Source organism: Aptenodytes forsteri, unplaced genomic scaffold, assembly GCF_000699145.1.
Source record: "Aptenodytes forsteri isolate BGI_AS27 unplaced genomic scaffold, ASM69914v1 Scaffold93, whole genome shotgun sequence".
In the NCBI taxonomy this organism is placed as follows: domain Eukaryota; kingdom Metazoa; phylum Chordata; class Aves; order Sphenisciformes; family Spheniscidae; genus Aptenodytes; species Aptenodytes forsteri.
Window position 1 is genome coordinate 2608399 of NW_008794665.1, and position 64637 is coordinate 2673035.

The 64637-nt window shown below is 41.2% G+C and overlaps 1 protein-coding gene across 1 annotated transcript; it reads left to right on the forward strand.

Moving 5' to 3' along the window:
* The first annotated feature begins 21389 nt into the window (after window positions 1-21389).
* Window positions 21390-60577, forward strand: LOC103894202 (melanopsin). Its single transcript, XM_009273539.2, has 10 exons — window positions 21390-21485; window positions 37453-37595; window positions 39913-40046; window positions 41548-41751; window positions 42152-42323; window positions 44114-44269; window positions 45403-45510; window positions 51472-51646; window positions 55821-55970; window positions 60191-60577. Exons 1-10 carry the CDS (start codon window positions 21393-21395, stop codon window positions 60575-60577), a joined length of 1722 nt encoding a protein of 573 aa, XP_009271814.1. The 5' UTR covers window positions 21390-21392.
* The last annotated feature ends 4060 nt before the right edge of the window (window positions 60578-64637 follow it).

The following is a 64637-nucleotide window of genomic DNA, read 5'->3' on the forward strand; positions in this document are numbered from 1 at the left end:
TCTGATAACTAAGATGACTTCTTACCTGCAATTTCTTGTGCCGATTTAACCTATTTAGCAACGTCTTACTGCATGGCACATGGTTTGACATACAATGCTGTTTTATACTAAGCATCAAAATTGTGGATATACAGCAGCCCACAAGTGACAGAGTCTCCCCCCAGCCCTCTGTATGTTAAGTAATCACTGCACTTCTGCAGGGGATGAAACTGAGACAAGACAACGTATCTGTTTTCTTTTTCGGTGCTCAGCTTTTCTGGAAGTCGTGATGAAACCACTCACCCATTCAGACAATGCGCCCTTTTGTTTCCACTGATCCAGACAGCGCAGGAAAAGAGGAAAGCAGGTTGCAACATGGGGCTTGGAGGGCCTGACTGTGTTGTTAGGGTGGGGTTGAATGTCAGATGTACAACCCACACCAGGCGGGTTGCATGCCTAAAGATAAAGCAGAGGTATTTGTCCAACCCTAAATGTTACACTGTCAGTCCAACAGCTTGCCTGCAGGCAGCTTTCTCACCTCTTTACCGAGCTCCTGACCTGTCTGAATGAGTGATTAGGGAGTTTTTGCTTATCCAGGTATTCTTCTGGGTTTTCTAGGAGTCACCCAAGCCATCCTGATCTTGTTTCTATCTCAGTCTCCCTGCTGATCTACATATAGCAAGAGCTGCTTCTTTCCCGTCACACAGCAAATGCCAGTAGCTCAGACAGGGCATGAGACCCCTCCTCAAAGGGTGGCAGTCAGAGCTGGAGAGACATAGTCTACACTCACCGCCAAGTGAGAGCTAAGATATTTAAGAGCTCACAGGCTGAGTGTCGTGTCCTGCCCAGGTCCTCGCCAGTGTGCAAGCAGGCTTGCAGTCTTGGCGTATGCCTGAGAGAGAGACAGAGAGCACTAGCTCGGGTACCACTGTCTCTTTTCAGATGCAATTTTCCCCTTATTCTCTTTTCCCGATTGCTGCATTCCCAGACACAAGATGATATTGTATCATTTCCTTCTGTACTGAGTGTGAAAAGCGTAGAGTCTCCTTAAGTGGTGAACACTATCTGCTTCTCACTGCAGAATACATAATCCTGATAAATGGATTTCCTGTCTTCAGGCAATAGAAAAACATTGCAGAATATGTTTACCACGCTGTGTATGGCTTCTTCCATACTAAAATGCTCCCTACTGAGTACTTTCTGCCTTGAAATTTCCAGTTTTGTTAAGAAGTCAGTAAACTTATGAAGTTCCTTTTAATTTTTCTTTTAGCCAAACTCTGCTATTATACAGGCTTTCAGTAATACACGTCCGTTTTTCCTCTAAAGAAACAGCAAAATCATTGGAGAGTTCTTCTGTCTTTTTTACCACAGTATTGAAAGAAATTAAAGCAGCTTTGTGTTCTTGATAGTTAATATAATATTTTGCAAACTTTTGAAAGCTGTTGAGTTAAAGTAACTGAAATTAAAGTTGTACATTCATTTAAGGAAGTCAATATAAAAAAAAAAAGAGGAACAGTGCCTACACCTTGCACTGCTGATCTCTTACCATGAGTGAGGATAATTCTGGCCAGAAAGGGAATGAGAAGAGTTTGCAGATGACAAAATCCAGCTAGCAAGGTAAGGAACCCTCTTTTCTGAGTTGTCTGTGGAGATTTCTGTCCCCAGTAGAAGCTGAAGAGTGATATTTCTCTTTCCAACCTGAGATGGATCAGTTACCTTCTGATAGAAATCAGAAGGGGCAAGGGCTTCGAGAACACTGCGTGAGACACAGTGCAGTGCTCTGGAGTGCAAATACAGTAAGAGTTTGTCTGGGAGTAGCTATATGTGCACATTAGTGTTTGAAAGCAAGGCAGAATTTTGTCACCTGCAGAAGTACATGTGTTGATTTAGTTACTCAGTGGCTCAGGAATGTATTTGCATTCTTCAGGGGGAAAAAAAAAGGTAAAAAAAGTTGGCACGCATCCTCTAAGTTTAGCATAGTTCACACTTTCTCACAAGGTTTATTTTACATAGGTCCTTCTACTCCTAAGCAGAGAACTGAACCAAAAGCAATCACAGGCAATGCAAGGATTATCTCGTTTAGCACAATGAGTTGCTGGAAAGAGGATTTGCCCTTTGTATGACTTTGGTTGCAAACACTTTAGCTGGCCACTAATGCTGCAGATGATGTGTTTGTTCCATTGCTGAAGCTATCTTTGACCTCATTTCCTCACATTATCCACCAACTAGAGGCTAGTCAATAGGAACTATTTGCAGTTACTTGTAGCCCAATGAAAACTACAGATGATGCAAAAATTGATGTTGTATGTGCAAGAACATAGCAGTAATAGAATAATTTTTTAGTGTTGCTGCTGCAGATTACGGTGTTAATGTTAGAGTCATTTAGGTTGGAAGGGACCTCTTGAGATCTTCTAGTCCAGCCTCCCTGCTCAGGCAGGGGCAGCTAGAGTTGGTTGCTCAGGACCATGTCCAGTTGGTTTTTTAATATCTCCACAACCTCTCTGGGCAACCTGTTCCCGTGTTTGACCACCTTCACAGTAAAGAAGTGTATTCTTGTGTGCAGATGGAATTTGATGTGCTTTAGTATATATCCATTGCCTCTTGTCCTGTCTGTGGGCACTACTGAGCAGAGTCTGGCTCCCTTATCTTCACCCCACTCCCCTCGGGTATTTACATACACTGATAAAATCCCTTGAGCCTTCTTTTCTCTAGGCTGAACAACCCCAGCTCTCTCAGCCTCTCCACGTATGAAGGATGCTCCAGTCCCTGGGCTGGCCTCACTCCAGTAAGTCCATATCTTTCTTCTACTGGGGTGCCCAGAACTGTGACTGGAGCTGGTGAAGGTACACTCATCAGAAGTGAGAACCTAAAACTGTTCGTGGACTTGTGCTATCCTCTGGGAAAAGTTTTGCTACCTAAGTAAATTATGCAAATTTAGGACTTATTCCAGGAAGGTCTTGCACAATCTCAATTTCTGTAGCACCTGATGTGAGCTCTTAGCACTAAGCAAAAGACTTTTGAATCCTACACAACAGAAACATGAAAACAACCTGGCCTGTTCATGATTAAGTTAGACTTAAAACCACTTATCCCTAAGTGGCATCCTTGCAGTGGCCAAATGGTGATGTTAATTTGTAATAAACTGAGTAGAGAAGACAGATCATGCATGTCAAAACCACTGACGTTATGATCTATAGCTATTTTTCTCCTCTTCCCTATTGGGGCCCAGTCCTGAAAGTGGTCTCTTCTCTGAATTTGAAATCGGTAACTATCTTCCTTGTCACAGGATGAGAGAGTTATTTAGCAAGTCCTGAATCACTCTGATTCTGAAATAGTGAAGGCAGAAGCCTGGAAGCAAAGTTTCGTGTTCTTATGGATGACATACATGAGGAAATGTAATTCTCAGCTTATGAGTATTGTATACAATCAACCCAACTTATGGAAGTTTATGAAAGTGCTATTGTAAGTAGATTTGCCAGAAGAAATATTTTACCTAATTCTCAGAGATAGGTATCTTTCAAGCAAAGAGAACAAAGACTGCTGAATAAGTAATCCAGCGTTATTAGACTTCTATGCCTCAGAGAAATACTGGAAATTGATATTTAAATAAAAATATCTCCTAGTAGCACATAGTTTAAATAAAAAAAAAGATTAAATCCCTCACCAAGTCAATGGAAACTATCTGTAGTTTGGTAAGGCCCAGTGTTTACTTGTAATATGCACATCCTCACTCCAGAAGAGTAATAGTTTTCGTCTTCCAGAAGCTAAGGACTTGTCAGATTTGCTTATCTAGTCTCGGGTGTTCAGAGTGAGATTTGTTCCTTTAGACCCTATTTTCCAATGCTTTCTGGCTGGCATTTACCACACTTCTAGCATGGAAGTTTTGCTGCCCTCCCACTCCAGGAGCCCATGGGGTAGGTAGGACTCTACTCAACACGTCGAATATGTCAGGCCCCTTGGAGAATCAGAGCAGAGGCTATATGTGAGCTGGTGGAACGTGTCCTTTGAAGGCAGGTTCCCTAGCAGCAATCAAGCATTGCAGTGTGCTCATCCCATTCACAGGGGCATATCTGCCACAAGACATGGTCCTCCTCACATGACCTCAACTTACGCACATGGGGTTTTCATTAGTTGGACAAATTTGATGAAGGCAATTTCTCAGCAGTTAAGAAATGCAGGTAAATGCAGCTGTTAGGGCTTTGTACTGGGAAAGGAGGACAGAGTAGTGAAGAAGCTTCAAGAAATATAACATTTGTGTAAGGATCGCTTTCCAGGAATGGATAGAAATGAGACCCTGACCAACAGACGCAGACCTAGCGGGGAGGATGTGAAACACTGCGGACTTCAGCTGCCTCTGTGTAAAAGACAGAGGAACACCTAAAACGTAAGATACTTTAAGCTGGTTTGAGATTAATATTTCCCCCTTGAATGCTTGTGTTCTGGGTGAATATTACTTAGCTTGTTGAAAGCCATCCAGTCACTTTTAATTCCAGTCATTCCCCTACATTGCCAGTAGGGTGCTTGCTAAACTGAAGTCAGGTCTGTGGGGTTGATCATATTGACTGGCAGGAGATGTCCTGCCTGAGAAAGGCAGTGGACTGCCCTTGCGGGTGTCCCAGGGTGGTCAAACGTGCCCTGTCACACACCCAGGGCTTTAGGACTCCAAAAAAGGGTATATGCTTTTACAGATAATTCAACCATCAAAAGCTGCCATAATATTGATTAAATGAAATAAAAATGTGGGAGGAGACCTAAATCAGCTTCTAATTAATAGCGAAAAAAAATGTTCTGTAGGCAGCAGGCTATTCCATATCTGCCTTTTGTAAGTCCTGGTGCACATCCTTTGAAAGAATTAGTGGTGGTCAGTGTCAAAAGTGGGATCCTGTGCTGGGTGAAACTCAGCTCTGACTGCGACTTCAGTATGAATAGGGAATGGTTTCAGAAGAGCTGCAAGACAGGGTTATATAAATTATTGATACCTCAAAAGTAGGGCAGGGTTAAAGTAATGTCATTGTGCCACTTCCAAAGAATATTTTAAATCACAGAAGATTGTCAATGAATAAGCTTAAGGAATAGTGGATAAAACTACATCGTATAATTTAAATCCAAGATAAAAAATCAAATATTTGTTATAGGATGACTTATTCAGGAAAGCTCAGGTGAAGTGCTTTTTGGAATATGTGCATGACAACTGGGACAAAAGTTAAGATAAAAACAGTTTTCCAGCCCACACCCATTGCAATGACTATCTGCAGTAGAAAAGATATATGCATATTTTTTGCAGGGTTGAAGCTTAGCAAATTCTTTCTCTTGTTGCTAGTGTTAGAATCCTGTTTGTCCAAAATGAATGTTTCTAGTTATATATTCATGGAAGCTCATCTTGAACTCAAATGTGTCATGGCGAAGTGCTTTACTGAATCTAGATGTAAATGAAAAACTTGACAGAGTAAACTATAAATAAGTTCCTTAAAAATAAACTTCATTTGGAAACTCATGCTTGAATGAATGGTCCCGTTTTCCATATACATCCACCCAAATTTCCAAGTTGCTTGGAAAATGAAACAATTATTGCAAAGCCTCATTGTGGCTTAAATTTTCCACGTCCAGCATGTTGAAATGTCTGTACTAATTAACTTGGTGTTCCATGCTTAGTTTCAGCTTCTAAAATACCTCACTGCACTGAAGATGTTTCGGCTCTAAGGAGGTTGAGCTCTTCTGTGGGAAAGTGTGAGTGCACTGGCAAAAGGTGACACTGAGGATGGATTTGTGAAGGGCACTTCTCTCCTTGTTAAAGGCTGTGAAGCCCCTGTGAAAGCAGGGCTTTTAGGTGTGCAGGAAATGTCCCCTGGCTGGTACAATTGATCACACCGCTTTGGATGATCAGGTGAACTCATTCATGGCATTGCTTTATATGCGCTGCATCTTTTAAAAATAATGCTGTTTTCCATGCATTCTGTTTGGGGCTAGTACAAAATATCCTGACTGCCTGCTATCTTTTGAATATCAACACAATATGTTTTATAAATAACATAAAATGGCAGGCAATGAAACAATTAATTGACTTTATAATGAAGCATGAAATCAAACAGACTTTGAGAGAGAGTTGAGAGAAGCTGGTGTCTGATCTGATTAAGACCAATGTCATTTTCTGCTCATTAGACCCCAGGGGCTGCTGGTGAAGAAGTCCTTAATTTAGCAGTCATAGAACAATTTGACAGGTTTTACTTAGCTGTCTTAGGGGTCGTCAGTACAGTAGTGACATGGTTGTTTTGTTGTGGCCAGATTTATATCATGGGGAGAAAAATGGGACTGCAAAAAACTTCAATGGGTGCTTTACCTTTTGATCACAAAGATTTTGCTGAGCTGGAATGGGGAATCCATCGTGTCCTTATGGGTAAACACATGAGAGTACTTTGTAGAAACATTAGACATCAGTAGAGTCCTGAATTTCTTTGGTTTTAAAACATTTCGATGCACAGCAGGTCCAAAGAAATTCAAGATGCCCAACTGCTTTTGCTCTGGGGTGTGGTTTTGTTTTGTTTTCTCCATGGTGCTTTCCATGCAAATGGTGACCTGGGAAAGATGAGTTTGAGATGGCAAGGCTTCTCTACCTGGCAGATGTTTGGCATCCACCTGGTGCCCCACGGACTTGTGTTTGCACAATCAGGATGTAGTTGAGAAATGTCTTTAAAAGATTTCTTGGATTTATAGAGCGATACACAGAAATCTCAGCTCCAGGAAGTTGCGGTTGTATCATTGAGTAGTAGCCTGGGTGAGGAAATGTTCTTTACCTTGAAGTATAAGCAGAAAGTGTTAATAGAAGAATTTCTAGGAGAGTAATAATTACACTCACCTGATGCGTGCTACAGAAATCTCTCAGACTGAAGGGCACTATTATGAGAGCTAAGCAGGATTTGGAATTGCCCTGCACAAGGAAGTCTGGTGTTTGCACGCAGAGCTTTGTTGATATGACATGCTCATGTTTCAAGGTTTTTTCCTGGGAATCAAAGTCCTTAAAAATCAAGAATTTACAAATGTAGAACTATTTTCAGTCTCAATAAGATATTTTAATACTTCAACGTTCATACATTGCACATGACTTGAACTACTGAAATCTTCAGTACTTATCCAGATTTTCCCATTTTGAGCGCCTTAGAAGGCTGGGCAAGGGGAAAAGTGTCCTTTTAAAAAAAAAAAAAAAAACAAACCCAAAAACTTTTATAGATATGCTTCCCTTACCAAAATAATTTTCCTGTGAATCACCTACTTTGTGTGACTTGCACACATCAAGCAGTTCAGCCAGAGAGAAACTTGTAATGTCATCCCTGGATGAGAATGGGAGTCAATATATTTCCTCTGGGGCAAAGGGACAGGTAGTTTCCTGTTTTGTTAACTGCCAGAAAGTAAATCATGTCAGTCAGCTCAGCAAAATGAAATACACTAATTTCTGTACGAGCCAACCTGAAATGAAATACTGTTGGGTTTTTTTAATATTCTAGATTAATACAGGAAATTTCCCATAAAATCTGTGCTTCCCTGGAAAAAGTTAACTGAAAATGCATTTCTGTTTGAAATAACCCCAATAAAGACCTCTTGGTTAGTTCTATGTAATAAGTTGAACATGTATTTAGTCCTTTGCTAAGGTCTTGTTTTTAGCAAAACTTTGAATGTTGAGTAATATTAATACATCTCTGCAATATCACAGTGATTTTTTTTTTCATTGCATTACTGAATTTCTAAGTGACAACTAAGAAACAGTATTAAATATTTTAATTTTTTAGCCAGGGTATGAAATGAAAAAAACAGCAACAGATTAAGTATAGAAAATATCTGCAAATACATTTTTTGTATTTTTGGAAGACAGTTTAAGAGAGTTCTTAAGCAGGCAAGTCAAAGGGAAAGTACTTATATAATCAAATATGGCTGTAAAAATTAATTCATTTAAATGACTTCTAGCATTTTAATACATTTTTAGATGTGATAAACTTATAGTGATTCTATCCTTCATTTACCCACAGGCTTTTAAAGCTAGGCTGGACAGGATTTTGCCATTGATGGACAAGAACGTGCCATTAACACTGGGATGTGCACTGTTGCAGCAGTCCATTTGCTAAGGTAGGATATCTGCCATCTAGCTATGGTTTTTGAAGGGCAGACCATGTGGTGTGTACAGTGTCAATCCTTTTGTGAAAAGTCCCTCCTGAATAGTAGCACTATTTTAACAGCGTAATGTGGCAGAAGCTTTACTGTGGGAGAAGCAAGTGCTATCTCCATAACTCATTGTCTCTTCACTTTTCACAGGTTAATCAAATTTCAACAGTTCTTTATAGCTGGGTGAAATCATCACAGATCCATTATATTTAGCTAAGCCATACTGCTCTGTATTCACATTTTGAGCTATGGGTGAGCGCAAAGCAGTAGTTGAATGTAATGCCATTTTATGAATGTAATACCATTTTATGCTGGACCTTAGAAACAGAACAGGACTAGCTTTGTTAACAGATTTTCCTTGTTCTTTATACTAAGCAAGAATCCCGAGGGTTTAAAGTGTTGAGCAAATCTGTTAGTTAATAAATGCTAGCATGTTTTAAGAAATGTGACTTTTACTGCACTAGTAATACTCCAAAGGTCTAACCAATTTTTAGTATAGTTAACATTAAAAGTATATATATGGATACTTTTTTGCTCTGAAGCAAAATTAATTTCATTCTTGAAAAGCTACAAGATAAATCTATGCAACTAGTAAACTCATAGTTGGAAATTATTGGTCTGTTTTGGGGAATCCTTTGCTTTCTATAAAATGTGAAAGACGTGCACTAGCTAGCATACTGGCAGTCAGAAATTCTGCTTTTATACTTGTCTACAAAATCTACCAAATATCCTTTTCGCCAAACCAGTGAAGGTTTAGCAGTGCCTTTTTTAACTTCTGTTAACCATGAAATTTATTTGTCCGTATAAGCACCCAGAAAAAACATAGTTTTGGAAACTAAATCTAAACCCCAGGCTAAGTTTGCTAGGTACCCACTTCTCATACCTTGAAGCCAAAAGTTTTTTGGAAGACATTTTTGTAGCAGCATTTGTAAAGCTAAAATTATCAGTTAGCTGGCACCCTGGTTATTAAGTGTGCCGAGTTACCACTTTTCAAAAATACTTTATAATCATTAGAGCATATTTTATAAACCAAAAAACAGTTCTACATTTTCAGAGTTTTGACTGTAGTACATCTTTTAACAAGCCAGCTATTAAATCAGGTCAGTGGCTGTAATTTTTCTGCCACAAAGGAAAAAAAAAGATGCCTTCATCAACTCCTCTTCTCTACTTTAATTCTTCTTTTCAGTTCTGCCTGAGATGCATTTTGCCTGCAGTCTTTTCATGAGATGTATGACATCACTAGGAAATACCATGTCCAGAAGCAATCATATGGTATTAACTCATGCTTACATTTCCTTTCCAGATGTGACCACTTCAATTAGCTGTATGTAGAGCAGCTGTGGGATCAGATGAAAGCGATAAGAAATCCTGTGGAGAAAGCAGGAGGCTCTCCAGGTGACACAAAGGCAGTGGTGATCAGGAGGCGGGGAAATGCTTATGCCGGGAAGGGACTGTAGAAATCTTTATGCGTGCCAAATCTGTCAAGACTAATAATTAGTATTAGCAATAAGTTATGTGGTTATCATCAGATCACAGTGAAATAGTGACAGCAAATTTAACAAGATGTTTATGTAGTTAATCCTTCGGTTGATGTATGGTTTATAAAGTGCTACAATGGTAATGAAAATGTCATGCCTTCAATGACGCCACTTAAATGAAATGAAAACAAGTTGGTGCCTGGGTAAAATAGAGGTTGTACAATTTTTCACAATGCCGCACTACGCACTATGCGATGTTCCTGTTAGACCAAAACAGGATCAGGGAGGTCTGAAGTGAGAGGCGCTGAAAGAAACAAGAAGCAGGGAGAAGATACAGCCTCATCTCAGGCAACGCTGCCCGGAGGCAGCTGGGGTGGAGGTGCCTGTTACACTGAAAAGTCGTCTCTGAAAGGCAGTGTCTGGGAGGGAGATGAGTCTGGGCTCTGCGGGTGAACAACGCCATAGGTCAGCTTTGGCAGGCAAGACAAGACAGTGGAGATGGCATGCTGAGTCATCAGCCTGGTTTCCCGGGCCAAGATACGCCTCAGAGAAATCCCTGATCAAGCTAGAAGGACACACCAAGGTTAGGTTTGTTCTCAGTGATGTCATGTCTGTGTTTTTCTTTTCTACCTTTGTTTCATGCTTGTAATCCAAAACTTAAACCTTGACTCTATTGAATAAACTTGTTGCATTTCCTTTTTTTTTTTTTCTCCAGCATTTAAAGTCAAGTCAGGTGACTCATGGGTTAGGCTTTCCCAAGCCCCAGGACATGTGTTTCCCATACCACTTACCAGTAGGAAAGCTGCTTTGGGGCCCACCGGTATTATTTACACGCAGTGTGAAACAGCTCCCAACAGGAAACCAGGCAGTCAGCCACTGGAAGAAGTTTTCCAGTTGTCGGGAGACTGAAGCCTGCCTGGGCAAGGACAGTCAGCCACTTGAGCAGCCCTTTCTGGTCACACTTAGCTAGTACGAAGAGCCTCCCCAAGCAGAGGCGGGGAACCACAAGCTGCACCCAACAGCAGATGGTGGAAACAGACTCTCAGGGGCCTGTATCACATCCCTGCCCAGACAGGGACAACTGCAGCTGACCTGGTTATCGCAATCTACTATGTTATAATTAACTGAGCAGTGGCATCTATGCTTCTAGTCTATTTCAGCTGCAAATCACCATGTGTGAATATGCGTTAAAAAGGAGATCTGGATATGTGATGGTCCAGGAGCAAAGGCGCGAGCAGCTCGTGTTGCTCAACCGAGTCAGGAACTCACGAGGCTGTGGCAATGCCGTCAGGTGCTATTGCTTCCCTGTATTCTGAGAGGCATTCCTATGGCCAGATGGTCCTTCAGGATCAGTTCTTCACCACCCAATGTTGCTGGGATCTAGAGACCCTGGAATATTTTGGTCAAATCTCCATTTATCAATTCTTGTTGTTGCTGTTAAAACTCTCAAATCATTTTGGATGCAAACACTTTAGTCGCACCAAACTACATCCTCAGCTATCACCTCTGTGATCATTATGTGGTCTTTGGCCAAGGGAAAAAATGGATCTTACGAACATATATGGGAGTATTTCAAACCTCTATGCAGTTATCCACAGCTATAAAGGAGACAGAAAGCAGAGGTTTTTCTGTCATTGCATTATAAACCCTATATAAATAAGGCCCTTTTGGCAGATTCATGTCTGAGATGGCTGCTTTCTGAAGAGCAGCAATAAAAGACATACAAAGATGTTACATCGCATATTTGAATAGTCTTCGCCTATTTCTATGTTTGACCATATTCTCTCCTACCCCTCAGTTTCTTCTCCAAGCTGCTGCTCATCTGTTTCTTTGTCATGGTCGGACAGAGGTTGCCTTGTGCTCTGCTTTTTTCCTTATGATTCCTTTGTGTAATAACTTTCACTTCTGTCTCCAGCCTACCAGCCCAGCCAACTGGTAATTTATCTCCTCTTTTCACTTCTTCCTCCCCATTTACCTACCTGGTAGCCTTTTTCTGGCTAGCTTTTCAAAGGCTTAATCTGCTGGCCATGTCATCTGGTACTTCAGTTCCTTCCAGTTACCTTTTGTAGCCCTGATCCTAAAGCCATGACCCTCTTCTGAAGGATTCAGCTGTCTGTGGTCCAAGACCTTGCTGTGATACAGCACAGCTGTAAAACCTTGGCTCAGACTTCTAAGAAAGTTGCTTAATTATGAGAAAGTACAGAGACGAGAGCCATGAAAGATAAGAAAGGTAAAACTGCAGGCAGAGGCAAGATTAGCAGCTCAGGGGTTCAAGAAAAAAAACACAGTGATATGAAGAGCTATAAAACCGAAGGAGATGATGGGGAGCTGGAAGATGGAAGGTCAGCGGTATCAAGGACCAGCCTGCCCAAGGTGTGATAGAGGCTGGCCCTTTCCCACCTGCCCGGCAGATCTGGCAGCAAAGGCTCAGCGGGCATCTTACCGAGAGTGGAAAGTGTATTAATCCTTATGCTAGTAGCTCCTCAGCCCTAGCTAGCTACCGAATGTGTTAGTTGTGTATGGGCTGCTCACTGAGTTTCTTTGTAAAAGTTGCCCAGAGAGGGATGGCTACACAACACGTGCAGGTTTTTGTCTCGCTTCTAAAATCTGCAAGGCAGTGCCATGAAACATGAGCTGTAGCAATTCTTTTTGTTGTTCTACAGCCAGTTTTTTGTAGCCTAATGTATTACTTTTCTTCTGCATTGCCAAGTTGCCAAAACCCTTCTCTCTCAGGACATTGGTTGTTATTGTGCGCTCTCTGTACGAAACCTGACCTGAGCAGATCTCACCGGTGATGGAACGAAGTACTGTTTGCCAGTCACTGAATATAGATTTAGGGCAGCATACTAGATATTCCAAGGGAACCTGGGTTCTGTTGGCAGGCAGCACTGATTTAGGTTTATCTAACCTTCGTGTTGAAATTCAGAAGCCCTGAGCAAGTAATCACATTTTTGGTTCCTAGCACAGTGCATTACTCTGCAATAACTTTTAATTCCTTTTGGCAGTTAGCTGTATTAGCCTAAATCGCCACTTTTGCAAGCATGTCAATATCTGCTCGGGGTCTGTTGCTTCCTGGAAAATTTGTTTCCTCCAAAACTGGTGGTAGATTCTCATTTTCTGTCAGAACTGTTAGCTACTGCAATGCCCAAAAGTCCCAGCAGGGGCTTGATGGCAACAGCTCTGTGCTGACCTCCGACAGGAGGAATAACAAAACCGAATTTGTATGAACAGGTTTTGCTGAAAAGCAGCTTGATATTTGTCCTGTATCTCATAACAAATCCAAATTTGCCATCATTTGGCTTTACTAGATTGAGATGGATGGAGTGACATTTTGATTTAAGTTTTATTTTATTAATAACAAAAAAGCCATGGCAAATCTTGCCAGTTGAGCACATGATTTTTTCCCTCCTTGGCTTATGAAGCTACACCGTTGCTGTGATGCTGCATGAGGTGTCTTCGTCTGTTTCCTTGGCATTAGCTGTTGGTTTCTGGCAGAGCTGCAATGCTGAACATAATGGTGTAGTTGGACAAATACTACGTCACTAAACATACCTGAGAGCTCACAAACATATGTTGTCTGTCTGAAAGAATCTGCATTAGGCACTAGCTGCTTTGTTTCCTCTGGAGCAAACCTGGTAAATTCTTCTTGTATTCCAGTTATAAAAGTGAATGGCTCCAGTCTATCCTTGAATGATGGCAATACACCGTATTGACTGATGGAGTGGGCAAGAGAGAACTGGGTGATCTAGCTGGATCTTTTCCATCTCTGAATTTTTGGTTTCTCAATGTTCTACTCTTTTCTTTTCATCTGGAAATTAGTTTGTGTAGAAGAAGAGCTGTTGTTAAGGCGTATAAACCTCAAAGAGATGTGCCTTGCTGCCAGAGTGTACCTCTGCTGAAGAAACATTTAGTTCCTTTCCTTTGTATCATTTGGGAAAAGGATGGAGAGAATACTTGGGAGCATTGGGAAAAGCTTAAAAACAATAAGGGAACTGAAAAATTTATTTAATACTGTTTCCCTATTATCCTATGCAGCTATATTTCTTGAATTTAACTGTGGCAAAGCTTACTTTACAGTCTAACATCCCATTATGTTTCTGAAAGAGCAAAAAATGTTTTCTTCTCTCAGACAGCCTTCTCCTGAGCTGAACAGTCAGACGGAGAGTTCAAAATTGCAGTTGCCAGAAGAAATGATCAGTAAAGGCACACTGAACTTCAGCAATGAGAATTATTCACTACATTAAGAAATGTTTTTTTAATTGAAATGAATTGTTATCAAAGTGTGTATATGCACGCACACACATGCAGGCACTCCCAGCAGTTTAGGGTGTATAATCTGACCTATTTATAGCTCTAATCCAAAATTTTCTGTAATATTTTTGCATAAAATTGTGTTTTTAAAAAACTCGCTCTATTTGAAATGTTTAAAAGAAATATGAACGCTGTTTCAGATATACCTGAAATGGTCCTCAGAGTAGTCCTATGTAATTCACCACATCTCCTGACAAAAATCTCCTTTTAGCCTGTTCTTTTAATACCTTATTCCATCTGCTTCTCTCTCTGCCCTGCAGTTTTGAGCTTTGGGGGAGAGTAGCTATCCCTGAAACCACCTAGAGCTGATAACTGCTTTTACATTCTGGCTACTCCTCATTCACTGTGTGTTTGGGACAAAAGTTTAACTCATTTCAAAGCTTTCTTGATAAATTATTTCTAGAGGAAGCAAAGCTTTGTCTCCTTCTCGGGGAACATGTACCTTTGTGTTTTAGTTTCCATGAGAAATGCGGGAAAGCAGCTCTGGAAGTAGCTGTTCTTGCTTATCCTTGTTGCAAAGGGAAGGAGGACACCAGCTGGTCGCAGAAGCCCAAACACTTGAGTCCCATACCAACTTCCTTTGCGGTATTCATCGAGTCTCTTCATCTGTATGCATTGCTCTTAGGAAAGGGGTTTTATCTTAAATGTTTCATTTTAGTGAAGTGCTGGATTTTCGGTAATACCTATTTTGCTGAAGAAGGTAAGCGCACCCTGATGACTTCTGTGCCAGATGGGATAGGGATTACAGAAATTCATGTGGCATCAGACCAAAAAAGGCCCAGAAATGGGCTCAGTCCATGACAGAGAAGAGATTATAGACCAGAAACTGCATGCTGGAGGGAAGAACAGGGTTTTGAGTAGACCTTTCTTTTGTTTCTTCTGAAAAAAGGGGGGCGGGGTGTGAGGGGTTGGGAAGTGAATTTAAGTATTAACTCTCTTTCTAAGGTGTTTCTTCCAAACTGTGTTTCTTTTTTTCTGGAGCAGAATTGAGTTTTGTGAAGATAAAAATCACAGAAGATTCTGCCTGAAAGAAAGATAAGATAATTTGAGTTTGTTTTTCTTTAACACCTGCATTTGAAAAGCAGTCTCACATGAAAACATGTCAAATTGTCATCCAGAAGGTATTACTGATGGCTTATTTTCAGAGCAGAGATGAAATCCAAGTTTCTTCTCACTTCAGGATAAATGTATTATTATGCATCTAATGCAGTTACTGCACACTATTGCTTCTATTTTCTGAGGTAAGAATCAACAATGGGTTTTGTATTTGCCATTGAGTCTTGAAGATATTTAAGACAAGACTCTAAACAACATTCTCAATGAATTTGTGGTTTAAATGCCATTTTATTCTGGGTCAGCCTTTGTTTTAGGACAATTTTAAGTGAAAAGCAATTCAAAACACGGGACTGTTGGGCCTAAAATGGCTGAAGAAATTGTTATGTAATTTGCATCACAGTACATCTTGAGAGCTTCCAAAATTTATTACTATCTCATACCCTTAATTTTCATGGGAACTGGATTTTAGTTCCCATAGTTTGAGAGTTGGCTGGTGGGAATAGATCACGGTGAAGGGACCTGCAGAGCTGGAACCGGTGTCTGATCACTGAGGTGTTATCTGTCAGGGCAAAGCTTAAGAAGGTCACATCCAGTGTGCTTCCATCGCCGTACTCTGCAAAGTGCCATAGTTAGAACACAGCAGACCATTACCTGCGAGCATACTGTCTAGTGCACGCAGAGCCAATGTCGCTGTATCACCAGGGACTGTCAGAGCTGTATTAGGTGCCATGTTGGATCCCCTGGAGCTGACACTTAACAGGGCAGAGCATTTTCTGCTAAGTGTTTGGGGCTGGGATGTCGGGGCGGTAGCATGACTGTTGCCTAACATGTATTCCTTCTGGATTTTAACAGTTGTCCCCCGGCTTTTCAAGGACGTGCTGGTCATAGTTACTTTAGATCCAAGTATATTCTTCCCTCTTTTAGCATATAGAAACTGAAGACCTATAAGGGCTTCTTTGTTTCTGTGTGTCTCTTTTTAAAACAGTGTTTGAAGTAGGGAGCCAATACCAAGTTTGGGTTTCTTTTTTTTAACCTCATTATCAAGAACCCTTTTAAGCATTGATAGGACTCTCATGCATTCAGCTTCCAGGATGAAATTCTCCAGGCCAGCCTTTTACACAAAAGGATTTTGTTTTAAGCATTTAAAGTGTGAAAATGTTTCTGTTTATAGAAATAAGTCACCTTTGACCAGAAATTGAAAACTTCGGTATAGAAGATAACAGTACAACAAAAATAGGTCTGTGTGGCTGTTGCTGCCATGACTTTGACAGCAGAAGTTGTGACTTTTCAGGTTTTTCCATAAGTTGTTGGAGAAAACTTTGTGATTGAATGGGGCCAGGGGAAAACTTGTGAGTTAGTAAAAAATCAGAATATCTTTTCTGTGGAAAATTCTGGTATCATAAAATGTGTTTTTTCAACCAAAATGGGGGTTAAGGGTAAAAATATTTTGTTTACTGAAATTTTGTCAAACAACCAGAATTCAGGGTTGGTTTACAGAATTGGTGGCACAGTGAAGATGTTGATCTGAGGACCCTCTTCCAGGACAGGTAATGTATTTCCATACCAGTTCAAACGGCCTTTCTAGAAGGTACGTAACAGAGCCAGAGGCAGCAACTAGGAGCCAGGATTCCTGTCCCCCAGGTGAGTGTCTCCCCAGGGGACTATGAAGTTGAATTCCTCTTCCCTCACCCTCTGGCCCTCTGACACCTCCATTTCTTCCTCTGCCATTGTCTGTCTCCAACAGAGATAACACCCTTTGGCTCTGGCTTAGTGCTGAAGCCCCTTTCCTGGGAGGCAGGAGTTTCAAAGGCCACAAAGACCATAAGATGTGGCTGAAGCTTCTCTGCTGTACCTGAGAAAATGAATGTCCTCACCTGAGGAATGAGAGATTGAGATTGGATCTTGGCCGGATTGTTCTTTCCAAAGGACTCTAGGAAAGGATGAAGCTCAGATGAAAAGTGTCATGGCTGTCCTGGTAACCCATTCCTGCTGGTGGAATAAGGGGATAGGAGGGATATCACACATCCTCACCTGAGGAACGAGAGATTGAGATTGGATCTTGGCAGGGTTGTTCTTCCCATGGAAAGGATTCTAGGAAAGGATGAAGCTCAGATGAAAAGTCATGGCTGAGTCCTGGTAACCCATTCCTGTTGGTAGAATAAGGGGATAGGAGGGATATCAGCCCCTATGGGGTAAGGGGAAGGAGGCTGGGCGAAGGGGATAGGAATTATGCTGAAGCCCCTGTTGCAGCAGGGGCCACCACCTTAGGTACCTCCAGCTTCTTGCTCTCAGAGTGGCAGCAAGGGTTTCTGTAAGCTTGGCACAGGCAAAGAAGAAAGAAAAGACAAATGCGTAATTAAATTCCACCATTGGCATTAATATATGCCCTCTGTTAGTGGGGGAGAAGAAAAGAGTAAGGTTATACATCTTTACACTTTTGCTAGTGAGGTGACCTGTACATAAGATGTATCCTAGATAAGCAGTGCCATGTCTTCTTTGTCCCTTGCAAGCAAACTGTAACAGTGAGACACACTTTCTAATCCTGTGATTGAGTCTAACCCGGACCTTGATGTTAACTGGCTTCATTCATATCCTAAAGCTTAAATTATACTTTAGATGTTCAGCCATTGAAAAACGGTTGTTTTTCCATGATGACTAACCCTACCTGAGAAGCACTTGACTAGGCAATTTCTCGAGAGCTTTTCCAAGCCCTTAAGTTTCTGCAGTTCTTTCATTCACTAGACAAGCTGGCCTGGCCCATGCTAACTCTTTGTTTTCCTTTGCAATTAAAATGTTTCAGCTGCCATGTGGAATATGTGAGACTTTTCAGAGTTGTCAGAAGCTCAGCAGGATGACATTGAGTGTTTGCACTGCACTTTATAACAATCCTGAGATTAGTTCCCAGATCAACCTTGTAGCTATTTTAAACCAGTGGAAGGTACGGACTGCTGAATTAATCCATTTTGCTCATTGGCATATGATTTTGTTCGCACTTTTTATTTCACTCCTCCTTATTCTACAGCCCAAAATACACTTCCAAACATGCCTCTGTGCCATCCCAAAATGAAAATGTGACTGTAGATTATCCATCAATCTTTGACAGCCTAGCCTTTCTTTTGGTCCGACAGCAAATCTGGAAAGGGCTTTGGATGCTATTTCTTTTCCTTTTAAAGCTAGAAGATACCAGTTCAGTGGCCATGTATTTCTCTTTCATTACACTCTCTTCTTTCTGCCAGTTTTTTGTTGTTATTTTTTTTCAATAATCATGCTCTGCTCGCCTTGTTTTGCACTGTTCCGTGATCACAGCATCAGTGGCCACAAGCATGGCCATAATTCCTTAAAAGGACTGAGATCCCTGACAAGGCTGTGAAAGAGGGGGAGCATGAAACTCGCTCCCATCCCACTGAATCTGTAGCCTGGAGGAGCTTTTCGGGGCTACTCTGCTTCCTTTGCCATTCTAGATAATAGTCCTTAATGTGCACTGAATTTAGCCTGCTTTGCTACCCTGTATTGCTAGTGTTCACAGATTTTTGAGGAGCTGGTCAGGCAGCCTGTTGTCAGACCCATATGCCCCAGGAGGCAGCACTTGTGAATCATCTGTTGGATGTGAAACACCTTTGAACCTCACTGTGTTGCCAGAAGTAATGTTTTTTCTGGAGTGCCTATGTTCAGGCTGCAATGAAGGAAAGATGATGTTGGTGAAGGCTCAGATCAAAGTTGGTTGTTGAAGCATGCAGCGCCTCTTGACTGACCACTGGGTCTGACTTTGTGCCTGGGTGTTTCCAGTCAATCTCTGCTCTCTCCCTGTCCGGTGAATATAGCACTCAAGCATTGTGAGGAGGGGGGCTATGGGTTGTGAAGGCACCTCACGCTGAGGCGGGTGCCCCGAGGAGCTGGCTCATGAGAATGTCTGCCCTGGGCATGGCAGGTCTGCAAGATCTGTGATAAAGTCTTCATCACCAGTGGTAACTGGAGAAATACTAGCACACTTTTCCCAACAACTGCTCAATCCAGGATTCAGCACCAGTTCCAGCTGTTGACAATTATACTCTCCCTGTAGCTTTGCTTAGATGCTGTGTTTGTCACAACAGATCTAACCTGTTAAACAGATACTGCTTTTTGCTCCAGCAGGGATGCCTTTAGTGACAGATAAAATGATTTTGGTGTACGGTAGATAACGTCCTTCAATTTGTTAAATTTGCCAACTGCTTTGGGAGCCTGTGTGATGAAAGGTGTCACAGAAATGTAAAGTGCTATTATTCATCCTAAATTACTCTGTTCCATTTTCTAAAAAAAAAAGAGTATATGCTTATTTCCTGCATTTTGTGCAATGTTTGGTTGGTTTCTTTAAATCCTCGCATGTAACTACGATCATTAGTCCCTTAACCTAGGATCTTGACTACCCTCAGAAAGCACGTTTGTCTGACCTTTGTTAGGCAGTTATTTACCTTACCTACTTTTTTAGTTCCTTGAGCAATCTGTTTTCTGTGACTAATTTTAAGGCACCGATTTTCAGTGCTTTTTACTTAAACACATTGTGAGTTTAAGCATGCAAATGCAGTTCATAATGCTCAGTGAGTCCAAACACTTTGTCTCATTGTACTCACTTGACTGATTTACTGTATTTTCCCATGTCCCAGGATTAATTACAAAGAGCTGAAATAGAAAGGTTTGACGAAGAACTAATCCTGGTGTGAGTGCAAGGAAGAGAGATGTGTGAGACAGCAGTCCAGTAAACCTCTAGCTGGAGGCTTAGTTGCACCTAAACGCTGTCATTCATGGAGCCAACTCAAACCATCAATCAAAACCCTGTCAGTCTAAACAAGTCTGAAACTTGAAAAAGTTTGCTTTAGTTGGCATTTTCTCTTGGCATCCAATTCTTAGTTTTAATTAGAATATCTCACACAAAATAAGCTTCATTTTGAGTCCAGCTCCGTGAGGTATTGTGTGTAGTTGTGAGAAGTTTCAGCTCCAACTTGCAGATGTAGGAATGGAAAACATGAGCAAAGCGAGCCGTTCCTCAGAAAGGACATCTGAACAGTTTGTAGGGTCTCTCATTGTTTCGCAGAGCAGCATTTCCACATTTCTGTAACCTGTGGATGTTAGAGGGCTGATCATTTCTCATGCAGCCTGTTACTTCAAAAAATATTTAAAACACATTAGTGATAAAATACGCTATCAGCCAACAAATTATGAATCTACAGGTTCTGAAACTGCAAAGACAGTATATAATACTTCTGAAATTGTGTATAAATTTTCTTCTGAAAGCCAATGTTTATGGAAAAAGTTGTAAGGTAAGCAAAAACTTTATGCCTCATGATACATCTAGAACATCAACATAATATTTTTAAGGGCAACAAAGGTAATCTAATGGATCACATCATTTAGGTAATAGAAAGATGCAATGAACAAACTAAAAAATAACTATGTGACTGTTACAATGTCTAAAGTACATGTCATTTGGTGGATTCACGCTTGGAGCATATAAAGCAATGGAAAGACCTGTAGTTTTCTTCCAAAACTATCTGCAACCAGCAGATCACAGAGATCAAGTCAACAGGTGGACCTGAAAAATAAAGCATCAAGATGCCAAGGTACAACTGACTGTAAGAGACAGCAGCTAATACTGATCTTTTGTTTTACTGGGCATCTTCAGTGGAGGGAAGTAGAACCTGTCAAGTCAAATAATTGAATGGAAATAAGATGGTTCAATAAGGAATGAAAACCAAGGATGAAGTAATAATGATCAACATCCAATACCAGTGTCTAAATATTTATATATGACAATTATATCATAATTTTGGCTTTTATAATACAATACAGCATATTGTGTTTTCACTGAAGCACTTCTTTTTTTTCTTCCCCCTGTTCTGGTACATTATTCATTTTATTGTAACGTATCCATCGTGTCTTTGGGATATTAAATGCCAAAGCAAACTTTGTTTTGAAATCTAGGCCTCCAATTAAGGAAGTTCTGCTGTATTCTCTAGCATTTACAGATTATCTATATGGTACATGTTCACCATACTTGTAAGTTTTATGACTGTAGTTGAATTTCTATCATCTTTAAAATTATCAGTTAAAAGAGCTAATCTGTGGGCAAAACAGTTTTAAGATTCTCCTGCAAAGCTGTGACTGCTATCATGCCCCAGATGGAGAGGGCATGTGAGTGCCTTAAATAACATGTTTAAATTGCTGTTTCTGCTCCTCTCTCTACTACTTTGAGCCTTTTTTTCTTCAGACAAAGCTCAGTCTCACAAATCCTCTCCATTCATGTCTTTTAGAAGGGGAACACTGAAACCAATTATGTGGAAAATATTGTCAATGCATTGAAGAAAAAAATATAGGGATAGAAATGCAGCTATTTTTGTGATGTCTTTCTGGCCAGAGTGCAAGAGAAAGAGGCTCTCAAAGAGCATGCCTGCCATCAGATCCCTGCTCTTTTCATCATGTTTCAGCACCTCTGAAGAGCTCAGCTTTACAAACGTGACACCAACAAGGCTCTGTGAGGTTAGAAATTCCTGTGCCCCATTCGATGCCATTCACTCTATTTTCTGCAGTTATTCAAGCAATCCCGGGACAGGCGATGCTTGAATGTTGAGACATATGCTGCAGATGAAATCTCGGTAACTCCAGGATGAGTTGCTGGGAAGTGGCTACGTTTTATACCCAATGCCCGTTCCTTGACAGCCCTGCAAGAAACCCAGCTGTGGGTTTAGCCGTGTGGCTGCTCGTATGTGCAGCAGGGCAGAGCCACCCTAACCTAGCTGTGGGGGTTTGTGGGCCGTGGGGATGGAGCACAGGGCACGCAAGGAGAAAGCCAGAGCCCAGTTTGACGGCCTGGAGAGGCGGGGAGGTGGCGGGCGGGGGGGCCCAGCTGCTGTTTTCAGCCACCTAAGGGGGGTTATGGGGAAGGGAATGCCAGGCTCCTCACAGAGAAAGAATAAGAGGCCACGGGCATGAGTCGCTGCTAGGGAAATCCCAGACGCCGCCCCCCGTCCCTGGCTGCCCACACTGCCTGGCCGGGACCGCAGGGAGCAGGTACGGCGCAGGCAGGACCCTGGGGAACCAATCGCCCGAGGATGCGCAGCCTCGGGGTGGTACCCTCAGGGGCTCGGGATGCTCCCGGGCTGGGCTGGACAGAGGTGGCCGGCTGGGATGCCCTGGAAATGAGCTCCGCCTCGTATCCATCCTTTTTTAAAAAAAAAAGAAAGAAAAAAAAATTTTAAATTGTGGGGTATTTGTTTTTGGGTTTTTTAAAGTCATCTTTTTGCGCTTGAAACAGTCATGGTGGGGCCAGTCAGGCTGAATAACAGGAGCGGTGGTTTGCTGGGGGCTAGTGCTGCGGTTTGATATGCTCCTGGAGCTGTCAGGCTGGGAGCGGAGGAGGGCTTGCTTGTGAGTGGCTTTTTAAACCCTGGGATTTCAAATGCTCCTCGGGATGAGTCGCAGCTCGGCAGTCCTGCACAGAGCGGATGTGTGGAGGGAAGGGAGATGCTTTCAGCTGAACCCAAAAAGTACGTGCCTAGAGGAAGGCTTTGGAAAGTGGGAGCTGGGCAGGGAGAAGGGAAGGGACCGTTTCTCTTTTGCTTTGTTTTCTAAGGAATGGTTTAAATGAATTGCTTCTCCTTTAACAGGAAAAAAAAAATCTCATTGAAGTTGTTGATGTAATGAATTTTGATTTATTTTTTTGTGCAGTTGACCCAGCTCTCCCCAAAGGGAAATGTATTTTCTTTGTGCTGTTTTGTTTAGATTTTTAGGATGGATTTGGAGTTTTGGCTGATGGGAAAACCCTGGCTATGCAGGAGAGGATGTAGCAGGTGATTGCTTATGATGGTACTTGTTGCATCATCAAGATCTAGTTGATTAAACCCTACTGTGATCTAGTCATTAATAGCAGGAAAATTTCAATGAAAAAGGAAATATAAATGAAGTCCTAAAGCAGATTTCAGAGTTGTTATCCTTTTGTGGAGCCGATTAATGTAATGTAAACTGACCTAAATGAAGTGCTGTAGGAAGGTTTGTCAATTGTTTGTATGTTTAGCTAGGATTATTTGAAAACATTCATAAAAAAAAGATTATTTTGTTGTGCATTGCAAGTTAGTTATGATGATTTGGGGCAGAAAACTGAGATAGGTCAGCAAACTAAATATGAAGAATTTGTGTACCCCTGTCCTCATGCCCCCCCATCCCTGTATACCCCTGACCTTATACTATTACCATACTTTGTATAGATTTTAGGATAGAAGATTTCCTACTAAATCTTTCATAATTTGCCTGTATTTAATTTCATTAGCCAGCCCAGCCCTGACATTCAAAGAAGTCTACCAAGAATATTTGCTTCTTTTTCTAGTTTTAAGAGTGGAAGAGAAAGGGTTGTGGGAGTGGTATTGGGAGAAACTCCAGCTTGGGAGGGAAGCTGTGGATGTCATCTCATCACAACAGGTCCCTGTCCTGGAATAAATCAGAAAGAAAAAAGTTGGGCAAGCTTTTCATAGAGTCCTCTTAAGTTAAGTAATAACTAAGTGGCAAGTGAACAGGAGTTTGAGCATGTAACTCGTAACTCCAAATCATTTAAATGCACTGAGTGCATTCTGGCACTGCTGAAGGTCTTCACTTCTAAGTGATTTTGTCTTTTTAATGACATTTTTATCATGGTGGCTCTGTGTGTGTGTTATTTTTACTGTTAAACTTTCTCTAAAGTTTCCTAGGGAGTCCAAGTTTTGTTCCCTGCTATGTATTCACCAAATTTGAATTAGTTCACGTTCTGTATTGCTTTCTCTTGCCATAAACTAGGCTGTAGAAAAACATGCGTATGTGCAAATATACCTCAGTAAGTTGATCAAGGATTTTAGAGTTGAAATTTTTTTACATTGTTTGACTGCCTTCAGAGGTTGCAAATTATCACCCCCAGGATGTCCCCTACTTCCAATGTGCTGGGGTGCCAGCCTGCAGAGAGAGTGTGATTCCTGAAGATGGTCTGCTTAATCCAGCAGTCCTTGGGCAAGCAGAGTTTCAAGTGGAATTTGCTGCACACACCAGATTGGGCCCAGAGTAGAAATGTGTGTCTGCATATCGTTGCAGGTGATTAAATGAGGCTGATAACATTCTTGAACCACCAGAACATGACAAAGCAATGTTACTAGATGAGATGATTCAGCTTTTGGTATCAATGTACCCAAGAGTTTCTCAAGGTTGTGCAAACTTAACAAGAAAACATGGAGTTGCAAGACATTGCAGCTGAATACAAGCCAAGGTCTCTGAGCCCTGAAAAGTAGGAAATCTTAGTATACTGGTGCAAGTGAATTGAAGGAGGTACTCATAATGCAGCTGAGAGGCAACCGTCAAGCTGCCTTGCACAAAATGATTGTACTCTACCAAAGCACTCAAAAATATGGCCGCTAGACACCTTCTATAAATTCTTTGGTGAGTTCAGTCACCCTGGGAAACATCAAAATAAAAAGATGTTGTTCAAACTTAACGTGCAGCTTTGGTAGATACTGGAACTCGAGAGCATGTTTAGCAATGCTGGTTAGATAACTAACCAGTCAGAAATGCCTGATACCAGATGGTAGTCAGTGGTTCAACATGCAATGAGATGCATGCAGAATGTATGACATGGGTGAAGTGTGACTTGACTATGACAAGTAAGACTTGGGCTGCTATGCAGATGGATCACTATGTATGCCTCTGGGGCAGCCCGTTGCAGTGAGATCCGAGCCTGGAGTCACCAGCTCTCCTGCTGAGAGCGGACCCAGGGAATGGTATCAGCTGCTTTGTTTGACAGCATTTGCAAAGTTGAAAAATACCCTAGTAGAAAGCCCAATAAATAGGCAGATGGACTTTTCTGATGTTTGCCGTGCAAACGGACAGAGCACTGCGAGAGGCTGCTGAGTTTAATGGAGGATGCAGACCAGAAGACTTGAATGCCACATGGTGATATGTGCCTGATGCCCACGGAAATTTACTGACTGCCATCAGCACAGCTGTGCTGCCAACGAAATGACTGGCTAGATGAAGCCAAGTCCACACTGATTGGATGATGATGCAAACAACTTAAACAGCTACAGCTAGTCTAGAGTTAACAGAGCAGCGGGAAGGAGCATGCTTTCTTTGTGCCCTGTTAAGTTAGCAATGCCTGAAAAAGGACTTGATCTCAGGTGAGAAGGAAATGTATTTGTTTTTTTAATTATAAAAAAGACAAAGTACTTCCATTGAACTTTCTGCAAAAAATAACCCTAGTGATCAGCAAATTACTTGCCCTTTTTTTAGAAAGAAAAGCATGCATACTTTCATATATACCTGATATATTTTGCTACGATTTCTATACTGAAACTTGTGCTAGTATTCAAATAACGTAGCTGACTAAACCTTCACCATGGTAGAGAAAGAGTGAACGTGGCTTAGAAACATGCAGTATTGGCCTCACCATGCCCTCACTGACATAAAAGGCCCCTTCCTCCACAACACTGGAGTAGACCATTGCACAGAAGATGAGCATTAGCAAACGGTTAGCGGTGACAGCAAGAGCACCAGGGAGCCCCTGGATTAATGCTGGTGCTTTGGAAAACTCTCGTGGTGCTGCTGCAGGTAAGTGCCAGTCAGTTACTCCTAAAGCAGCTGACGAGGGAGGCAGGTTGTCTCAAGTGCCAGAGGGCTGCAAGACCTGCAGTATTTGCGGTCCCTCCTCAACATGCATGAGGTAGCAGTCTGATGGTGTCCTGGGTAATGCTTCAAGTCCCTTAGGTAATCCATTTGCAACAGAATTATTTTGTATTCAGCCATTATGACTGTACAAGTGCTGTGAAATTGCTTTTCAACTCTGTTATTAGCTCAGTGTTTACCGGTTGATCATGACAAAACTAACAGCAATAAACTACTGTTAAAGTTCAATAGAGGTTTGCAATTTGTTTTCAATGGGCTCTTTACTTGTGGAGAAATTTTAAATTAGTATCTCTCTTACCCCCCCAGCTGTTGTGAGCCAATTGTCCCTTCACCCATTTTTTCAGGGAGAGATGCTCTTTAGTGCAATGTTTTTCTGGAGTCGGGTGGGCTGAGAATGGCCCAGTGTGGGCTTAAATCTGGTATGAACAGGACTTGAGACACACACAATGCTTTGTTAGACTTACTTTTGTTTATTTTGTGAGAGTCTCCTGTGTATGTTATTTTGCTGGCTTGCTTATATGCTTTTTAAAAATAAAGGTTCAGAAGGAGCTAGTTTTTGTCTGAGATGAGAGGTAGGGCTCTGCAGAAAAAACTTTTGGGGCCTCCCTGAGGCTTTCTGACTTGGCACAGTAAAAACAGGTTTGAACCTAACCTAACTGGCTTGTGGCCTTCTCTTTCTGTAAAATGGCACTTTCCTCTTAAATCAGGAAAGGAAGCTGCCTTGTGCTGAGATTTTCTTTTCTGGTAGTTCATCATGGTTCCAAGCTGATGTTGCAAAGGCAATGTAGGAGTTGCTTCAAATGCACCCCGTATCTGGAGATTATTGTGAGGGTGAGACAAGATGATATTTCCTATATAGATGGGCTAAAACTTTTGTTACCTTTCATAGAGTCTTGAAAAGTGGTCTGTGGAAGTTATTCAGAGTTAAAGAAAATTCTCTATGTAATTAAAATGAGACCACATTAAAACAACTACATTGTCCCTATTTTCAGTGTGCTACACACGGTGGTGGAGAGGGAAAGGATGAAGATCCTTCACTGCTATATCAAAGTTTTCTTGATGCTTCTCCAGACCAAAGTAAAGGCACTTGCTTTCATGTGAGATATTGCCTTTCTCCAAGATGAGCACTGCCATGAGATAATTAAGTTTTCTGAGAGATACAGAAATTACTTTTAATATACGCACCTATTCCCACCAAATGTGTCAAAACATGCTCCATTATTTTAGTGTTTTATAAATCTGGGAGTCTTTTGATTGCTGTAATTGCTTTCTAATTATGCCCATGCTGCAGTTCCTTATCAGTTTGACAGTGCTGCTTCAATCTTCCTCTGAAATAAGTCTTCACTACTGCAGTAGTTTGCTAATCGTAAATAGAGTTGCCAGTTTCACTAGTTCATTGGACGTTAGTCTGTTACTTTAGCACTGCTAAATCCGTAAGGAATTCATAAGTGCTTCACCCTCCAAGCGACTAGAAAAGCAATGATCTTCCTGTACGAGGGTTTGTTTTACTCTTGTTTTGGAGAGTAAAGGGAGGTTGTGCTACTGCCAAATGTTTTCATTTGGCAATAAAGATTTGCCTTTCACTGCAGAGGTGGGTCATCTTGAATATACCTGACCTGATCATTTCCTTCTCTTCCCAGTCATCTCCATTATCTCCAGTACCTGTAGTGGCTAGGTGCTTTATTCTAAACAGAGTGTTTAGAGTATCTACTGGGAATCTGTCAGACTAAAATGCATAGGCCATTGGACTAAACAATGTATCAGTCAATGTATCAATGTATCAGTGATCCAGTAAAATTCTCTAAAATTAATCATAAATATTCCAAAGCCAGGCTTTCATGATACTTAGGCATTTAACAGTGCAGATGAACACGAAGGAGTATTTTCAACAACACAGAAGAAGAGTAGGCCTATTGCCACCAGTGCAATCAATAGGTGTGAAGTGCCTAAAATCCTCTGGAAATCTGTCTTTTCATGCGGACTTAAAGCCACGGTAGGAGAAACTGTTACAAATGAAGTGGAGCACTGACTGCAGCCTTCCTATCCAAGAAATATGGTCCCAGTACAGATTACATATCCATTAAAGCTAGGTGCAAAACGTGCATATAGGTTGATTTGGCTTTTGTTGTCTGTCCCAGTTCCTTGTGAAAGTAAAAGAAGGTAGGGTAGGAAGATTTTCAATTTACTGAGACAGCATACCTGTCCTCAAGTAACTGGCATAATATTTCATTTTACTTATGGCTTAAACCCATACTTTTTAACTGTATGTTTTGGAGGGTTTTATTCCTGGCATCATGGACTATTTTAGGTTGGAAGGGTGGTTGTCAAGCCCCACCTCCTGCTCCAAGCCAGGCTAACTTCAACGTTTTGAAATTCTCTGTGGATGAAGATTGTGCAGTCTCTCTGGGCCCCTGTTTCAGTGCTTCAGAAAACTCACTGAAAATTTTGCCTGCTGCAACTTGTGTCTGTTGCCTCTTGTCCATTCACTGTGCACCTCTGGGAAGAGTCTGGCTCTGCCTTCTGCATAACCCCCTTCCAGGCACAGAGGAATATTAAACAGAAGCAAGCAGATATTACATGGGAATAATCCTCAGCTTAGAGTGATTAGACATTTCTTTGATCTAAACAGAAATTGAATGCTACAATGTTCATACTAATGTCACAAATGTGCCTGAAGTTAACAGATTGAGAACGTGCACTTGCTGTATTCTCCATGTTCTTCACCTAAAAGCACTTGTTGCCAGACACTGTCAGGTGTAAGATACAGGAGTTGGTGGGCCTCTGGCCTGACTCATTTTAGCAGTTTTCATGTACCTAAATGTATGTGATGGAATGATGCAAATGGCATCAGGAGGCTGGAGGTTGCTTTAAATTACCCTCCACCCTTATACCCACAAACAAAATTTCTTGTTGAAACATGGAAATCGCCCTAGTTGGTGAAGAATGTCTCTGGTTTCAGGCCTTCAATTAAGAATATTTCCTGCAGAAGAAAAATCGGGGTTTTTATAAATAGGGAAATGTAGAGCGCGAGGTGGATTCTCTGGTAAAACTGCAGTTCTTTACACTCAGCTAATAAAAATTGTAAATAAAAATTAACTGAAATGTAGTTAATAGAGGAAGTGTATTTCTACTATTATCATTGCACTTCCTTCATCATTCACCACAATTCATTGTAAGTTACAGAACAGAAAAAATATAGAGCAGAGAAACCAGCAGGAACCAAATGAACACACTGATGAAAAATATTAGCTATATGTATTTTTAAAAGTAGCATTAGAAAGTCTATATAGGATTAGTATAAGTTATTAACATCTTGCCTTAACTAGTTTATTAGGATGTGTTTTCATTTTGTAATCACCCTTTGAAAAGTTGATGTCAGTTCTTGATTTTTTTTCAGAATCCTTAAAAGCACATGTTTTCATGGGATCTATTTAAAATGCAGGGCCCACTTCTCAGAGTAGTTTTTGCACACGGATCTTCTGGCAGCAGCTGAGTGGGTCTGCCCGAGAAGCAGAGCAGTGCAATGGAAAGACTTCTAATGTCTAGACGAGATGCATGAAGCCAGAGGTGGCTGGTGAAGGATTCACTCTCAGTTATCAACAGTAAGGAAGAAAATATTCTTTTTTCTTTTTTTTTAATAAAGTATAAAAGTCTAGCTGTCCAGAAGCCAGAGTATATGTTGAAGCTCTTTGAAACCTGAGGGCAGGATGTTATATGCACTGGCAGAGATCAGAATTTCAAAATGTGGTGCCAACGTTTGTGGAAAGGCAAAGATATTTCTTTGTGTGCTCCTGTTAAAACCAGTAACGTGGCAGTTGCGCTTGCTGCTGCTCAGCCTGAAGCCTGGAGCTGTGGGAGCAGGAAAGGTCTCGGTCCGGACAGGCAATGGGTGCTGCAGCACCGTGTTGCCATCAGCAAACAGTGGCATCCCATGAAATGTCTTTTGACGCGTGGCGGGCAGGCTGGAGCAGGAGCATCCCGGTCGGAGGCATCCATGGCTGGCGAAACAGGAGCAGCAGTCGTCTGGAAGCTTGGGATGAGTAAAATGGGCCAGGATGAGCTACAGGAGCTCAAGGGAGGCAGAGAGGGGAGCACATGTTATGCCAAAGTGTTACAGTGCCAGCGAGTTCAGAGCACTCTCGCCACTGAGTGGCAAAGGTAGAATAAGTAGGTAGGTGATCTTTGTGCAATTATTGAAGAGCTGCAGGTAGCAGTAAGATGTTCAGAGGTCTATGAAAGTATGATGCAGAATGCAGGAGAAGATAAAAACTTAAATATTTGCTGTAGCATATAAATGATTTCTCCCTGAAGACTGCAAAATTTCTTATATTGAAGGAAATAACTCCGACATATTTTGACTACACATGCTTTTCTTTAACATGCTCCAATGCTCTAAAAAGTATATTCTGAGATTTCTGCCTACTGCTTTGTTTCACCATGCTAACCGTTATCTGTTCCCTCATGGACAAACAAATATGCACTGAACTGTAATAGTCCAGCTAATTTTGATGCAGTGTTAGCATTGATTAGATTTGTTCAGCGTGCTGCTGCCTGCCTAGGCATGCATAGCTTGTGTTGTAATCTGAGGTGCATTTGGACATAGCATCAGATAATTTCAAAGGCATTTGTGGCCAAGGGGACAATATGGTGAGTGTCTCGGAGGTCATGTTAAGGAACTGGCTGTGCTGGCGTGCAAGCCTGTGAGAGATGAGAGGGGGAAGAGGGACTGAGCCCTCAACTCAATTGAGTATTAACAGCCTCTGGTAGTGGGCATTTATTTGCTTGTTTTTCGAAAACGCTTAAGTCATGGTTGAACTTGATTCTTTTAGGTTTTGCACTCTCAGGTTAGATTTGGATATGTTTAAATAGAACACAAAATTTCTGTAGAGGAAAATGTTGTGAAGACCTGGTTAATGCTACCTGTTTTGATTATAAAAGTACACCAGTACTGGAACAGAAATGCCCTCGGAGAACACGCCTTTGGTATCTTGCTTTAAAACTTTCAGGTCTCGGAATAAAACCCCGTTGCCTCAAGGTTTGATTATAGTAACTCAGATTAAGGCAGGGAAAAAAAAGTGCTAGTTACTTGCCAGTGCTTCCCCACAAAAACAAGGGAACAAGTAATGCAGCGCTCCTCCCAAGGCCAGGTTGCGCAGGCATGCTCAGTAGAATAACTTGTAAAACTTCTGAGTAAGCCGTCACGTTTGCTAACCCCTGCCCAAGCAGTGCAGAGAGCTGGAACACAAGCTAGCTTGTTGTTTTTCAGCTGGGCTGATTTTTTGTTGTTGTTGTTGTTTCCTTTTTTTTTTTGTATTCAGAAAAGCAAATGTGTCTTTTATCACTGATTTCAGTGGTGTGGCTGGGGATGTACATGGAAAGCAATGTCCATGTGCTTTCCAGAACAGACTTTATATTTTAAGGTTCTTTTAGTCAGTCTCCAGAGAGATGAAAATATGCCCTTAGATAGCTTTGTAGCAAGCAGACATTAAAACTTTACATATTTTCACTTTTATTGTTTACTTCTGATTGCTGTATTATTCTCATGTGAATAATTTTTATATCATGTCCTATTAATTATAAAACATATGAATTATTAACACCCCTAGCTTACATTGACTCATAACACTGGATATGTAGACACGTGAGTTTGCCCACCTTGAGTATCTAACTGGTTTATTCTCATGATATTGAGAACTTGAACAGGTTTTGATGGTTTTCTCTTTGGGTTTTTTTGAGATTTTTCTACACACACACACACACACACACACACACACACACCCCAACCATGTGCCATTAGATTGTTTGCAACTATGAGAAGAAGTTTAAGCACAGGCACCAAGGACCTGTAAAAAAAGGATGCTGTCAAAGCAGGGGCTGTGCTAAATGTGAGATCTTAAGGATATATGCCCCAAATGAGTCTTGAAGTCAAATATTAAATGTTTCTTTTTCAACTGGCTGTCCAGTTCAGTAACAGCCCAGAAGCATTTGTGGGAATGGAGTTAATTAGGTGTATATTTTATTATAGAAAAAATTCTCAGGGTTTTTCTGCAAACATACAACCTTAGTCTGGATAAATACCCACCTAGGTCTGGAGCAGATGCCTGACTTTGGTACCCGACTGCCTTTGCTATTTGTTGTACGCAGCACTGGCAGTTCATGTTCTTGTCACTTTTGGATGAACTGCGTCAAATTCACAGTTCAGTTTGCTAAATCAATTGTCTTCTTGATTAAATGTGTTCTATAAATATGTGTTTGAGTGCTCCTGGCTTTGGCATGTGAACTGATTGGAACAAGCTGTGGAAGAAGAGTATTGCCCCAAGACTGATAAGAAAAGTAGCTTTTCCACATGTGGATGATCGCAGTTTGATTTGACTTTCTGAGGACCGAATTAATCTGTACTTACTGTGTAATGGAGTACAGTTGACCAGAGCTAGCAAAGTTGTTGTGTTGTTTTGTTTTTGTTTTTTGGTTGTTTTTTTTTTGGGGGGGGTTATGTTTGCTTTTTTAATACCCAGTTATTAACAATATTTTCTGTAAGTATTCATTTTAAATACATCATATTTTGAAAAATATCTGACCGTCACTAGCTCTATCATAGTTGCCACATAGCAATGGTCTTCTGTTTGCTGATTCAAGAGTTCATATGTACAAGAGATTCATTAAGACCCCAATTTTGTCATCATTTCAAACCAACTGGTGCTTCACATTGAAATTACCTCTTACATTGACTGTCAGTGAAATTACAAGGAACTTGGCAAGTACTACCTGGTAACTGCTTCAGTTCAATGAACTGCTTCAAAAACATCTGCAGACTGGCACACGTGGACTGCTCCTATCTCACCATACTTAGATATTGTTTATTATTTTTCTTTAAAATTTCCAAGCATGACTGCATAGTCTTAAGTTTTTTGTACACTAAAATCAAACTTCTACTTTGTGAATCCGCGTAGCAGGTCAGCACGGGGAGGCTGCTATGCTGTTAATTCACTCCCTTGTTAGTGCACATTAATCCCCCATATAAGCAAGCCCTTACTTAAGCTCATTTCAACGTAAATCATTTCCACAAGACGAGCTTGCATCCATGACCAAAATCAGAGCATAAATAAGGCTTTAGATACTCTTATATCCACCTAATGCCAATCATACCACCATTTCTGAACTCAATCCATTATTTTCTACCACTACCCACTGAGCAGGATCTGCCCTTGCCCTCCTGTTTTTTAATCACAATTTTTTTGTCTTCTGCATTGCAATCTTCATTAATCTCACCAGTTGGAAAGCAGAAACAGATGGCTCTAATCATTTGGACATCTTTTTATCACTAAAAATCAAATTACAAAAGCTTTCATAGAATAACTTTCCTTCTCTGTTAAGTTTTCCATCTTTATTTGGGGAGAAATAGACCAAGTTTATTTTTATATCTGGTGCCTGCTTCCTTTGCCAGCTAGTTGAGGGACAGCTGTTAATTTTTTTATCCTCCATTTGCCTGCAGATCTGTTAGTTACCCTGCAAGGAAAGCCCTCCAAGCGGCCACGTAGGTGACAGCATTTTGATGTTGTAGTCACATCGCATATAAGGGTAAGGCCACATCGTGTTTTATGTGAGTTGTCAGGTCCAACATCTCATAGAGTCAAAACGCAAGTGATTGTAGCATTAATTTAGAAGCAGCCAAACAAAGTGAGTACAGGATAGGCAAGTATGCCAGAAGCTGGCCCTGCTGCAGCTACTGGCATCTTCATGGGCTGCTTGTTTATACTTGTATTTTTGAATGAAAAAATCAGGTAATTCTGGATGGCGTCTTTAAAATCTTCACTTAGGAAACGGATGTGTCTGCAGCAGAGTGCTTGGGGTTCTGTCCCAGGACTACAAACAGCGAGAGGCAAAACCAACCTGGTGGAAAAATGGACAGGTGAACACATCTCGCCATCAGCCCTCGAAAACTCGTTTCACTCATTACAGATTCAATATATCAGTTGAATAAAATGTAATGCCTTCCTTTATTATCTCTATCTCAAATCGCATCATTAAAGAGAAGGAGCCAGGCTGTGGCTGGCTGAATGAAAGAACAAGCTTTTCATTCTACATTACGCGGCTGCAATGATACTGAGCACCCATAAATACAATTTATCGAGATAGATGTGCTGAATCGAGAGCAGCTGTGCGTCACCATGGCAGTGTGAAACAGCTGGAGCTGGGGGAGCATCTCACAGCACGGCTTTTAACTTTGTAAGTTTTCCCATTGCGTTCTCAGGGAGTCTAATTTCATTGTTAATTAAATGAAAATGAATAGTCTGAAGTATAAATGCACAGTGTATTCTAGCAGTTAGAGAGTGGTGGCATGAGATGGATACAAAATCCATGCTTTGCTGAGCCTAAAAGGCAGGGCCCTTCCACTAGTATAAACTGATTTTTTGCTGATTCATACCAGCTGTCATTGACCATACATCATTTTGGTGCTAAAAGAGGCTAATATAGATGTAACCTGGTAAGACACAACAGTGACTATACCTGATGAAACCTGCTTTACTCAGCTGCTGTCCTGGTTACAGAGTCATCGGTAGAGATTTGTAATAGTTATACGGGTTTTCTTGGGTCAGAAAGAGTCACAGCAACTTGGAGTATTCTCCTATAGTTTAATTTTATTCTTATTACTTGGGAAAACTAAAAGTACCAAAAAATGCATGGAGTGGTAACAGCTTTTGAGAATATCAGCAAAAAACAGCTTCTCGTTAGAGCTTGTCACCAAGCTTAGAATTTTCTTTCATATTCCTAGTCCTCATACAGTGAAATACTTACATTATCAAGTATGTAGCTTGCTAATCAAAATTACCAAAAAGGCCAGCTTCGCAGAGGTGGTATTGTAGGAAAAGAGAAAAAGCTTAAATTCTGTGAATATCTTAAAACCTTGATGAAATTAATTGTTTGTCTCCAGTTGAGTGTTATTCTGTTCTGAGAAAAAAGGGTCTGTATTAGAAAAGCAGTAGTTGTTCAACAGAGTAGATCTTAAATTCTCAATCTTAAGAGTATTTATATCTTCCTTCTTTAAGTTTTCTATTGTGAAATTATGCCAAATTAGTGAAATTAATTATGCAACTAAAATGAGGAATAAATTCTCTTTGATTAGCTTGCAGCTGTTTACTGGTTTAGCCTGTTTTATTTAGAAAATTCCCACTAGTTTAATGAAATAACTTTTATAAAAATTGAGGTTTTCTGTTGAAATATATACATATGTAGATATGCACATTTATCTTCTTAGATCCATATTACAGTGTTATAAATGGTTTTCTGTCTTTATCAGCTTGCCACATTTCATACAGCTGGATGCCTGCCACATCCTGCTGTCTCAGGGTAACACTGACAGAGTGAATACGTAGCCGTCTTTTCATCCAGATCTTAAAGTTGTTCTTACTGCTATTAACATCTCAGCAAAAGCGGCTGTGGTATTTTATGGACTCCTCTGAAGGCAAGATCCCTTCTCAAAGCCTGTGTAATCTAAACATCCCTCACTTTAGCTTCTCGCTGAGATTGCAGGCTCTGTGTAATCCCTGGTATTTACTGCCTTCCAAATCCCGCTCTGTAAGTGTCAATAGTTTATATTTCATCCAGTATTGCCAGCAAACTGTAATCTGAGTTTACAAATGTGTCGCAGGAGACATTTTTCAGCTTTTGACACAGCTCGCCGCCCGTAACTGAATAAACGAGGCCAAAACATCCAAGTCAGCTTCTCTTCAGCAGAGAGTTAAAGCAAGACACCTCTGGGTGTGAAATTCATAGTCCATTTCTCAAATGAGTTTCTGCAACAGTGAGTTCCCATATGATGAAGTAGAGCATAATGCATATGACAGGCAAGTACTACTTGCCCTGAATTGCATCATCTATGTAATATCCCTCCATATAATAACCCTCCATATAGCAGTAAATCCTGAGCATGCCTAACAGATAAGCTGGAAAGGAAGAAAAAAAAGGATCCTTTTCCTTTCTCCCCAGTTTAGCCTCTTTGGTATGCGTTGCCAGAAATGAGGCAGGGTTCCGATTTAGCACACACACTCTGCTAAGAAGATTAGGTTTGAGGGAAGAGGAGAGGAGTTTATCATGGTTAATTTGCATGCCCAGGCAGCCCCGCTTTGAAAGCACGTCACTGTCTGTGCCTGGTGCCACCGAATGGCCACAACTGCGTTTCCTCGCGGGGCCACCTCCCCATGCGCTGCCTGCTCTTACACTACCTCTCGCAGCTTCTTCAAGGGTAAATGCTTCACAGGGTGACATTTTTACTTGCTGCTTAACTGCTGGGAATGGCAGTGACAGCCCCCTGGTGCAGCCAGCACCAGCAGATGCTCCCTTTCGTTTCTTTCTACTCTTACGGCGACGTTATCTTTGAAGCATCACATTGGCAGTAGCCATCCTATTATGGGTAGAGTCTATCAAACCACTGGGACAGCTTGGAAGCAAGCTTTCTGCTTTGAAGTAATAGCTTTTGTACCATTTACAACATTACTTCAGCCCCAGGAGCTTTGCTGTCACTGTTTCTGTTCCAGACCTGCTGTTTTGCGGATGCTCAGGGCGTGCTATGCATCTCGTGGGCTGCTCCCTATTGCCAAATGCAACCCACCCCAGGGAGTACCCCAGTGGGATCGTGCAGTTAAGGAGGTAATGCCCACAGCTAGAACTGTTGTACAAGGAAGGAGCTGTAGTGCGTGCACTTATAGATGAGTGAGGAATAATAGAAGGCAGAAAGGAGAAGAGCAGAATGGGAGATTAGGAGCTAGCAACAGGGGGGAAAAACGGCTGTTCTCACCATTTTCAAATGGCCCCTTAAATACTACCAGTGGGGTGATAGTTATCATCTTGAACCAGCTCCTCTCCCGCAGGCCAAAATCAGCCTTGTCCCACACCCTGCACATCACTGAGCTGCACAGCGGCGAAGCGTGGCGATGTGGAGCAGGTCCTCAGCTGAGATGAGGTGCCATACCTTTGACAAAGCTGTCTAGATCTGACCGCATGGGTGAGCGCTCTGCGTGGCTTAGCTGCTTTTGACTTGGTAAATAAGAATCTCCATCAGGCAATTCAGACTCTTCTCATCGATAACACTAATGAGAGCTGAGTGGATCAGCTGTAGGCTGCCCTGCTGCTGAATTTAGCTGGTGATAAATCTGAATTTGTTTAAAAAAAAAAATACGTAGAGAGTTGGTGGGGTTTTATTCATGTGCTGGAGATAAAGAGCAGTGAAAGAGGTGTCAAGAATATTTAATGTATTTGTGCTTACCCAGGCAATGCTACTGATGCTGTTTTACTTCTGGTTTCCTACCTTTTCCACGGGGAATTCCCAGGTTCTGCAGCACTAAGTTAGGGGATAGGGAGCTTGGGGAGACCCTGGGGATTTAATGTTTATGTGTGGGATGTGGTATCAGTGCTCCTAATAAAACCAAAGTATGACAGGCTATTCCTTGTTGAACTAAAGGTCGTGTTGTCAGCTAGGTCTGCGCCCTAAAGTGCGGCAGTTACCCAAAGCGAGTTTTATGCTGGCACGTCTTTGCCTTTTTCACATCATCATTGCAACTTCCTTAATATTTTTTTTCCAGTCTATTTTCCCTGTTGTTGTTTTTTTACTATAAATATGTACTGTTAAAGTAATGAAGGCTACCTGAGGGAAACTGGATTACAGGGGATGTGAAAAGAGCACAGAGGTTTGTATTTGATTTGCACAAACTGTGAAAGCGAGTGGTCTGCCGTCCTTCAACAGGCTGAGCACGTGTCCCCTGTGATAAGCGTCCCAAATGTGCTAAGCTCTCCTTTTCCTCTGTTTTCTATTCAGGGTTTGAACATGGGCACCCAGCCACACACTGTGACCAAGGCAGAGATCCCTGACCATGTTCTTTACATTGTAGGAACATGTGTGCTCATTATTGGCTCCATTGGCATCATCGGAAACCTCCTAGTGCTCTACGCGTTTTACAGGTACGAAAATTCCTTTTACAGTTAATCTGACTGGCCTTGAGGTTCACATGTGCCTGTGTGCAGATGTTCTGCATTGGTTTCCGCTTGGATTAAATCTCCAAGCAAAGGCTTGTGGCATCGAATGGGGGGAAGGCAACACACTCCCACCCCTCCACACCACTGATAACCTCAGAGTAAATTCTTCATGTTTTAAGGAACCAAAGAAAATGAGAAAGCAAATACCGTGTTCTATTAAAAATTCTACTGAAGTTTAAAGAAGAGTTTAATACTTTTAATGATAGAAACAGCAGACTTCTTCACTCACTCAGTAGAATTTGCAGAAATACTTGACAAAAACTGACAATCTTCCCAGCAGCCCAGATGTTCTGGTAGGACCAAGAAAGCAATGTGCTACATGAAATGAGCTCGTGCCATCAGTGTATTCCCTGCTTCAGGCAGATCATAGGATTTCTGTCAGTTTGTGTGCTGTCTTGGCTTCTGACAGTGTAATAGACAGCCAAAGCTACTGCAGCCAGAGTATGCAAAAATCTCATGGAAGAAATAAATAGCTGCCTTCTGTGCCGCACTGTGATACTGGATTTCAAAATCCTCCTCACTCGCTGCTTGCTGTCATGCATGTTGATGCAGAGGGGGCTTACAATGCCAGAAACACCAGTGGGGTTATGAACCAAGCGTTAGTTTCCTATTCTTAAATGTTTAAGACAAATAAATTAGTTTCGTTATTTTGAATAACTGGCTTTTAATATGAGATAGAGGAGAAATTGAATTCCCTGCAATTGTAGATAACTTCATGATTTTTGAAATGCAGCACAAGTTCACCATTTTTCTTGAAACTTGTTTGTTTTAGCTGGTGTAATAAGAGCATTAAATTGTCAAAGTAGGAAAATCTCCACAGGCAGACAAGCACCTGTGAAGGCATGAACTCTGCACCCTCTCTCACTTGGTTGTTGCAGGCAGTTATGAGACCCAAGATTTTGTTAGAATTGCAGAAGCGTTGAGATGGCTTTCTCAATTTCCTTTTCAGTATTTCTTTGTCAGCATGAGGAAAGAAATTCATGTTAGCTGCGAGTACTGGTATTTTAAAGCACATCAGAGAGGCCTCAGTTGTTCAACTTTCTACACTGAAGGAGGCATTTGGGGTGGAAAGAAACAATTATTTCAAACCATTTGGAATTACTGCATGCAGGTTCCAAGAACAAAGCTATTTATAAAATCCCCCTTCCTCCCTATGTCTCACAGAGTGTGACAAGTCACTTCTTTTTGTATTATATGTACCTGACACTGTAAAATGTCCTGAGTTCAAACTCTAGGTATCAAAGCTCTTTACTTCGCCATGCAACCAATACAGTGGTTTGCATTGAGGGACTACTAGTTGAGCATTACACCTTCTCAGTAGATCCCTCGAGAGTGCCAGTTTTAAGGTAGATTTGGGTGAGCTGAACTCACAAATTAATTTAACTTTCGTAGTGGGACATAATATTTGATCAGAGCAACAAGGGCATATTCAACCAAATAACCCCAAGTAAAAGTGAGAGGTTCTTTATCACATTACCAGTATCTCTAGTCCTCTTAGCCAGAGCCAAGAGTAATCTTGAATACCAGCTGGAAGTTTCCTAGGAGGTTGTAACTCCAGATATCCCTAAGAAATGAGACTACGTGAGGTGATGAGATGTGGGGAAAAAAACTGGAAGTGATGTTTTGTTTTCTTTGGATAAACTTTGCTTGCAGACTGGCTGCTGCTTTCAAGCTCCTTGTTGCGGTGTTTAATGTTGCCTGTTCATCTGCAGCTGAGTGTTTTTGTTATCTCTTATGAGATGTGTATGAACAAAAGTTTTGTTGGTTTTTTTTTTTTTTTCCAAATCCCTGTGCATGCTCTGCTTGTGCTCTAGCACTTTGCAAAGGGTCATTGAGTTAGTGGTAATGTGGCGACTTTTCAGGTCAGCAGCTTTTAAAAATTCACCAAAAGAGGGTCCTTTGGCTCTGTAACCTGGTCTTGTGTAGTGCAGGACATGCTCAGTGTTGCTGCTCTTATAGGGAACTGCTCTTCTCCTGAATAAATCCGTATTTTTCAAGACAGCTGGAATTTTCCTCAGTTTGAATAGGAAACAATCCATTTTATCCCCCCTGCTATTGTCGGTCATCATTTTGAAATGACTGTATCTGTAGCTGCAGTAATTGACTGATGACTAGCAATTGATTGACTGTAAGTAACCACCGATTCCAACCTGGATTGTATTTGTTTATGCTAGTAAGCAAAGTTATAAAGTTAACTGTTCACTTTGCCTATTTAAAATTGCATATTTCTCATGTTTTTAAGCAACAAGAAGCTGAGGACACCCCAAAACTACTTTATAATTAATTTGGCTGTGAGCGACTTTCTGATGTCGGCTTCTCAGGCACCCGTGTGCTTTGTCAACAGCTTGCACAGAGAGTGGATACTTGGAGATATAGGTACTTTTCAATGCTAATTCATACCTCACTAGCTCTACACTGTCCGCAGCCTATTTTAGCCATAACAATCTTGGCTTGTGCTGTGGAGACAGCAGCACAAAACGTTTGAGTGACAACCCAGGTTCTTGACATCATCAGTTAGCATGATGGCACATGTTTTGTGTTATAGGTTTGATTCTTTCATCTTACTTATTTTGGAAAGAAAGGAGTCAACATCAGCATGTAATCAGGTTACCCTTTAGCTTGTAAGGGCAGATGCTATGGCTGAAGATGGGTAGAAAAGTTTTATTAAGTCGTAATTAGTATTAGTTTAAGAGGGAGTTAATAGTCTTACTTAGAAATGTATGTTGATATCCATTAGCATACTTCTACGAATCTCACATTTAATTAGGAGATTTAAATAATGATAGTCAGTTGAGAACTCTCTGCAAATTTAAGCTCCTTTCTTTCCAACTGCAAGAAAGAAAAGGTGATGCATGCTCAAATTATAGGTGAAATGTGAGTATAGCAAGTTCTTCAGAAGGCTTGATGCTCTGCTTGGTACTGTTCATCACATCATTGGGTGAAAATTTGCACCAAGTAGTGGTCGTGTATTGGTAGAGCAAGCCCAGAGACCATGTAATATTTAGCAGCACAGAAGGGGCTCTTCTTCAGTTTGAGGATGTTCTTATTCTTGCTCATCCCCTTAGATAAAATCAGTGTAAATTATCATGCTGCCACAAATGAAGCAATTGATTTGGGTTGAATGGGATTTGGTCCTTAATTGCAGGTTACTTATAAAGAAGTAGTCTGCTTTAAGGTTGAAACTGGTATTTCGACTGCCTCCCATTCCGGTGGGCTGACCACACAGGGTGATGCAAGATCTCAAAAAAATGAACGATCATTCAACACAGGTTTCTGAATCAAATTAGGGACAGTGTAACTCTACAAGTTTTCATCTGCTAGCACAATGCCTGAATGCAAAGAGGGGGAAAAAATCTGTTTCATGTAAAAACTCTCAGGTTTTTTAAAAAGTGCTGCTATTAAATATAAAAGCTGGAGCTATGTTTTACAGCTGGTCTTTTAGCCATCAAATTTAAACCACATCTACAGTTTTAAGCTACATAAACCAAAGTCATTTTTTGAAACATCCATCTGTCATTAGCAGACAGACATCTGCTGCAGCCTGTTAAGATCAATATATTGGGCAACAGTCCAGGAAAATGTAATTTTAATTAGATTGGATTTTCTTTGAGGCAGTTTTCCATTGACAAAAGGTTCCCAGTTGCAGCCCACAGTGCACAGTCGGACTGTTAAATACATACGTTTGTATTTTATTAATATTGGTGTTTTTTCTAATAAACACTTAATAATTATGAAATTGTGAGGCTAAGAAAATTCTTCTAATGCGAGAGAAGTCCTGAGCCAGGAAAAAATGGGAGGTTTATCATGTCAGGCTCTGAGAGAAAACATGCGTCTGCTTTAAGAAAATCCCTGACATCATTGCCATTTTCTGCTTCAGGCTGTGACTTGTACGCTTTCTGTGGGGCAGTCTTTGGAATAACCTCAATGATGACTTTATTAGCTATTTCTGTTGACCGCTACCTAGTGATCACTAAGCCCCTGCGATCCATACAGTGGACTTCAAAGAAACGCACCATGCAGATCATCGCTGTCGTGTGGCTGTACTCGCTGGGATGGAGCGTGGCTCCGCTCCTCGGGTGGAGTATGTTGTCTGCTCTCTATCTCTTCTAGTGTTCCCTACGAGGTCTGTTTTAGCCTTGGTCGGGGTATGAAAAAATGAGACTTTTAATAAGTTCTCTGGTGGATGCCTAGCCACCACCTGATGGTTTGCTGTCACACTGTGTATCTGCACCTATTGCAGTGCAGATACCCTCCTCCCCCCTACCCCCAGGTCATATTCAAGCAGAACAAATTGCAGATGGAGTATTAGGCGTATCTCGGAGTCTGGCAGTCAGGACCTCCTCTCCACGTATAATATGGCATGCATAGCTCTTGAAGACTATGTATACAGTATGGGGTTTTTTTAACTGCTCGGTTGTTGGATCAGCAACTGCGCAAGCTTTGGGTGTATGTGTAAATAATGTATTCCATGTATTTCATAGGTTCCTATGTGCCTGAGGGCTTGATGATATCCTGTACATGGGACTATGTAACCTACTCTCCTGCAAACAGAAGTTACACCATGATTTTATGTTGCTGCGTGTTTTTTATTCCCCTGATAATAATATTCCATTGCTATTTATTTATGTTCCTGGCCATAAGACGTACTGGCAGGTAAGCAACGTAGCTGAAATAAGTAAATCTCCCTTTTCTTGTATTAGATTTTCTCAATTTCTTTAGCTGCAGAAAAATCTGAATCAAAAATTCACCTGAACTGAAATTGGAAATAAAGTGGCAGATCATTAACAGCTGTAACTGGAGAAATATTTTTGCCAGTGCAAAAACTGGAATTGGATGTATGTATTTTGGAGTAGGGAAAGAAGTCTCTGGTGGTTTTTATCTTAGCCCAGAGTGTGGTAATTAATAGTATATTGGATAACTTGAGAGTTTGGATTATTTGTATTTCAGAATTGCAATACAAGGAACACCGTCCCTGTGCATTTCAGCACGGTTTTCAGCCCCAAGGATTGATAAATAGCATGTAGCAATGGGGGCATCATCTGCCTTTGAGCTGCTCTGTAAACATAACGATCCTCATATTTTTTGACAGTTTTATTTAAGGCAGGCATCCCAGAAAACACTGTGGTTCACTCAAGCATCACAACTGCACACACATAATCTGGCTACGCTTGTTAGGACACTTTTTTTTTCCCAAATTCTTGGTCTATATTTGAAATAAAAAATCAGCAGGGTGTTAGATCTGTAAAGTAACTTCATTCTGTCAGCTATTTTTCTCCTAACGAGAACATGACTTATCTTTGGTCTGATCCAACACCAGCTGAAGTTTTAAGTCCTTCCTGCTGCTCGCAGTGTCATCAGCTCCGATGGCTTTTCTCTGCACCTATCTGCAGGCACTTGTTGAAGTAATTTGGCTTCACAAGGCTAAATTCCATTCTTACAAGCATGTTTAGCTGTATGCCTAAATTGAAGTTCTTACTGAGCTCTACTTTTGGCCTCTGTCTTGTTTTTTACTATGCTTTGTGCATGCATATTTGATACCAAGCAAAGGAGCAAAGAATGCATCCTTAAAACAATGGTGCCCTGTACACCCGTGAAGCACAGTGGCAACAAGATTTTTCTATGCCTTTTGCTCACTAATACAGTAAACTCGCTTTATGGGTATGTTCACAGTGCACCAGGAAACAGCTTGTTGCCCTGCTGGCTGGCAATTACTGCCTTCAGCCTGAAATATATCTTCATTTAACAACACTGATATATAAAAATTATTATTTCTATGCTAAACCATATAAAGTCTTTTTTTTTTTTTAGTAAAGTGTGAGGTGTTTGTCTGACGTGAGAAGATAATTACATGGGACATTTTTTGGCAAAAATATTAGGACTGCCTGTCGTACTCCCCCCTGAAAATACTCTTCTCCAGTGAATAAATCTGCAGGGAAGAAAAAATGTCCCCGTGAGCATTTGGGACCAGGTTCCTCAGAGTAATCAAGGTATTCCAGCACATGTTACCTTGTAAGCTAGAATTTCTGCAAGCTGTTCCCCCCTTGAAAAGGAAAAGCCATCAGATTTGATTTTGCATCCAGCTGTGCCTTTGCTTGCTCCACCTCCGAGAGCAATGAAGGGCAAGGGGTACCAATTTCTTCACCCTCCCAACCTGAAACCCTCCTTGTGTCAGGATAAGGAGATGGCAATCCCATCCTGTAGTCTCAGGGGTTCTTCCGGCACAGTCCCACATGCGGTCGAAGCTCAGACAAAACACCTGGGACAATTTTACTACATTAATTGCCTCCCAGATTTTTAAATATCAGAAGACAAAAGAATAGTTAGAGCAGGGAAGGACGAAATCTGCTTCATTTTGCATATTGCTGAGAATGCATTAGAGATGTTGCACCTTGCTTTTTCATCCTCCTGCTGACATATCTGTATTTTTTTTTTCCCCCTCACAGAGATGTTGAAAAGCTAGGATCCTGCAGCCGGAAATCCTACCTCTCTCAGTCCATGAAGAATGAATGGAAACTGGCAAAAATTGCTTTTGTGGTCATCATTGTGTTTGTCTTGTCCTGGTCTCCATATGCTTGTGTCACCTTGATTGCCTGGGCAGGGTAAGTGGAAACATAACCCAAAGAGCATGGGTTATTCTGAAGTATGATTAGTGCTGTTACCCACAAGAAACAGATCTCCCTTTGGAACAGGTTTTAAATAGTTATTACGTTAGAGTGATACTGCTTTTTTCACTATATCCTTCTGGATAAAGCCAAGAAAGGGATTGTCTATGTATTTTAAAACTGTTATCACTTTTTATCTACATTTTTGGTACACATTGTTTCCTCTCCCCCATGATACTTTCTTTGAATGAATTGGAGGAGTTACCTCTTTTCTCCCCTAGTATCTGTTCTCTCAAAAGGTTTCCACCATACACTGCTGCCTCTGACAGAGGGCAGAAAAGAGGTTAAATTCCCAGATCTTCACCCCTAAGCTCCCATCTTCCTCCAATTGCTCTCTGCTCCAAAGGGACCTGTTGTCTTGTCAGTGCATGTTCTTGATTTCAAGGTCAAGTTGGACGGGGCTCTGAGCAACCTCATCTAGTGAAAGATGTCCCTGCTCATGGCAGGGGGGGTTGCACTAGATGATCCTTAAAGGTCCCTTCTGACCCAAACCATTCTGTGAGTCTATGATATTGATTGTGATTATCCTGTGCCGACACTGATCACATGTGACTGACTGTGGGAGCTTAAAGTCAAGAGGAGAATATTGCTTTCAAACCACTTCTAGTCCTCTCTTCCTTCTGCAGTGTTTGCAACTGAGTCATTGACACCCATTACTGGGCAGCACGGTTGTTGCTGCTGAAAGATTTTTAGGTTTGATTCTGGTTTCTTTTTTATCACCATTCCCTTTTCCCAGATGGTCACAATGGGGGTTGTTTGGTTTTGGGATTTTTTTTTTTTGCCTAGTGCAGAAACAGAGAAGGTGATTCTTTGTGTTCCCGGTCATCCTCAAATAGATAACTAATTACTTGCATGTCCTTCATCTTCTCCAAATGAATGAAACCAAGTACACGCTGTCAAATGCAAGCCTTTCATCTGAGCAAAAAATGCATTTAAATGAATTAACGCTTCAGGGGTATTTCTTATCAAGAGATCACAGCACAAAAACAGTCAAAAAGAGTAATATGTTTTAGTAATTTAGTATTAATCCATGGCATAGCTGTGTGAGTAATGTTTTTGCTTTGTTTTAGTCGAGGCAACACCCTAACACCATATTCCAAATCTGTGCCAGCAGTTATTGCCAAAGCTTCTGCAATCTACAACCCCATCATATATGCAATAATTCACCCAAGATACAGGTACAGTAAACTTATAGGTATGTGTATAACTGTACATGCAAATGTGTTTTTTACAATGAACGAGCTACCCCCGTTACCCTCAGCCTTGCTCCATGCAATGCGTGCTCCCGCCCTGACCACCCCATGATGGGATCCAGGTGGCCAGACCCTGCACCTTGTCCACCTGTTACAGGACAGCCCAAACTGCACGGGGAGCTCCAGACGTGGCCTGAGAGGTGGCCAACAGAGGGGAACAGTCCGTCCCTTCACCTTACTTCCCCCTCACAACCCTGCTCTGTCCTGTGGAGCTGTACGACACCGCAACTGATGGGAGGAGGAGGTGATGCTCAGGGTCATCTTTTGCCATATCAGGGATGGCTGCTAAAGAGCACTCTCCACATAATAGGTCCCAACCAGTGAGGCTCAAAAATCACATCACCACCAATTTGAGAAGCTATATATACCTATATTCAAGGTTTGGTTTTCTGAAATACTTAAGTTATTCTCTTTACACCAACATCAGTACTAATGTAAACAAGTTGCTGGTCTTTGGGAGAAGCTCTGTAAGAAGCAAACAGCATTTTCATAGAAGTTCTGTGCAAAGTGAGAGCTGTAGGAAGCCGGTAATCCAGACAGAGCTCCCTGCAAATGAGAAATATTTCCAAATATACTGAAAATACTGCTTTTTTATTAGTAGGCTAACTTTGGTCAACAAGTGTTTGCCTTCAAAAAATAAAACAGACGTTTCTGAAATACTTTACTTTTGTGGAAAGAAGTCTCTTCTGAAGGCTCAGTTTTCATATTTGTTTCATTTAGTTGTCTCGGGTAAAAGCTTTTCCGTTCTTTACCTTTTTCAAAAATATTAGCTTTGACTTAAAAACAAAACAAAACAAAAGTTTTACCCTACACTAATGTGGTTCACTGGGCAAATGTGATGTTCACTTCTCTGAAACAATTCAGTATTTTCTTGCAGATGCGAAATATTTCAAACCTGTGCCTTCATGAGCAAATTATTCTACATTTTCATTCTACTTATTATTACAGATATCAATTACTGTATACTGTAAAACAGAAAACTGTGCCAACCAGCACAATTTCACTAAGAAATACTCCAACACTATCCAGTCTCAATAAGCTGCATGGTTAGCCAACTTTTCTTGCCTTTTTATTTCCTTCTCAATTCCCTCACGGCCAGTGAATGAGTTTCTGAGCTGAAAGGTATTAATTCTACTTTTTATCCAGGCCCTCTGACTGCAGTAAGATAAGGGATAGAGAATATAAAGATAACTTGTTCCCACAGAGTAGATGATTAGAAAGGTAACAAAAATTTCCATACTGTTGCTCTGATGGGAAACCTACAAGATTAGGTGAATAGAATGATAATTTAATATACCATAAAAGACATTCCTCCAAAGAATCAGAAACCTTTCCCTTCACAGAAGAAGTTCCATTATAATCTCATTTAATAACTCCTTTAGAGCATCCCAATTGGTCTGCAGAGACCAGCTCAGCCTTCCCCAACATTTAGGGAAAGCATGAGAAGGAAGCACCTTGCATTTCAAAAAGGTCACCTGCTCTTTGAGCTAGCTAGGACCTGGAGGCATGCATAATATGGACATAGCAAAAACGATTCTCTCTTCAGTCGTGTGGTCCTAAAAGGAGTTACTTTAGCAAGGAAATAAACTGGCATGGTGTTCTGCTGAATGGTTTCAAACAAGAACAAACTTACCCTGCACTTCCCAGACACTATGCAAGCTAAAACTACTTTTTTGAAGTCATAATTTTATTTAGAAATGTCCTCCCAGCTTCAACGGAGAAACGTGTTCAAGTACTGGCAAAGTCAGTCACTTCTGTTAAAACTTCTAAATACTTGGCTTCCAAAAGACCACCAAAAGTAGTTTTTTGGGGGGGCTGTTTTTGGGATTTTGTTTGTTTGTTTAATGTAAAGAAAGGAATACAACTCCATTGTGTTCTCAGTTTTGGGGATTTTGTTTGTTTGTTTGTTTAATGTAAGGAAAGGAATACAACTCCATTGTGTTCTCAGCCTTATCTCCAGCATCAGTTGAGCTCCTAAATATCTTTTTTCACCTTTATGAACTCACAGCAGTGTACACGGAAGAAGCTATACCTCACATAAAGATATAGCTCGGAGCTTGCAATTTCCTCCCGTAGCTGTACGTAATGTGGTTTTGAAACACTGGCAGTGAAAAATACTTTATTATATAAAAGGAGAAATTCTTGTAACAGAACTGTTAGTCGGCATATCTCTAGATTTTTCTGCAAGTCTGTCAAAGCGTGTCTACCACAAAGGGATGCTGTGCCAAAAGCTCAGACGAAACCCGGGGGTGCCGTGGTGATGAATGTATAAATGCCACTAGATGGCAGGGTTAGTCGTTGGTATGAGGTTCGTCTCGCCTACGAAGAGGAAAAGCTGCTAGGTTGTATTGCCTGAAAACTAGGATTTGGGAGCTGGAAAGAGTTCATTGTTTTGAATGTCTGATGAGTGAAGGCGTGGTTGTAAGAACAGTTAAAGCTTCGCAGAAGGCTGGTGGAAATATATCCAGAAATGGTGAAAACATATATTTTGTTTGAAAATGTCTGTGATCGTAACTAAAACCGTTTGCATCCTCCAAAAGCCTGAATCCATCTTAGTTTTTGAAGGTTGTAGAGGATTTTAGTTTATAATAAGAGAATGACTACTCTCTAATGGCTTGCAGAAGTTCAATGAGCAGATTTGCATGGCTGGCTGACACATTATGAATCTGGTATTTTTTTCTGACCCAAAGCTATTGTGTTCAGCGATTCCTTATATTATTTTTGTAAGGTCAAGAGAGTGTTTTCAAAGCAGATACTATATAGTGAACTGCTTCAATCAGTGTTTTTCCTGCCAGCATTGGCTTTTCCAAGTAAGACTGTATTAAGAAAAAGGCTGGAGTCCACAACAAGATTTCAAAGACGCTCTTAAAATATGAGGGGTGGGTGGGGTGTCATGCTTCTTAATTTGTATTTCTAGACATATCAACAGGAGAAGTTTTTGTGCAGTTGTTTTGAAGACATTTTATAGACTTGGTAGTCATCCAGTCAGGAAAAGAAGTAATGTTGTGTCCCTTGTGATGAATCAAGCATGCAGTTTTGAAACTGAAAAAGCAGCTACAGTACACCAACAAGTCAGGGGGTGAAAATACGTTGGCAGGACCAATTTTGCTTGAACAGTGAATATGTATGTAAAGGTCAGGGTTTCTGGATAATTTCCATATCTTCTAATAACTCACATTGTGCCTGGAAAGTCATTTATCCAATGATGGATAAACGGGCCAGTCTGTTCAACCCAAAACTTATTGGTTTGGGGGGAATGAATTGCCATTTTGTATTGGAACTACTGAACTGGGTTAAATCTAAGTTCTTTTCCAAACCTTTCTAGAAAGAGGCACCTAGAAATCAGGCTCTAAAGAGTTCAGATGCAGCTCAAACCGATGATGCAACGCTACCAAAGCAAGTTGCTTTTTTGCACAGAGAATTGCTGTTGCTGCATCTTAACACCCCAAAAAAATCAAACAAGTCTTTTTGTGAGGTTTCCTTACCTTAAGCAGTGAAAAAAAAAGTACATTACAGTGAATGTAACTGAAAATGTAACAGTGACCTTTGTGCTAGCATTTGGCTTTTAAGAACTGGTCTGAGAGGTTAATTGTTATACACCCCCCTGCCCACCCACTCCCCACCAGTATGAAGGAGAAACGCACTTCTCTCCCTGATAGGTATCACTGGAAGTAACAAATGTGAGTAAGTAAGGAAATGTATGCGAAGTTTTAATTCATGAAATGCTGTTTTGTGGGGGAAGAAAGTTTTCACTACTTTAACAACCTGTACGTGAGCTGTAGAGAGCATCGCCTGGCTGTTGTTAGAGTTATTGCAGAAACCTCCTCAGATTTTTGGAAGTTTTAGGTTTTATAATCACTCGTTCATAGCAAATGGGGAAATTCTGCATCTCCATGTTTCCAAGTTGCTCCCAAGTGAAGCACAATTTTACAAAAACGGTTTGTTCAAAACTGCTCCATCATAAATGACTGAATAATCGTAAATAATTTTGATTTGCAATATTTTCTCAAGAAGTTGTTTGCAATTACTACATATTTGACTTTGTGTGACTCTCATGTTAGAAGATTATAAAAATGTCATCAAATAAGCACCTTAGGTTTATACCTATTTCGTATTTCACATGTACATTATTAAAACTCCCTTCAAAATCCATACTTTCATCTCAGCCCAGAAAATGTCCCTCAACAGTCCTACCAAATATTAATAAAATTGAAACTCTGGTCCCTCAAGACACCAAAAATGTTCTTACGTTGTCCTTGAAATTTCACCATCAGACATACCTTTCCTGAACTTCCAGTGTGAGGAGGTCTCTGCATGAAATCCCAGTTAATAAACAGGATGGTATGTTTTACACCAATTTGAAGTTATTGAATAGTTTACAGCCCCAGGTAGTCTGTGACAGACATCAAAAGCTACGTCTATGTCTGAGGGAAGTGGTTCAGCTTCTCAGCTGGGGAAAAAAGGTGTCAGCTGCTTTTTCAGCACCAGCCTGAGGTCTTCAACATGAAAATTAACTTATGGGGGCTTGGCATTTTCTCGAGTCCTGTAAACCCTTGCTGTTTGCTCAAAACTTTTTATTTTCTGCACAACATTAGCTCTTTTTTTTATCCAGCACCATATGGGCAGCCTCCTGCACCCCCAAGCATCTTGGTGGGGCTCTGCCAGCTCACTGACAGGCGTCTTGGCAGAATCAGGAATGATGGTGTGGGCAGAAAGCTTTCTTCAGTCCTTGTCTCCACTGTAGGCACAGAGCTGCTTGTTCAGTTGCCTTTGAAGTTAGAAAGGAAAGACATACAGAAGTCTGGTATACTGAGAGTGGTGGTGATGCCAAATATTGGAGTTTGGTGGTGGTGGTGAGTTTCGTGGTTTGTTGTGGTTTGTTTTTTTTTTTTGATTGACAAACTAGTGATCTCATCTTGTGATCTCTGAGACTTCAACATGTGTGATCTTTTCTGAGAATAGAAATGATGATTTAAAATGTACTAGTTATTCAACAAAACTGGTAACTACAGAAGCAAAGATTCTACAGTATACATCCACTTGACTTGCATCTCAGTGTAAAGTTAATATACTAACATCCTCCGTTGAACCATAAGTCCCACATATCAGTTGTTTTCTATGTGCCTTGTTGCTGCCTCGCTTCTTGACTTATTCATTTAGCTTTATGCCAGTATTAGCTTCATCTGTTGGGCTGAAATAATGGATGGCACTGGGGAGGTGTTATACCAAATGCATCACCCTGCCAGTCCTCGGTGGCAACGAGGAGCAAGGCCAGCTGGCGTCGTGCAGGGGAGGCTCTTGGGGTCTTCTGCTCCATGCAGGGTCAGGGCTGGGGCCGGGAAGAATAGACTCATACGACCGTTACTGAGATTATTATTTAATGAATTAGGCAGGTTTTAAGTTCTTTGGGGCCTAGATCATCCTTCTCCTCTGTGCTTGTACAGAGTGTTAATTCCTGAAAGGAGTTTACAGGAGCTGCCGCGATACAAATAAACAATATCTGATTCTTCTGGCCCTCTCCCCCTTCCTTTTTTCTACTCGTCCTGTGTCTTTGCACAGAGAAGACCTTCATACCAGCTAACCTGAAAGTTTTCTGGGTTAACCTTTCATGCTCTTCAAGATATTTTCAATTCTTACTACTTATCCATGCAGCTCTTCCATGCATGTTTTGATTCGAGGCCCAGAAGTCACTTGCTATTTTCCTTTCAGCCTGTTGAGTAGTTTCCACTAGATATACTATGCTGTTTCCATGTAGTCTTTAAGACCTCCTCAATCAAAACAGAAGCCATGCTGAGGTTATGGAGACGGTACTTTCACCACATGATTTTCAAAGCTGCATCGTCAATGTGCCATTTGTGGTTTTTTTCTTCTCCCGTTTTCCTTCAGAAAAACCATCCACAATGCTGTTCCCTGCTTGAGGTTCCTAATACGAGTATCGAAGAACGACCTCCTGAGAGGCTCCATAAATGAATCATCGTTCAGGACCTCTCTCTCCAGCCATCAGTCTCTTGCTGGCAGGACCAAAAGCACTTGTGTTTCATCAGTTTCCACTGGAGAAGCTGTAAGTCTTTTATTGTTTCCATGAAGGAAAGTGAGTATAACTTTTCTCTGACTCACAAAATTAGTGACTCTATAAATACCCATTCAAAACTAGAGAATGGAAAAGGGGGGGGTAGCTAAATTTTTTGGGTCGTATGAGGTCATTTCTTCAAAGCCTTTCTGGGAGTTCATGAATGACGATTTCTGATCAGAAGAAGCATCCATCCCAGCATATCTGCATGACTCAGACACTTAATGGGACCATGGATATCTGGGTTAAGTCTTTAATGTGAGTTAAAAAGAGCCATTGTCAGGGACTCTCCATGTCACCAGCCCTTTGCTACATAATTCAGTATCTGGTGAGCCTGGAGGACAGGAAAACCATCTCCATCCAAAGTTTTCTAACCTATCCAATAGCCATTTTATTGTCTTAAAGGAAGCCCATTTTCTGTAGACAGGAAACTTTTTTATTTGTTTCCCTGGGTTTTAACCGTGAGGAGTGGAAGATTCCCGCGCCTGGAGCTAGGTGGGGTGTTTTGTAAGCAGCGTACCCCAACTCTCAGTAAGGCTGGTGGTCTGGCTGAAGCTTAATGTGAAGAAGCAGTTGCCTATAGCATGGAGGCTTTTCCTAGGAAATAGTCACAGGTTAGAAACTCAGGATGTGTAACCTGTTGGTTTGGGTTGCATTAGGGGGGGAAAAGGCAGAGTGAGCCCTTTCTCTCCTTCCCAACCAAGCAGAATTAAACAGAAACCAGGTCTCATAGCAGTAGGACTGAGGGAGTTAGAAATAAAAAGATCCCTTGGGGTTCTTCACAGCCCCTCTTGGCATGACCTCGCCTGCCTCTGTAAGTCACAAGAAGCCGGCCTTGCCCGCAGAGGTGCTGGGAAGGCAGCTCCCAGGGAGGGATGGCAGCCGCAGCAGGGGCTGGGCTGGGGCTGGCCCTCCCGGGGACCTGCGCTGCTCCACGCTCAGCTCGGGCATAAGACACCTCCCAGAGTGATGGCTGCAGTCAGTAACCTTTCACGAAGGCATAAATCACCGAGATGGGCTGAGTGGCAAACTCTTGGCTCTCCCCTTGAGCCAGGTGGCAGCGGTCTGAGCAAGGATGGGGCTCGGTTATTTGTGTGCTATAACCTGCATGCTGCTGCTTTCTGGGTGCTGTTGCTGAGAGTCAGGCCGTGGAGATGATTTTCAGTGAAATTGTAACTATGTTGAATATTTTTGGGAAGGCTGGGGTCCTTGATTTGGAAATGAACCTAGGACCACCAGGAAAACCAGCATGAACAGTGCACCATTCTTGAACAAGATAATGTTGTATTGAATTTTCTGCCTGAGAATGAAAGTTGTTCCTTTCAGGTAACAGCACCAGGGAGATTTTTGAACTCTTTCATGGCAGACAGACAGTAAAGCAAACACACCTGAGCAAAAAATGCACTGTTCACTGGGAACCCAAGCAGTCCCAGCCAATGCTAGCACTGTGCCTGGGGTGCTGACAAGAAATTCAGGCCTTCTTGCTGTGAAATCAAAAAACAGAACAAAAAAAACCACTTTAAGTGCCTGAGGGAAAGGCTGACTGCCTGAGCCCTAATGAAACAAAATCTACCCCATTACAAAAGACAGGTTACTTTGCAGTCTATGCTGCTGCCTCTCTTGCACATTAACCATACAGCTGCATCAGGTAGACTTCCAGTTAAAATGACTAATTGCGCGTTACTGGGTAGCCTCAACCACACAGCTTGTGAAGTTGTGGACTGTTTGGGGACAAGGATCCTCTTCCACTTTGTGACTGTATATGATGTATCCCAGCAGCATTCCCAGCTATCACTAAACAGCCTACAGGTTACTGTATTACAGACAAGTAATAACGATGATAATTAAAGATCATGAAATCACTTAAATGGGGCACGTTTTGTCATTCAAAATTACCAAGTGTTTAAATACCATGCAATGGACAAGCTACTTCTCGCAAGAGACCTGGTCTAGAAGCGACAAGCTTTTTCAATAGTGTTTCATAAAATATGTCTACCATAAAATTTCTTTTAAATTAAAACAATAAATAGAAAAGTGAAAGGCCTCTCTTAGCCTGGGCAAAGCCTTTTTTAGCGTACTGTTGTTCAGATTTGAGCCCAAATGAGTTTGAATTATGTGATGGGACTCTTGTGGAGTGTGACACCACTGTACCACACCACACAGCATGAGGATCCCCAAATTTGCTTGCCTAGGCTCTCATAGTCTTCAGGGCATGGGGAGCACTTTCATGTTTATCTGTTTCCTGCTATATTAGGGCAAAAGACCTTAATGAGATAGAAAAAAAGAGTGACTTACTTTGTATGGGCTATGAAATTTAGTGTTTGTCTTGGCTCTTGAAGATATAAATAAATGCATAAGTACTTCTGTTGCAATGAAAATGAGATAATCTATCCTGCTGATTTACAGACCACTGATTACACAATGATGCATGAGAGTACCAACTGTGATGATTTCATACACTGTAAAATACCCAGATTATCCTTGCAATATGAAGTTGGTATATGCAACGTGCCAATACCCTATCATAAAAAAAAAAAGAGTATATTTTGCTTGGGATTGCTTAACAGCTTGAGCAAACAGAGCACCCACACATACCTTTATCCCCCTTGAAATCATGGGGACTACTTGTCTGCTTCCACTTGTGCTTCATTCACTGGTTGTAGATAGCACGTGTAGCGACATGGAAATGTGTTGACATAGTTTAAAACAGGGAGGCTCCTCATTTACTTATTTCCAACCTTTTTTGCCCCTTGTATCTTTTAATTTTCCTTGACTTAAAGTTTATTCCTAACTTCTCTCCCCATTAATCCTTTGTTTGATGTCAAATTAGGTAATTTCTGCGGGATCACCCATCCTGATCCAAAAAGCTTTCTGTTCTTCGCTGTCGGTCACTACTTGGTTTTGGTTCACTGGGGTTAGCAGGTTATTGTGTGTGTTTGGTTGGGGTTGCTGTTTGAAGAGATGGGATAATGTCGATAAGAGGCTTCAGCCTTTGGCACAACTTTGGCTCAGGAGTCTCCAATAAAACACCTGCTGTTAGCTATGCGCAGCACCGTGTTGGGCCGAGTTGACACAGCCAAAGGTAATTGTTCTTGGGGCAACTGACAGCTCAGTGCAGCTGTACAGATTTTAGCTGAAACAGCAGCTGCTGAAATAAAAGCTAAGCTCAATGACTCTTGCATGACAGCAGCACCAAGTGAAATTTTGGAATGCTCCAATAAAGTATTGACAGGCAGGAATGACACTAGCAACACTGTAAAAGACACAGCTGTTGCCGCCAACACTTTCCTCTGTGTGTAATGTACATGTTCGTGTAGGGAGACAACATGTTCATGAGTCACAGAAAGTTGTATTTACAGTTTGATTCTACAAGGGAGGAGAAATAAACAGGTGGCAATACATAGATGTATGAGCAAGGTGATGCAGTGGAATTATGCACTAGCTTCCCACTTGTGTGGAGCCCTATCTATCTATCTATCTATCCGTATCTAAAAGCTGGTGTGGAGAATAGCGGAATGATCTCATCATTGATACCCAATCAAAAAGTCACCACAAAGTTAGGGATGATGGATGGCCTCTCTCCAAGCCTGTAAACGGAACGGCATGGTTGCAATGTCACAATTGTCCTCCATTGCTGGCATGCTCCTGGAAAGCCCACACGTTGCCTCCCATCCACTGATGATGGTTCGGAGAAGAAGCAAGCTCATGGGACTTGAGAAGCCCTGGGTGTTCTGGGTATCCAGCTGGGATGTATACAAATGTGGTTTTGGACCTGTGCGTGTCCTCAGTTTTGTAGCAGCTGATGGTCACACAGAATGCCATAAGCCATATTAAGCAGATTGGTTGTACTTGCTCCCATCTTTAGACTTCAGGTGCTATGCAGCTATAAGCACAAGCAATGAGATAAAAAAGGGTGAAAAACATCCTGGTGAAAAGAGATTAAATAATTTTTAATTATTTCAAAGATTTTTTTGGTTCAGAAAAATAGTCCAGGGTAAGTGACAAGATTAAAAATCAAGCCTCTCCCCAGTGGAGTTTTGACTGTGAGACCTGTGTTAGAATAGCTTTAGTTTTCCGTAAGTGTGCACGGTTTCTGCTAGAGTTTGAGAACTTTTAGAATTTGAGAAAGGATGTAATGTGTGAAATCTTCATCATTTGTGATTAGACCTGGAGCGATGTAGAGCTTGACCCTGTAGAGCCAGTTCACAAGAAACTGCAGCCTCGCCGAAGCCATTCTTTCTCAACAAGTGCAAGACAGGGGAAGAGAGACCTGCTCCCAAAGACCTGCAGCTGTGATGCAGCAACTGCAGAAAAGGTAAAGAAAAAAGTCTCTGCTGGGGACTCTCCATTTTACTGTTAATCTTGCTACAGTATGTCATCTCTGGAATAATAATTCAGCCTTTATACCGATCTCTTTCATCTATAGGCTTTATTTATACTGATCCCGATGCCCTCTTCAGCCTTGCTGTTATTTCTTTTTTTGTGACTAATAAGAATGTCAGTAATGCCTTATTAACTTTTTTCACTGATACGTTGCCTGTTTTTGGAAAGCCAGCATCAGCTCATAGCTCCAAAGCTGCGTTAAAGCACAGTCAGTAGCATCAAATGTAAGAAGTTGACTTCTTTCCCTCTTTGCATGTTTATCTATGCCAGCTCCGGTTCCTCCCATCCTGACCCTCGTATCTACATTGTGGCAGTCTCCTTTTATTACGAAGTCAGGGCTGCAAAACAGAGTTTGACATGATAGAAGCCACCCTTTTTCCTTTTTCCAGTGTACATTAAAATCTTTTATTTTTGTTGAGGGGGAAGATGAGAAAGAAACTCCCATTTCTCCCTAAGAGTGGGAGAGTCTGGCAGCTGCCACCCTTCCCTCACTGAAAGAGGAGATGGTGAGTACTCAGCGCATCTTCTGTGGATGCATCACACTCATTGCCCAAACAGCTGAGGTTTGGTGTCATGCGGTTAAGGATCACTCCGTTCCCTGAGGAACTGCTGAGGATGGGAGCAGTAGGTCACCCACGAGTCAGCTTCTGCCAGAACCATATCACCAGTTGCAAACCAAGTATTTGTATGGGTGGCACAATGTCAAGCATATATTGGTGCTGCATTTCCAAGAAAAGAAAAGACTTACAATCCCCTGCCTGTGGCTGGACTGAGTAGCACCCACTTTTTGATGGAGGCACCCTTTCATGGGGTTACTCTAGTGTGTGTAGCCAAACACCCGCACCTTGGGCAGCTACAGCATCTGCTTCTGTCCCCTGTGCTCCCCTCCAGCTCTGAGGCTAACTGTCTAGAGACAGTGTAGTTTAAAGCAGGAGCTGTTTTGGAAATTTCCAGCCATCTGATGACCTGGTTCCTGCACGCATCTGCCCTGTATTCTTTCATGTGTCTCCTTAAGATAAAGTCCTGAGAAACGTTGGTCTTTTCCTGTAACTGTTGTGAATAGTATTGATGGAAAAACAATGGCTTCAAATGTGGTGGCAGGCAACATGGGCTCAAACCTACCACCCACCTCTGCTGCCCTCCATCAGTAGCCCAGTGTGTCCAAGGTTGTAGGCAAGTGGCAAAGATGGGAGATTGTCTCCAGGTGCTGGAGAACCACCGGCTTTTGGTCTCACAAGGAAGTAGAAGGAAAATAAATCTGAGACGGTTGCATAAAAGTGTTCAGTAATACAATAAATATTTCTGTATTCTGCAATTTGGTAACTGTGTAGCCCTCAAAAAGGCTCAGACACTATACTTTGTCTTTGAAAGACATCTGTTGGATTATTTTGATAAATAACCTTTAAACAGAGTACCTTCATGCTGAGGCTTTCGGTGGTGTTCACGGAGATGTGTGGAGTTTATTTACATTGAATGTTTAAAGCCTCATTTGCTTTTCTCAGTATTTTCAGCTAAGATTCCTGTGTGGTGTGAAGCTCCTTTGTGTGTTAGCTAAATGCATGAATATTCATTCTATCAGAATAAATATTTATTTGTCCAGCTCAGTTAGAGTGTTTTGCTATAAGGCCACCCATTTATCCTTAAAAAAAAAAACCAACCCAACCAACCCTAAAGAAACCACACTGCATTTTTAGATATTTATTTTAAGGTTTTAATAGCATTACTGGATTGTCTATGACTGAATTCCAGTTACAGCACTTCCAAAAATATTCACCTATGGAAATACGTGTGAATTTGGTGAAGGGTCACCTAACTTTTTGATTTAACAGAATATGATGATTATTTTTTTTTAGGAAAAGAATCTTACACTTCCTTTGCTTTCTTTAAGAAGACCACCTCAACAACATCTAAAAATTTATATACCTTTAAATTCTTTTCACTGACTGAGATCAGGTCTCCTTAATCTCCTAAAGTTGCAGACGGGTTGTCGAAAGAGAAAAGTCATCCCTCAAGTGAAAGTAAAAAAGCCAATCAGTGTCCTGGGCTTGGTGCTTTCCAGAGCATAAAAACGCACGGGACTGTTTTCTATGCTGCCACAAAGATATGATCCAGCCCCATGACTTATTGTAGTTAGTTAGGATGGTAACAGACTTGATGTAGACTGACACCTGGAAACCTGGCGTGGCAGTGAAGAGGCCTTTTTTGGAAGCATTAAAATGCAGGCATGTATTATGAGGATAAGATAGGTTTGGATACTTGATTTCAAAGGAGAGTTGCCAAGTGTGCTCTGTGCATCCAGGTTTTGTGTCAAGGGAATTGCCCAGCGTGAAAACAATTTAAAAAAACTTAGAAGTGGTGTCCTGCCCACTAAGCCGTATCCAAAAGAAGCCTGTCCTTCTGCTGCAGTGAAAACAGCACTTGAAGCAGGGAGGAGTGGTTTTAGGTTTGGGGTTTTTTCATTCTATTGTTGTCATCGGTTTGGAAGAACAGATTTTTCTTCTCTGTCACGTTGATTTAAACCACTTTTTTTTAGCACATTGTGCTTCCCTCCACTTGGGTAGGTACAGTGGCTGGAGAAATCGTTATCGATAGGGATTGGTAAATGATTCTTACTTGTGGAGTAGAATTACATTATGCTGCAGTATATACCAGTATCTAATTTTAAACCCAGACTGACAGAGAGACGGGGGGGGGAGAGAGACCAAAAATTTGTGAAAAACCAAATGTGTTTGGTTTTCTGTTTGTAAAATCAGACTAGACCTATGCTCTGCAATAACATTCTGCTAAACTACTTGCTAAGACTGAGGAGATGACCCCTAAATCTTAAAAAACAAAACCAAAAACAACAACAAAAAAAACCTTTCCCTTTTTGACTTAAGGAACTGTTTAGTTTGTCAGTATAAAGGCAGTATCACAGGCCATGGACTAGGTGGAGACAAAGGGGGCCAAGATTACAGCCCCTGCTGGGCTGTAATCATGCTAGAAACTGATTTAACATTTTAAAAAGATGTTTCAGCACCAAACCCCTATAAATCCATGGGAATTACATGCCTGAATGCTTCAAGAAGACTAAAGTTGAATTAATGAGGTTTATGACTGGAACAGGGTTATCTGCAATAGAGGAAAAATTTTACAAAACTATTATGGGAAGCTCAAGCTATGAAGAGATTCAGTGTAGCTAATTAATACACTTTACAATCATATTAAGAGAAATAAATAGAACTATAACTCTGAAAGATGCTTTGTAACAATTTGAGTAAATCTTAGTCATACTCTGAATTCCATTAGGCTTCATAACAATGAAGTAAAAACTGCATTTTACTTTAAATGTTGATTCCCCCCCCCCAGGAAGGAGGGACTTCTAACTTCTCTCTATATCTGGCACAGTGATTTTATAACCTTAACTGGCATTTTCTAAAGCAAGCCAAAATTGATCACTCGTGCCTTCCATTGCCAGTGTATTTAAATATTAACTAACCCTTTCAAAGCTTACTTAGTTTACTCTGGTTTTGCATACTGTGCATGAAGAGTTATGGAAAGGTCATAGGGGACTTGCCATCAGGGCCAAGTTAGAAATTAGAGTTCTCTCGAAATAGGCAGACGGGAAATGGTTAGCAAAGCAAAATCATGGTCGCCGTTTTTCCCTTCTTTGTTGGTGGAAATTCATATGAATGCAAAGCCACCAACTGCCCCAAGGCAGTACCAGGAGCCATTTGGGGACACCATGATAGATTGTCACAAGGATGATGAAACTTTAAGCAAATAAAGAATACAGTGTGCTTGAGTCTTATCTGAGATCTCTTCCATGAGAGAGAGAAGTACTATTATTCAGTATTTTGAGGTGTGTTAAAAATGGAGAAATTTTTTTTTAAACATAAAATAAGTCAGATATAGGAATGGGCTTTTCTTCTTTTTTTCTTTTTGGCCTCTGCTGATATTTGAGCATGTCTTCTTTTGCTTCATTTAACATCCTGCTTTCCAAGCTGTGGATGTTAACACATAGTGATTTTCCCTCTTTCTAGTCAATGATCCAAGTGTTTTTAGAAAATATGACTGGTGGCTCAAATAGCAACTAGTGGAAATGAATTTCAAATACCGGTTTCCATAGTCATATGCTGTATGACAACACTAAAGCTTATGTCTCCGCTCTAGGTTTCACTCTCGTCCAGCTGTTTGGAGAAGGTGCTTGGGCGATCGGTCCTACGCAGTCCTGCAACACTCGTGACCAGCTCCCTAAAAGCAGCGTCTCTGCCTGTTGGTTTGAATAGCAGCAGTGTCAGCAGAGGAGGAGACTCAGACACCTCACAGGTGGCAACTCAAGAAAGTCAAGTTAACGGAGTCCTGGGCTCTATCATTAGCAATACAGTCCCTCGCATCGTCATCATTCCTACCTCAGAGACCAACCTATTTCGAGAGGAACTGGAAGAGGAAGAGACTGAATTATTCCACTTTCATGACAAAAAGGGCAATCTGCTGGACTTGGAAGGGCTTAGCTCGTCCACAGAGTTCCTTGAAGCTGTTGAGAAATTTCTATCATAAGTTTGTCAAAAGAAAACTTTCCGGTAATTATTTTCTTGGCATCTTCTCCACTTAATTATACCAAATAACCAAAGCCTTGTAGGTTAGATCATCAGACTTTTTGTATGTTTATATGGTAGTCACTAGGCAGCCTTCAGATTTATCTTTGTCCAGACCAGCTCAGGCATGGAAACAGGCTTTCTTTCAGATTGTGCTGCAGGAAATGAGCAGTGGAAGATCTGGCAGCGTGATCGAGTGGCATTGGTCGAGTCGGCTGCCTGCTTCATGGGTCCCTGATTTGTAACCACGGACGGAGGTGCCAGCAGAAGGAAAAATGACTGAGTGAGAGCAAGGGCAGCTGCTGAATGTTTCTGCTACCTGCACATGAAAGAGCATTCCTGTTCTGGCAGCTCTCTTCTCGTGGCGCTTCCCATCACCGTCCAGACCAGAGCTTCCACCAGCCCCAGTGGTAATGCAGACAGCTAGACGATCTGAACTATCTTTTAATCAAATTCTTTTCAGAGTTGGTTTTGTTTTGTTGTTTTTGTTTGTTTGGGTTTTTTAAATAGGCAGCTTGCTAAATGTAAATAAACAAACTGATGGTGTAACTGGGAAGTGACTGCTTGCTTTTAAAGTTTAGTGCTGGAAGTCTGGATTTTACCTCAGCATTAGCATGATCACCTGAAAGTCAATGCAAGGTGCTATATGCTAAAACATACACTACTACCTGTAGAAGCATTTAGAGCACCTTCAGAGTTACAGTCTTGATTAAATATGTATGGATCCTAATAAGCCTGTGATTAAAAGGGTGAACGTTCACAGCTGGCTTGATAAGTCATTGACAAAAATAAAGCCTTGGCTGCTATATGTCACTTGTCTATTCAGAGGAGATTCTTCTCTTCTCCTCTGAAATGACTCAGCGGATGTCTTCTCCTACGGGTCACTTACCAGAGGCCTTCAGAGGAGGTAAAACATCTCGGGGAGAAAACTCGACAGTACTGTGGTGTTTGTTACAGGATCTGCAGTCACATCGTTATCTGAGATTACTGATTGTGCTTATTTTATCTGTGCTTCACATTATGGCTGAGGCTCACAAGACCCTCCTAGCATTTTGTTCCTAAATGCATTCTTCCTTTCATTACTCATTTTCCCTTTTTATAACATGTTCTCCACATCCTCCCTTTCAGTCTCTGACTTTCAAATGTAGACAACAAGTTGAACTATATTGTTCTCCACATAATATCAGTATATCTTAGTAGAAAGCAGGCGTTTCTCTGGATAAAATAGTGCAAATATTTGGTCCAGTGAGTCTAGTAGCATTCACACATCCAACAAGAGAGTGAGAGGTCATGTTCATAGTCTCTGCTTGAGAGTATCCTTGACTGTAAAATAATCCTTGACTATATCCTAGATTGTGCAGAGACCACTGAGAGCATTTCCAAGTTTTGTGTATGCGCTGGCTGGTCTCGAAGTAATTTCTCTTTTCTTGTTCTGCCGATCCAAAAAAACAGATGGAAAGATGGAAAGCTTAGAAGTATTTTTTTAAATTATTTTTTTAATTACAGAAGAAGATAACACAAATCTTGTTTGCAACTAGCTAGACAGGAACACCACTGAAGAACAAACTAAACCCCAAAGCAGCGCAGGGGAGAGAGAGGAATGCCTCCAAATTCGCAGACCCGAGGCTTTGCAGGGTGTCAGCATGGCAGACCTTTGAGAGGACAGAGACATTTGCTTTTGGTATGGGCTCTGTTCTTTTTAGGGAAAAAAAAAACCTCTGGTGAGTTACTGAGGTGGTTGCTGAGACAGGCTGCCTATTGCAATGCTAACACTCTTACGGCTGCTATTATTTGAGGCACTCCGCTGTCTAGAGACCTTCATCAGAAACAAGGCCAACATACCTCCTTACCCTGTGGGGAAGGGGGGAAAAGGGTGGTGGAGCCGCGTCACGCGTGTGGTTGTCTGTGTGCAGCCCTAGTGCATGGTTCTGGGTGCCAGGGCTCAGCTGGGGCAGCACCACGCTGTGGTACCCACAGCCGGGCTGCTGAAGGCCGTGCCCACCAGGTGCCCGGTTTTCTACTGGGGCCAGGCATCATGCCAAGGTTGTCTGCAATCAGCTTGGCATTTCCAAAGGCAGTTCCTCCACTCGAGGACTGGTGCAGTGAGCAGGCAGCATGGGGCAGCTGCCGGGGACTGGGACAGGGACATGCTCGCCTGCAGCTCCTCGGTGCCAGGCTTTCATCCAGTGTGTGGTTTTGGCCACAATAAGTAATCAAATGTTAATTAAATACAATATTCAGGGAAAATGGGGGAGGCTTAATCTTAGGTTAAACATATTGTCCTGCTATCTCTGATTCTTTTCATTTTTTTGCTGAATCTGTCCTCTCTGATTTGTTTTTTTTTCCCTACATGAACTGTGCAGTCAGTGACCTTACTTCTTCTTGCATTTAATATCCTCAGCTGTTGTATCTCCTTTCTTCTTGAGCCAGATGTTGGGAAGCAAGTGTTCTTACAAGCCTTCCAAGTCTTATACCTGACTTTTACTGTTGTAATTACTCCAAATAACAATAAGAAAATGCATTTGGTGTTCCAAGATATAAAAACATGCCCTGGAGCAGATTTTGCACTCAGATGTTGACACACTTGTACTGGTAAGACTGTAGGCAGGATATTGCCATAGTTTCCGACAGGATGAAGAAAGTAAGACCTAAAGTAACAGTCAACAACCTCCTCTGTATCCAGATAAAGTTTTGCATTCTACTTGTTAGCCTACAAGATGACTTTCCCATGATCTCTTGCGTATGTGCTGGTACTAATAAAGTGTCTCAGAAAACTAGTGGGCTTGAGGTATGTGCAAAGAAGTGTTTCATTTTTACACTGTTAATGTAATATACTATTAGTACCATTGCTTCTGAAGCTACTGTCAAGATTACTGTTTACTTCAACTGATGTAGGCTAGAATGCCAAATGAGATAGCAGTAGAGAAATAAAACATAAAGTTGTATGAAATATCATAGACATTACATTCACTGTGAGACTTTTGCAGAAACATCAGTCACAGAGTAAATGAATCTTAAATTGACTACCACAATGCAGAAAAACTTTGCAAACTTCTCTGTTGCCACATTAGAATAGATGACACGTAAAAATGTACAATATTAACTGTTGCTTCCCATTTCACAAAGGAATGTATTGGTTCACTCAAATGGAATAAAAAATTCTCAGCAGTTAAAATAAACCATTCATTGTTTGTTTTTCTTATTTAATCATTAATTTCAGAAGCCAGGAGGAGGAACAAAAAAGTTGAGTCAAAGCTTTTGAAACCTGTGCTCTGATCCAGCGAATAGTAAGGTACATATATAACTTTATTTACACAAGCAGCTCCTTTCAAGTCATTTACACTGCTCACATGCAACCAAGCACTTGCCTACTTGAGTGCGGAGCATCTAAAATTAGCGTTCACCAACTTGGTAAAATCTGAAGTTGCTCAGCAACTTTTGAAATACAATGACTTCAACTGGGATGTCAGGAATCAGGTGAACAAAACTGAAAAAAAATTAACCAAAATCAATACATTAGAACTGTGACAGCAGTCTTTCTTTGATCTTTGTCCTAAATCTGAATGACAGTTAACCAGCCATTATTTGTTTCTGCTAAATCTTTGTATAGCACAGTTATAGGAAATGTTCCAGTTTTCATGAAGTAACAGAAAGTTCAGACCACAAGTGTAAACATTTTCTTTTACCATGGGCAATGAATTTATTTTTTATAGTTCAATCAAGGGTTAGATAAAGGTCTCAAATAAGAAGGAAAAAATTACTTACTTGAATCTTAATGAATCTTGCTGCCTTGTGTTGGTATTAAGCAGGGCCTATACCATTTTCTTCCAGAAAGCTCATTCAGTTCCCAGACATCCATCCATTTCCCTCCTTTCAGGAGACACCCCTGAACAAGAAAATCCTTCCACTCTGCTGTCTGAAAAATGTTTATGTTCCAAGGTGTCATGTGATGAGCAAAACTGGAAAATACTGGGAGACAAATATCCTCTTTTTTAATTTCCTTACTCTTCTCTCCCCCCGCT

Bases quoted from the DNA above. Each gene is read 5' to 3' on its own strand.
- LOC103894202 (XM_009273539.2), top strand. From the start codon at position 21,393: ATGCCTGCCATCAGATCCCTGCTCTTTTCATCATGTTTCAGCACCTCT. The intron at 37,596-39,912 runs GTACGAAAATTC...CATGTTTTTAAG, and splicing joins GTGCTCTACGCGTTTTACAG to CAACAAGAAGCTGAGGACAC. The intron at 51,647-55,820 runs GTAAGTCTTTTA...ATTTGTGATTAG, and splicing joins CAGTTTCCACTGGAGAAGCT to ACCTGGAGCGATGTAGAGCT.